Source organism: Panicum hallii, chromosome 6 (assembly GCF_002211085.1).
Source record: "Panicum hallii strain FIL2 chromosome 6, PHallii_v3.1, whole genome shotgun sequence".
Taxonomy (NCBI): domain Eukaryota; kingdom Viridiplantae; phylum Streptophyta; class Magnoliopsida; order Poales; family Poaceae; genus Panicum; species Panicum hallii.
In genome coordinates this window covers 39918408-39978628 of record NC_038047.1, presented here as the reverse complement: position 1 = coordinate 39978628, position 60221 = coordinate 39918408, and the positions used below count along the sequence as shown (strand labels likewise).

At 48.7% G+C, this 60221-nt stretch overlaps 3 protein-coding genes across 3 annotated transcripts; 2 read left to right on the top strand and 1 right to left on the bottom strand.

The window, feature by feature from the left end:
* Positions 1–3803: 3803 nt before the first annotated feature.
* Positions 3804–7252, bottom strand: LOC112897433 (protein indeterminate-domain 16-like). Its single transcript, XM_025965725.1, has 3 exons — positions 6738–7252; positions 6210–6612; positions 3804–5294 (listed from the first exon to the last, which is right to left on the bottom strand). The coding sequence occupies exons 1-3, from the start codon at positions 6874–6876 to the stop codon at positions 4346–4348; spliced, it is 1491 nt and encodes a 496-aa protein (XP_025821510.1). The 5' UTR covers positions 6877–7252; the 3' UTR covers positions 3804–4345.
* A 16240-nt stretch (positions 7253–23492) lies between these two features.
* Positions 23493–24504, top strand: LOC112896287 (two-component response regulator ORR12-like). The gene is made up of 5 exons (XM_025964218.1): positions 23493–23580; positions 23925–23971; positions 24077–24154; positions 24259–24329; positions 24423–24504. Exons 1-5 carry the CDS (start codon positions 23493–23495, stop codon positions 24502–24504), a joined length of 366 nt encoding a protein of 121 aa, XP_025820003.1.
* A 1494-nt stretch (positions 24505–25998) lies between these two features.
* LOC112898310 (nucleolar transcription factor 1-like) lies at positions 25999–26772 on the top strand. The gene is made up of 2 exons (XM_025966659.1): positions 25999–26022; positions 26431–26772. Exons 1-2 carry the CDS (start codon positions 25999–26001, stop codon positions 26770–26772), a joined length of 366 nt encoding a protein of 121 aa, XP_025822444.1.
* Positions 26773–60221: the final 33449 nt, after the last annotated feature.

The window sequence follows — 60221 nt, the reverse complement described above, 5'->3', positions numbered from 1 at the left end:
CCGCCATCTCGTGCCAAGATGATTTCCTTCCATCCTTCTCCAGCAATCTTCAACTGAATCACTGCCAAGTCTGCGCCATCGCCGCCTCCTTCCCGACTGCCATGTGAGGAGTTCCGCATCGGCGCCGCTACATCTCTATCCAATAATCAACACTCGTAGGGTTTCAGGTTTGTCCCCCTTTCTTTTCTTTTCTTTTCTTTTCTTTTCTTTTCTTTCTTTCTTTCTTTCTTTCGATGTTGAGTAGTAATACAATGATTCGCACTAGGGCTAGCTATTGGATTTCGTTATTACTTTGATTCTGGCTACTGTAAAGACAATAGTTCTACGGTCTACGGGTTTCGAAATTTTAAGCGTAGTTTTCACTGCAAATTGAGACATAATAAAGAAAAGAAGGCAAAGAGTGCCTGATACTTGTGTTCATAGAAAAGCTTTGTTGGTTCGGTTACCTAGCTAATTAATTGTCGGTCTTAAATTATTAGTCGTTTTGATTTTTTAATATAGATTTTATTATGCACCTAGACATAACATATATCTAGATGTATAGCAAAATAAAGTAGCCTGTTATGTCTAGATGCATAGCGAAATCTATCTATATCTAGAAAAGTTAAAACGACGAATAATTTGGAACGGAGGAGTACAAACCTTAGCCAAGTACATCTAAATTTCCAAAACTACAAAGACCAAGCAAATTAAAAGGAGGGAGAAGGGGGGGAGGCCAGTATGGCAAAGCTTCAAGGAGATGTCATCCAAATCGAGCGAAAGCTACACATGCCGTAACAGGGGCAAGCCAGGGTCTGCCGCAGCCCTGCCGGAGCATTTCGCAACGCCGCAAAATTAAGTCTCTGAAACGCGCATGCTGCCGGACGACCAACTGCGATGACACTGATGATGAAAAGGATCCAAAGCGGCCTCAAGGTATAAGCTGACACTGCCGAGTTAGGCCATGCCCATGCGTGCATCTGCAGCATGAAAAGGAGAGCTAGCTGAGATGTTGCAGCAGTGACGCGATGCTCGTACTGCATGCATGAAATCAATCGATCGGGTTGTTCACCGCAGCTCTGTGTAGGTTTCTCCTAAACATGCAACGCAATAGTGGCCCTAGTAACTTTCACGCATAATACAAACTCATTTTGTAGCGCTGATCTCCTTGCCAACCTAATTAAATTACAACTAGATTGATCCTGAGAGGTGTTAAAGAAAGCTCTACTCATGTGGCTTACCTTTTGTGCCTTTGGGGAGACCTTCGCATAGATAGCTGCGTAGGGTGGTTGTCTTTGTTATTGTTTTTTAGTGAAGTTTTTTCTACAAGCTTCTAGTTCTCCCTATCACTTTTTGCGCCGTAAATTTTAACCACACAATGCTAGGAATGAAATTTTTATAAAAGATAAACAGTGGAAATGTAAGTGCAATATGTAAATGTAGAATGTAAAGAGTGGAGAATGCAAGCTCATCATTTAAACAGGCATCGGAGAGTTGCTACTCTGCCCTAATTCTCTGGACAGTTGTGTATTGTAGGGTCTCCCAACACGCTAGTGGGTCGCTGAATCCACCACACCTCTCCTGGACTGCTCCCCATCGTCTTCGCAAGAGTGGTGGTACTTCGTTCGGCACTCCGCCATGGTGCGTACAGGTCTCCAAAATCATACGAACCTTCATTAGGATTATTGAGCTTACAATGCACACACGGTGTATCTGGCCGTGTTATACACATCCGGCGAAATCTAACACCTTCAAATGATACTCACTTCGCCGAGTTTAAGATTAAGAGTACAATGGGCAGAACAAACTATAGATCCTCTCTCTCACTCTCACTGTCATAGGCATGTTTAAGTCAGCAAGAGGAAGCTAGGTCTCAAGTGCTAATAATCAACTCCACAAACTCTCAGTTTGCCAGATTGTTTATATAAAGGTAACCGAAGTGACTAGCATCTGATCACCAACAGAAAGGGACGAACAATCAGCGCCCCCCCCCCCCCTCCCTTTACATCGTAGCACCAATATAGTAACGCGGAGACGCCGGTCGTCACCTGCACAAGGCATATATTCCTCGGGGTGCCCATCACGTGCAAGCGAAATCCTTTGCCTGCCGCTCTCCTACGAAGCAATCCGTCGAACACTCTCATGGGATGGATTTCTTCCTCCAACCGGCCGGCCTACCACGGAGCTCTCGCTAGCCGGTAGCCGCTGCGAGCGCCGGCAGCTAGAGCTAGGAGGGTAGCTTCCTGCACAACGTTTCGCATGCATGCATCACGAAATCCTGGGCGATTCGTCTCAGATCGGTGATGTTTCAGAGGCCCGGCCGGCCGGGGGCGCCGTCGATGCCGGCCGGGCAGCCCGTTGAGGTGAGGAGTAGGGTAGTGGCCGGAGCAGTGGCGCTACAGTGCCACCAGTACAGGCGCCCCCACACGCTGCGGGCGCAGACACGGGCAGTAATACTTTCTGCCTATCTTTCAGTGCTACGAGACGGTACAGAGCGAGACAGACAAACGGAGAGAGAGAAGAGAGGACAAGAGAGAGAAAGGGTGTGTGTTTCAGTGTGTTTGTGTCCGGATGAGAGAGAGAGGGAGAGGAGAGGGAGGGGATGTGTGTGTGGGCCAGAAAAGTGAGTGGGGAGCTTGGCAGGGCACTGAAAACCATGCGTCCACATCTGCTTCCTTTGCCCACATTTATTATTATCATCTGCAGGAACGTTTCATTCGTCCATCCATCGTCCCTGGTCGTGTGCGTGTTGTTTTGGACTACCCGTGCCATTGCTGAGCGGCAACAGTGCGCTTCGGGCTCGGAGACGGTTCTTCCCTCGGAGACCTCGTCGACCTCCGGCGGCAGCCTCCCTCACTGTCCGTCCCCTCACATTCTTCCACTCTGGGCTGTTAATGCCATGTCACACAAATGAAGGTTCCTTCAAAAAATCGTGAAGCATTTTCTACAATATTGTTTTCTCCACTATCTTTTTCATCAACGAACCTAAGCCGTCCGATCACGATAAGCGAGAATTGCAATCTTAGATATGGAAATAATTTTTTTTAAAAAATCAGGCAGAAGAGCTGCCGATTATATTATGAAGAAAAATACATCCAAACTAGGCACAACGACAAACAGAAAAATGGATGCACGAGTTGTGCGGCGTGGGGTTTTAAGTGGAGTCGAGTTGAGTTGTGCGGTCACGTTGATGGCTCAATCCAACAGGCGAGCATTGTTGTTTTGTTTCGGTTACACATGAAAATAATTAGATGCACTGAGTTTTATATTTGGATAGAAGCAGAAACGATCGAAAATGAAATCAGTTTTTTTAGAAACGATACTCGGGAATTTCCGTCACCATTTTCACCTCCAGGCGGTGTCCCAACTTTGGACCACCCCTCCCCCGTCCTCCCCTCCTCCATCCTCCCTTCCAATTCCATTATACTTCTAGTTGTTACCATTGTGATCGTCTTGGATCCTTCCTTCCCTTGACCGCCCCGCGCCTCCCCGCTAATCCTATAGATATGCCTCCTCTGTCCTGCCCACTGGCTATCCTCCCCTGCCCCTCGCACGCTCCGCCCACCATCCGCCACCATTACCAAGTCAGCAATGGCACCGCATCCGTCCTCTTTAAGTCCGAGGGCATCTCCGCAAACCAAAAGGACCCTAGGCACTAAGGGAATCAAGATGGTGCCGATGACAGCGAAGAGCTCCAAATTTTAGGTGATCGAAGCATCATAACTGTGCTAAAAACACTTAAACTGAAGAGGCCCGAGTTTCAGGCGATTCAAGTATCATAACTGTGATAAAAACACTTGAACTGAACCTTTTTTCTTCACTGCTTCCCACCCCATTGCCTCCTCTCTGGGTTGCAACGAGAAGAAAAATGTAAAACTGGAGTAACTACAGACTAGCAGAAAATGGGTCCAAGGGTTTAACTGCAGCTATCAAGGTGTTAGCTGAAACGATGACCAGAGCTGACACGCACGGCTGCCGAAACGCTCCTGAATCTAGATCGATCGAACAAATGTTATTGTAAGAAACTCCAACAGCAAGCAAACAAGCGAAAGATTCCATGCACGTCGCGATTAGTTTAGACGACCCCTCCTCTCTTAGCTTCTTCACTTGCCCGGCGTCCCAGCATGACTCCCGCCATGGGAGTCTAGCTATAGAACTACTTGAACTGATCCCATCACCGCGTCTAATCACACCGCCATGCAGCTGCTAGCACATCCATCCATCGATCCATCCATCACAGCCTCATCCATGGCTACAACAGCCGGAAGGAGTGGGCGAGCTGGGGAAGAAGAAAAGAAAAGAAGAAGAAGAAGAAGAAAAGAACTGATCCTTAATTTGCATGCATGACGTACGAGCTGCCCGGCCGCTAGTTGATGTCCATCATCCTAGCGTGGCTCGGCGCGTCGTCGGCGTTGAGCTGCCGCCGGTGGTGGTGGTGGTCGTCGACGACCTCGGCGTCGCCGCCCTCGGTGACGACGGAGGAGACGTAGCTGGCCACCTCGGAGCTCATGGCGCCGGCCGCCCGCGCGCGGAACTTGCAGCGGCAGCTGTAGCAGGTGACCTGCAGCAGCGTGGCGTCCACCTGGCGCACGGCGTGGTCCCGGAGCGCGTGCGCGCGGCCCAGCTCCGCCTGCGCCTGCTGCCGCACGCGCCGCGCGCTCGCCAGCTCCTGCTCGGCCAGCTCCGCCTGCCGCCGCGCCTGCGCCCGGGCCTCGTCGGCGGCGGCCTTCTCCGCCATCGCCAGCCGCAGCTGCTCCCGGGCCTCCTCCTTGAGCCTCGCCGCCGCCAACATCGCGCTGTCGTCGTCGCGCGCGCCGCCGCCGCCGAACCCGATCGACAGCTGTAGCCGCATCGGGTCCGCTCTCAGACGGGGGCTCGTGACAACAGCAGGCGAGTGCTGGGTCGCGCAGCACCCGACGGCAGCAGCAGGAGCGCCGCAGCTCCCGCGCGGCGGCATGAGCTGCAGCTCCAGGCTGTGGGCGCCGGGACGCTCGTGCGGCGTCGGGGGCGACAACGCCGGGTCGAACCGTTGGAACGCCGCGGCGGCCGCCGTGGGGCTCGCCATCGCCGGGCCAGGCCAGGCGACCGGGCTCACCCCGAGGTCGCCGCCGCCGCCGCTGGAGGGGCTCGCGCTGGACGCCGTCCGCGACAGCGCCGCCGCCGCCGTGGCATGCATCTGGCGCTGCTGCTGCTGGTGCGACGTGGAGGCCGCCACGCCGAACCCGGCACCGCCGCCGCTTCCCGGCGAGGGCGACGTCTCGGCCCGCGGCCGGCCGGCGTTGCACGTGTCCTGGTGCTCGATGAAGCTCTCCACCCTGTAAAAACGGCGCATCATATCACACTCACTGACTCACACACACCGTCCAGCTACTCCATCCATGCTTAAACCCAAAAGCTAGGTAGCTAGCGATCGAGCAATGGCTGTATCGCATGTGCGAGCTGCTGCTCGAGTGCTGAGCCTCCTTATCAGGGCAGGCTGCGCATCTGCTGCTGGGTGGTGAAGGGTTTGATGGGATCCGACTTGCAAGCAGCGCGGTAGCCGCTGGCGCCAAGGACAAGGGTGCGTGACTGAGAGAAGCCAAGGGGATCAGGGGCTGTGCGATCTCTCTGTCAGGCGCGAGCTTTGCTTTGGGGCCGTTTGGTTGGTTCGTGGATGGGGGCAGGCATTCAATGGAGCCCCCCCGCCCGCAAGAGCCAAGCGGGGTAGCTCGCCTAGACGTACGCCATGGCCGTGGCAGCAAATGCGAAAAGCAGCCGACGTACTCGTACGCGACTACACGTACACTGATACAGGCTCGCTGCTGCTGCTGCCGCCGCCTGCTGCTCTCGGGAATTGTGCCTGTCCCTTCCCAGCCGTCTCTCTCCTCTCTCTTCTCTCTCGTCTTGACGGACGCCAAAAGAGAGAGATGGAGCAGCAGGCCAGCAGCTGCTGCTGCAGAAGCTAGCTAGGAGATGATAAAGGTGAGGTAGATGCCTGGAAAGACAAGAGTGTGAGTGTGACCCCGCAAAATTTCCCCAAAAATCATCACGCCTTTCTGGAGCCCCCATTTTGCCAAATCTCGCGAGGGAAAAGATTGCTGAAAGATACGCCAAAAAGACCGGCCGGACTAATGGCAGGATTAGCGGCTGGTGCTGGCTGATTAATGGCTGGCTAAACAAGATTAAGGAGTAGGGCGGCCATGAGCGGAGAGGAGAGGAGAGGAGAGCAGGTGTGCGGCAGCAGCACGTACCGGGAGAAGACGCGGCCGCAGTCGCAGGTGTGGCCGCGGGTGCCGCAGGTCTTGAGGTGGGCCTTGTAGTCGGAGTGGACGGCGTAGGCCTTGGAGCAGCGGGCGCAGGCCCACTGGCGGTGGCCGCTGTGCTTGCGCCGGAAGTGCTTCTTGATGCCGACGAGGTCGCCGAGCGCGTGGGAGGGGTCGTGGTGGAGGCAGCTCGGCTCCGGGCACACGAACACGCGCTTCCGCGCCGCCTCCCCGGCCTCCCGCTTCAGCAGCTTCCACGGCACCTTGTGCCGCCGCCGGTGCATCTGCAGGTTCTGGTCGCGCTGGAACCCCTGCCCGCAGATCTCGCACACGTACCGGTCCGACTCCAGCAGTGTCCGCGGCGACAGCGACACCACCTCCGCGTCGGGGTCTGCTCCGCGGCGGCGCCATTGCCACGAAAGAGTGAGACGTTAAAAAAAAAGCTTTTTTTAATCGTCTCCTCCACTTACGTGCTGCGTAATTGGATGCATGTTTCGCAGACGGACAGGCGCTTACCAGGAGTGCCGGCGGGCCGCCGCTTCTTCTTGGCGCCGGCGGGGCTGGTCGTGGCGATCTGCAGCGACCGGAACGGCTCAGGCGGCGCGGCCCCCGCCTCCGGAGGCGGCAGGGCCGTCGGCGCGCAGGAACTCAACATGGTGGCGCCGCACCGCTACACCGCCGCCGTCACTTAGGTTCGGTAACAAAATGCCACCACAACCAGATCAAGATATCGAAGAATCGATCCCCTCTCCTCTCTCCTGCGAACAAATCTCTCCGTGTTCTTGCTCGCGATCACAATTCACAGGCCTGGTGGTCCGGCGATGGGAATGGGCCAACGGAATTGGGGCATCTCTATATAAGCTCGGAGGCCGGAGGGAGGTAGATCACCGGTATGTCTATCATATAGAGCTCGCCGCCGGACCAGATGAGAGCGAGGACGGATGAGAGATGTGAATAAACAAAACAAAAGGGCCGTGGGGAGAGATGTGGGTACAGCTAGGAATGAATTTGAGAGAGAGAGAGAGAGAGAGAGAGAGAGAGAGAGAGAGGGGGGGAGGGGTGTGGGATGGAAAAGGTCTTTGGAGGAGCAGTGTTGTTTTTTTGGCTTTGCTGCTACACAGACAACACCAAAGGGGGAGAGGGGAGGCAGCTTTCTACCAGCTTTAGGTTTCAGCAGCTTTCTTTAGGATTGCATCATGCAGGGAGGGTGTGGGGGGAGCTCCAGGAAGGAGATGGAGTTGGTAGGTGTTTTATTGGGTTCATGAGGGTGATAACTTACTAGTTTTTCTTCTCTGGTCTCTGGATACCAAAACTACTGGCTGTAAGTTCTTGGGCTTGTGGATGTGATGCCTGGGTTCCAGATAATCTTTTTTTTCTTGATATAAAAGATAGACTTTTCAGAGTGGAGAGTGTAGATTCTACAGAGAAGATGTGTTGAATTGAAGGCTGCACAAAAATAACTGGTTAGCCTAAAGAAAGAAGCTAGCTAGGGACTGCATGTACTGGTAAATTGCAGGTTCTTAGATTAAAAAATAGAGGGAGATAGTTTATTTTGCGTACTGGAGAAACTGAGTATCTCTATAGTTTATCAGTAAGAATTGACTGAGTACTCTGGAAACTTTTCCATTTGAGCTAATTACCCAAATCAAGTAAAAGAAAGAGTTCGATTTGGTAAAGCATTTTTATTTAAAGTGAATCAAACACGGGTAATTTCATGCGCCGATTCTAAACCATTGGTATGATAATTATATCACTCTGAACTACCTACATATAAGTAGCTGTCGACTTACCAAGCTTATAAATCACATTACGAACCATTTATTGGACCGACAATTCCTAATTTTTGTGAAGGAAGTTGGAAAATCTTGATTGCACATACGCAAATGAACATCCCAGAAGCTAATCCAGCATATGCAGAAAAATCACCTCATGCTTGCAAGAAAAGAACACATACAAAAATATATATTGATCATGGCCAAGGAGTCGAAATAATGCTGGAAAAGAATATAGTGTGCTTGAGCATACCAAATAAAGAAACTGTCAAAACCACTCAAGGTTAAGTTGATCCTGAATGAACATTATAGCCGCTGCTACAGCTTAAGGACATTTGTTCCTTGCTCCATAACTCCTCGGTACGTAGTAGCTTGTTGGCATCATTGACCCTTTCTTCAGCCGCTGCTGCCGCAGTAGGGCGCGCTGCTGGCTGCTGCTAAGCTAGCTGTGGCCGGCACTTGCTACCCTCGGTCTCGCCTACTTGGCGCCGTCGTGGCGTCGTCCTCGACCGGCACTGCGCTGCTCCCTCAGGTGGGGGTCGCCGGCCGTCCTCCGCACGCACGCCTCGTGCGTAACGCTGCCCCCAGTACAGCGTCGTCCTGCATATTTTATCGCCCGCCACCCGGCCCGTTTTATCAGACCACGGCGGCCATGGCCGCCGTGAACCTGCAGGACAGCAGATGCTGCACAAATAAACAAACAAACATGGATGGATATATATAAGTAGCCTGTCAATTCGTCTTTGATTGAGGCTGGTGCCCGGCTGATGTTTCTTTAGATTTTCCTGCCTCGTGATTGGTCTCGGATAGAATTCTCGTCGATCTTAGTAGTATTAAACATGCAGGCCGTTGTCATGCTTGTTTCCTGAAAGGATTCCAGGGAGAGTCCTTGCTTAGCCCATGGGAATGATTGGTTTGGACGCTTATAAGACAAGTTGAGGATATACTAGTGTGTGTGTGTGTGTAGCAGCTTGTGCTGAAGGGAGAGAGAGCCATTAGAATGTTGGTACAACTTACAAGCAGTACGTACGCGTACTGACGATGTAGCACTGCATACGCAACGCCAGGTAAGAGGGTAGTGGTGGTACTTCGCTGCTGATGGCTTGGCTCCAAATGGAAGGTCTCATCTGCGTGCTCGAGCCCCCATCTCGGCCAAGCGTGTGCGCATGCACACTGCTGCTGGGTTCTTGCTGTATACCTGCTGCGTCGTGAGTTGTGCTCTCGCTTGTACCGGGACACATGTACCGTTGGGACACCGCTCTTTGCATGCCATTGCACTGCTGTATACCTAGGTACTATTGTACTTTGTATATAATCTAATAAAAATATCATGATTGTTTAGCTGACCAACAAGGTTTCCCTTCGATCAAGGCAATATTATCTTTTCGCCTTTTGCTGCTTATATTATTCTTCATTCAGGTGTTTCCAGAACACGCGGAAGATATATATCGTTTATATTTCCGTATTTAATATAGCAATACCGTAAGAATTCTTATAGCAGGCTGAATAATGTTTATCTTTCAAATACTCTCACCTGTATGCCACGGTACTTAAGTTCTGGGCAAGATAATGGTTAAATATGTTACCAACAACTTCAAAAATGTTCCTTTCAAAAAAAAATAACTTCAAAAATGTTGAAATTTGGAATCATTAAAAATCAGGTGTGGATTTTCTTGAACAAAAAGCTCCCATAGCCTCACATATTCCTTAGATTTTGTAAATTTAATTATTCCACTAGAAAATATTGGTCCAAGGAATATATATATATGTATCGGAAAGCATGTAACATCCGAAGCGTTAAAAATTATTGGAGGGAGTACTAAATACCTCCGTCGCAGATCAAATAAGTAAATGTTTTTGGACTGGGAGTAATTAATTAGGCTAGCATGCATGCCTAATCACAGGCAGCACCAGTACTCTACTGTAAATATTGCTCATCAGGTCATCAGGGTTTGCCCCCTACAGATCAAGCGCCTTGGTTATTTGAGGGCCCAGTAGAGATAATCATGAGACGGGTACAGAGAACACATACAGTGTCACCCGGATCCCGGGCCGGGCCTCGTGTGTGATCATTTGAGGGTTTACATGATGCTGTGACACGTCTCATCAGTCATCCACAGCATGAATAATAATGGAACGACAACCAGCTACTGTATCTGAATACACATAGAGATACAGTAGCTTTGGCTACTGGTGCACTGTTACAGTGTACACCAGAAGTACAGGACCAGCAGGAGAAGCTAGCTGCAAATTCGGTACTAGAATATATCACTGCCTGAAATAACCTGCAGGCTGCTGCTTTACCAGTGATCCAACCAAGCAAGCATGCATATGCTTCTACATCCATCTTGGCGCTGGCCCTAGTCGTGTCACAAAACAGAAGGGTGGTTTTGACTGCCTTTTCCAGATCCTATCCTTTGCTTGACCACCACATCAGTCGCTTGCAGCAGCTCGCATGTGGTAGAAAGTACCAGCAAGTTAAAGCCAAAACAATGGTAACCACTGTCTAGGGCGTAATGGGATACAGAGCCGGTTAGATTGCTGTCTTGGGGCTCGCACATGGGGACAAATGTAGCATTGTTAGGCTAAGGAATTATGTGGGGCTCCCCAGCATGCTTTGCAACTGTTCCAGGACAGGAGCACATAAGCTTTGGGAAAGATCAATACAAGGGAGAAGAAACAAGGAGGGGATCAGGACATGATCTTCCGTCCAGCTGCAAAACATCCCCTTTGAAGACGATCAAATCAATGATATGCCCTGCTTGGGTCTCATGCCCTCAGAGACATTTTTTTTAAAAAAAATGCTGTTACAGTAGTTCACGCAAGGGTTCTCTGTAAGTCAATGCCCTGCTTAATTGGGCCTCATGCCCTTAGAGATATTTTTTAAACAATGTGGTTACAGTAGTTCACGTAATTAAGGGCTCTCTGTTAGTTACTGATTTAGCGGGCCCAGTTGCCAGAGCATACTTTAACTCCATTTTCAGGAAGCTGACATGATGACTTTCAAACTTTCATACTATTGAACTTTGATTGATAACAAATTTAAAAGATTTGTTCAATAAAAGTGGAGATTCTATTTTAGATTTGCTACCAAAGTTAGTTTAAATATTAAATATTTATAGTAGTATGTGTATATGCATATACTCTCTTTGTCTCAAAATATAGTTACTACCCTCCGTTTTTATTTACATGATGTTTCAGACAGCTACTTAAGTGTTAATTAGCCTAAGTTTCCATCCACCAGCGCCAAATAAACAAAAATGAGGTAGTATTTCTATATGTTTGTTTCTAAGTCAAACTATCTTATGTTTGACTGAATTTATCTAAAAATGTATCAAGAAATATATTTTCATGGTGAACTTATTTTGCGTCATAGATGTGAATATTTGTTCTGTCAAACCTAAGATAATTTCACTTAGGACAAACCAAAATGAGGACAAACCAAAAGTAGCTTATTTTGGGTACTGTAAATGTTGAGGGAAAAATTAAACAGTATTTGACTCAGCATGATTTCTCATGTTTATGGAGAATTAACCTTTTTCATTGATAGGTGATGTTTTTGGTCAAGAGCGAGGTACTTATGGTGAATTTGTCAATCTTTAGATTTGCCAGCTTAGAAGGGAAGAGATTCCTTGTAGACATAGGCCGTGGCCCCTCTCATCCTCTGTGATGTCCATTAATATGCATGATTTATTGCTTTTGTGAGGCTTGAAAATAGATAGCTAATTCCTACTCAATCCATTGATTTCTTGTGATGTCTGGCTCATGCTGAATTTACCCTCAAGCCCGGCCACTTGCCAAGTCTCTCATAGGAGTGGAGTTTATAAGGTAGGGAGTGCTTGTGTGCATTCTTAGGGTATGTAAGCGTCTGCGTTGTACTTTATTTTAGAAAAAAACATAAAAAGTAAAGTAAATGGTGAAGAATTATATAAATAGATGGAATGTGAAAATTTCTTATATGCATACTGAGTTATAAAACCATCGCAGAAATTTCAGAGAAAATGCATCGCCGCACCTCACATCGGCAATGTTTGCAAAAGAAACTACCAATTTTTGAAGGAAAAAACACTGCTTTTTCCTCCCCAAACATTTAACTAAAAAAAATCCTGATTTGAGATCAAAGAAACAATGAACCAACAAATAAAGTGACTCAGACCAACCTAGCTATTAGTGTCATCACTTTCATCCCTACCTCTGAGACATGCATATCTAAATCTACAGCTCAACTAAACTGGTCCATCAAATTAAAGCCAATTTGACTAGGTGCAATGGAGTGATCTGGTTGTGTGGGCTAGCAAGAAAGAACAAAAAATAATGGAGGGGGCCCTCATGTAAAATTGATGGATCGGGCAGGCACCACACAGCAGGGGCAGGCCAGCACTGTGGATGAGTGTTTGGTAATGCCAAAAGGAATGTGAGGACCCACGCCCCGGGGGTAGAGAAGAGCAACCGCAATTATTCTCCCCAGCTTCTGTTCCACACACACACACACAGAGATAAAGCCCTTCGCTTCAGACCAAAGGAATCCGTTTCGATCGATCGAACCAACGGCGTACAGGGGCAAGCCGCTTGCTTTCCTGTGAAATCTTCTTCGGTCGGATCGGCTAGCTGGTCGTCTCTCCAAGCTAAGCTCCATGCAAGCATCATTGTTATTCTCTGCTTTGCAGTTGTTAATCTGTGCAAACCTTTTGCTGATTGTTACACTCTCCATGGCCAGTACTTTCAGAACTGTAGAGCAAATACTATTTCCTTGCTGAAGGTAGCATGCATGCTTTTACAGTCAAGCTACGGTCGGTAGGTATCCTTCTCTCTTCTGCAGTTCTGCCCTCACACGTCAGTGCATCCGTCGATGAAGTTCAGCTGAACAGTGAGACTGATCAGGAATCTGGGTTCAGGTCTTCAGCGGCTGCACAGTCGCGCGCGAGCCCCTGTGTCGTGCGCGACCGGTCTTGCCGGTCGGTCGGCCGGGGCGCCGGGCAACGGTCATGTAAATCGGCAGCCATGCCAACCGGCGGCAGCTCGCGTTGGAGCGCTGTCTGGACCGATCAGGTTGTCACTCAGTCAGCATGGGCGAGGGCGACGCAGCATGAAGACCTGCATGAAGGGGAGGGAAGCTAGCCCTGACAAGCAGTGACAACATCAGCAGTCCAGCACCATGTAACCGCTAGCTGCTGCTGCTGCTGCCTGCTCGTCTCGTCCGTGCTCCTTGTCTCCTGCGTGTACACACGCACGTACTGACGTACATACAAGCTCCTGCACGGCGTACGCAGACATGGAAATCTATCTATAATCCATGGCCTGTCCGGGGGGCAAAACGTGTGCAGCACTCTACTATCTCCTGGCGAGGCCAACTGTTCAGCGTTTTGGTTTGGTGACAAGGGCCGAGAGCTCCGGTAGGCCCGGGCTCACATGCAAGTGCATCAGCGGCGTCCTTTGCTCCTCACCAACCAGAGGTTTACAGTGCCATTATTCGGCCTCATCGATCAGAAACAGAAGCTGATTTTGTAGCTAGTACTGTGTGCTAGATCTTGAATCAAAGCCAATCTTTTTTTTTAATTCATCAAAAAATTGAGCATGCAGATGTGCATGTGTATATGAGTGCATGGTGCATCTATTTGCTCACAAAGTACATAACCGATTTTATTCGGCAAAAATAAAGTGCAGGAGCAAGTATATACAACATTATATTGCAAGAAATAAATATGCACTGGTTATTGTTGTGCTATTTTCTTTATTGTAGCCGAGAGGCTGCATCAGGCCCTACCAATGAGCACATGATGGGCAACTGAATTAGTAATCGGCCGAAGAACCTACGAGGAAATGGAACGCTTGGCTTTTGCCTAGTTGTTAGTTTGTTACTGCATGAGAGTGCAGGCCAGGCTGCAGCCATGGCCTGATTGAGATCATGTCGATCGACGCCGGCCCCGGTTCCGTCCCTCACCTAAAAGCTAGCCGATAGGAGGAACACGCACAAAAAGCAGCCATGGCAAGTAGCCACACCAGCTTACTCTCACAATCACAAGCGCCTGCTTTGTTTTGTTTTGTTTTGTTTCATGTGGTACACAGGCCATAAAGTGTAGTGTGTACTTATATGTAGCCTTGATCTGTACCATGCATGCAGCATGTCCTGTTGCGAATAATCCCCTTTGTTTAGTGGCCTGGTGATGGACCGGGGCTGGGGATAATGATGGCCGGGAGAGGGAGGGGATCTGGAACACATGCAAGCCTCTCCGGGGAAAAGCCAGAGCGATGCCGCCGGAAGGCAGGCATCATTGGCATATCCAAACCCTCGCCAAGTCGCCAGCTGCTGCTGCTGCTGCAGGAAGAAGCTAGGCTCTCACTCCATGCTCTCCCCGGCCGGGCACCGCCATGAGAGAGCGCGAGAATCTCAGTGCTAATCATTCGGGGCCTCGAAGTTCAGCAGCGTGTGCTAACTCCCATGAGATTCTGGATTTAGCCATGGCGGATCCGCGGCGTGCTTCCCCATAAAGATTGAGGCTTTCTGGCTTTTGCGCAAGGCCGGCCGCTTCGATCGATCACCTCGTGGAGACTAGAGACATGGACGCCTTGACGCGTCCAGGTCCAGGAGGTCGAAGACCGAAACCGATCAGGCAGGCTAGCTATCTGCAGACACTGCAGGAAAATAGAAAATTCTCAGGTTACTGGCATCCTGATCGAATTCCTGATCACACTCTGCGTCACTGCCCTGGCCTTATTTGCTTGCTGCATGCAGTAGTTTTTTCAGTTAACCAGTTGGTGAATGGGCCTGAGATCGAGCCTTGAGGTGAGGGTCGATCGAGCTGGAAAGGAGTGGGCAAATGGAGCCATCTTTTGCAGGCGGGCGGCCTCGCATGCAGGACCAGCTGCGTGCTGAGCCCAAGTGCCCACGAGTCCGTATCATTCGATGCCCTCTCTCCGCCGGCCCTCCTGATCGCCTTTAGAAGGTGGCACAGTGTGCGGTGTGCTTACAACGTTTCATGCATGGACCTCAGTCTGACCTCACCTTCGCTGAGTTCCATGAGATCCTCTCGTTGGCCTAGGGAGATCTCCTTTGGTCTTCCCCGTAAAGATGGAGATTTCAAGTTCAGGTGCAGGCAGTATATACTGATGACACATGCGTGACCGAACGTACGTCACTGCTGTCTCCATCTTGTTGTTTCATTCCTTTTCTGCTTTGTTATTTTCGTTGTGATTACCCTACTAGATTTCAACACAATTGCATTTGCCAGACAAAGCAAAACATCCATGCATGTCTTCTGGTAACCACGAAGACGAGATCAAGATTTGTATTCACATCGCCTCATCACCACACCAGTGTTTTCACCGCTGCAAGTTCATGCAGCTAGCTATCTCGGGTAGCCCTGCATCTCCCTTGTCGAGCATCACAAGCATCATCCATGCATGTGCTTCTGGTAACCACGAAGCTACACAACAAGCTGAGGAGTATAGCGCATAGAGAGCTAGCAGCACGTCATCAGGGAGGGGGAGACGATCCTTTTCTGCTGTCTAGTTGTAGAGATGCAAGAGCAACGGGCCACTCTACACGAACTGAACCTTTGGCTACAAATGGCTACTTGATCTAGGTCAGTTGCATTAGGGTTACATGCATGTTTGTGATGATTTTTGCTTGTGCTGAGGCTGCACGTTTGCTATGCATGTGCTTGCTTTTGGTGTAGCTCATGCAGCTAGGTCGGTTTGTACGTAGCGTACTCCGTGTCTTTTTCGCATCACAATGCGGCAGGGCCGCGCCCGGATCGACGACGGGCCTACCATAGCGTGAAGGACCAGCCAGCTGAGAAGCTGATCGCTCCATGGAAAAGCGAGACCGACAAGAATGATCTCCTCCAGCGGCAGAGCTTTCTTTTCATGTGCCTGTACCAAGTCAAGGACCACAAAGACTACGGAAAGGTTCAGTAGTGCAGCTAGATCCCTCCGGCTTTTCGAGTCTTTGACAGCTCACGAAACAACGAGGGAGAAATGTTGAACAGAACACATATATATGTTAGATAAAAGAATCAATAATAAGATGAAAAATAAAGTCTACATGTTCTTTTTTTTGAAGGGAACGACGAGAGATTTACCGTAGTTTTTATTAGAAGAAGAAGTTTAAAGAGATATAAACAACTCCAAACCCCCATACGACTGAAGCTTTCCAGGCTTAAGACGACTAAGAGAGAACAAGAGAAATGGGTGCGGAGAAAAAACAACAAGAAAAGAAAAAACTCTAACAACAACTATGCTATAAAACCACAAACAAATTAGGGCGATGGTCCCGAGCTCCTTCTCAGATTGGTGGCCACTTGATAAAGATGAATATCTTCTTTGATTAGGTACGCCACATCTACAACTTCCTTAGACTATTCATACGATGAGAGTGGTTTGGTATAGGGTTGGAGCAACCAACAAGTCCCCCTTGGAGGAATGATGAGGGAAATAGGGTGTGGTAGAGCTTGTCTTGGGCAAGGGTGGACCATAAGGATCCACCTTTGGCGTAGTGGTGGGGTGAAATTTAATGGAAATAGAGAAAAAATTCAATAGTAACCTTACTAGCTACTATAGAAGCCTTTCCACATGTTCTCATCATGGGCTCAAATGGTCAGCTCATATATGTGATTTTTCCAGGCTTGTCTTACTATTGGTTCAAGTGCTTCTTTATTTCTCAAATAGGATAAGCTAGCTAGCTAGCGAAAAATGCACGGACAGGTCCTTGTTTAAGTAGCTCTATCTCTCTTTCGTTGAGGGAGTGTTGCCTGTAGATCTAGGTTAGTCACCATGGCCAATGGCCAATACATCTTCCATTTGGCCAAGGATTTCCCTAGTCGAATGGTACAATCTGTGCCGTTTGTATCAGAAACTTTGTCCATTGGGCTACACGATATCATCATGTGTGCACGAATTCTGGTATTTGCGCAGCAATTGCTCCATAGAGGAATGTTGGTACAATTTTTTTTGGATTAATGAGTGTTGACGTAAATAAACACATAGCATGGATTATTCACCCTTTTGTTCATTTTTTTGGCATAAGAGATGGTGTTTTATTAGTGAAAACAAACGTGCGATGAGAGTGGTTTGGTATAGGGTTGGAGCAACCAGCAAGTCACCCTTGGAGGAATGATGAGGGAAATAGGCTGTGGTAGAGCTTGTCTTGGGCAAGGGTGGGCCATAAGGATCCACCTTTGGTGTAGTGGTGGGTGAAATTTAACGGAAATAGAGAAAAAATTTAATAGAAAACTTAGTAGCTACTAGAAGCCTTGTTGAGGTTGCATATTTCAAATTAAATCGCCTCAAAATGGGTTTCCAAGTCAAATACTAACCTTATTTGTATATTTTGTTGAAATAGTTCCATCTGATGTTTTTTCTTTTCCGTACAATATGCTTTGCTGACTCATGTTGGCCATTTACCCTACCTTCTCTCTTGGCGAATCCACTCCTGATTTTCAAGGAATAAATTCACTTACTCCCGCAAAGCTACAATGTCAATTCTACATGCTTGTTATTTCATCAAATTATCATCTATTTTAGATGCAAATTGCAATTTCACTACTGTATTCACTTTAAACATAGCCTAACATGTTCCATGTCTCCGCAAATTTTCAAGAGCAAACACATTTAATTAAGAGATAAAACACATTAAGGCCATTTTGTCTATGAATTTTACTTCCAATTAGAACATAACACCCATTATCATTGGTAACTCATTTGGACTTCTCTGGAAAAAACTAGTAAAATTGCCATATAAGGTCTATTTTTATTGGATCTCCCTCCAAACTTGACATGTTCGATGCATTATAGCTGTTAAGTATCTAATTTATGCAAGTTCTATCCTCCTCTCATTTTTAAAATTTGGTAGTTTAAGATATATTTCTTCACTAGTGCACGTATCTTCATCAACTTGGTCCGAAACCGGTGACGAAAATACATTACCATAGCTAGTTTGAGCTAGCCACGAAACGGTAGTGGTAATCTTTTAAAAAACAATGTAAAAATTTCTAATGGAGGTAAACAAAATTATACCCAAGCAACTACCGTGATCAACCATCTCAACATCCAACAACCATGATTTTTTACACATTTATGCAAAGTGCGCATCCAAGGGGATTCAATTCCGCAACCACATGGATCGTATCAACTCTCCATACCACTACACTACATAGTCACTTATGACTAGTGAACGGATATTATCCTTTTACATTAACTTTTCTAAATCTTATATTAAATTTTAGACACCAAAAAATTAAATAAAAATATTGTTAAGCGCAAAGTTTTAGACCTCATCGAGCACGACAATTTTGATGTTGATCTTTTTGCCCCTAAGGTCGTTTGATAGGTCTAATAGTTTATATTAAATATTTGGGTATATAAATAATGTAAATGGAAATATTATCAACTACAAAGTTTTGGATCTCATCGAGTTCTATAATTTTAATATAAAGTTTATCTTCATCCGACTTCAAATGAAAAACTTATAAATATTTGTGTGCAAATGATATGTTTTCACCGCCTAGTTTATTTTCACCGGCGGATAGTGAATAGAATCTGCAGTAAAACCCACATATCACCACCGGTCCATAGTATAAGACCGCGATAGTTGTTTTCATGCTAGTTCCCATGGGCACCATGCCTACCTATTACGGACCGACAGCGAGAACCTATCACCGGTAGTGAAATCCCTTTGCATTTACCTATTCTGTAGTCACTAGTGGAAATAAATGCTTCAGTGACGAACGATTTTCATCACTGTAAAGGCCAATATGTCGTAAAGTAAGTTCTGTGATGAATTTGTGATAAATTTTCTTCGTAAAAGAAATCCCCTCAAGTTAGTTCTACCATGACAAAATTCCCAAAAACGTCAAAGAACAGGACCCGCATTAGCATGTGTTAGCCACGACGGCCTCCTGGCCCGCACTCGTACACGTGGATGGCCGGATCCCACCTCACCAGTGGACCCCGCATTGACATATTTGACCCAGTACCCTAACATGTGGACCTTCGGATCCCAGTCAGCGCACGTGAATGTCAGGTAGACATGTTAGACCAGTCAACCGGGGCCTACAGTTACACGTACTAGCACGTTGGTCTGCTAGGCCCGCACTCGTACATGTGGACGCCTGGGTCACACCTCTCCAATGGATCCGCGTTGACATAGTTGACCAACAAGCCTGACATGTGGACCGGCGGATCCACGTGGCAGCCACGTAGACACGCTAGACCCTCTATCATCAGATGTGGCCTATGGGTACCAACACTATATATGGCTCACCGGTTCTATGACGAGTCGCGGTCATCACAGATACGAGGAGTTAATGACACACCATTTTTGTAACGATATGAGATGTTGTTCTGTGATGCACGTTTTACTTTTGTCATAGTTCCGTAGGGGCTGAGGGCTGCCGCGATGAACTATGATGAAACTGAGATTTTTATCATAGATGTGGTCTGCTCAATGTAACGCCCGCGTTTTTATCTTATTTAAATTATATTACCAATCACTCGCTTAAAAATCTTTTAAACCTTTTCCGCCGGTTGAGCTCCTGAAGCCCACCTCCCAATTATCCGCCGTTCCGACATCGCGCAGCCTCTTCCTCTTTTTCCGCGGAGCCGCCCACCCCTTTTTCTTTTCCACCAACCCTGCCGTCCCATTACATCACCTTCGTGTCGCGGTCGGCCACGTGCGCCTGCCTGGCCGCGACCGTCAGCGCCGCGCGTGTGTTCTATCTTTTCTTTTCTCATATTTTGTTTAAATCCATTTTATTTCTCTCTTCTAATTTTTTCCCAGACTCTTTTTTTTTGCTCTGGCTTCCTCTTTCTTTTCTCCCCTGTGCTGCCTGCTGCCTGCTCGAACTGTAGCCCGCTCCTTGCACGCACGCGCGGGCCAGCGCACGACCCGCTGCTGCCCGTGCACGCCAAGCCGGCGTGCGGCCCGCTGCTGCGCCGGCCTGTCCCGTCCCGTCCCGTCCCCTCACCCTCGCAGCTCGCGCTTTGTCCCCGAGCATCCCGGCCGCCATTAATGGCGAGGCTCCTGTACTGCCCGTGACCCCCCTCCACGCCGGCCATCCCCCCTCTTCCTCTCGGCCTATAAATCAGACCCCAAGCCGCCCCTCACTCCGCCCACACCGCCCCAACACCTCTCCCCCTCTACCTCACGCTGCAGCTCGCCGCTGCTGCTCACCGTTGCCGCCCACCACCCATCATCGTGGACAGCCCTCCGTAGACCGTCTCCGCACGAGGTGAGGGCCGGAATCGGACCCCCTCGGCCTCCTCTCTACTTTTCCCCCTCCCTGGGTGTTGCCATGCTCCAGGGGGCCGGCGCCCATGGCCGGGCCGCCCCCCTCCTACTATTCCCCTCCCCCTCCTGTTCTGTCTCGAGGAAGAAGGAAGGCAGACTTGTGCATAACCCCCTCCACTTTTCCTCCTTATGCAGTCCGCAGCCCCCATTTCATGCGACATTATGTTCTGAATCGATTCCAAACTCCACCACGCATCAAATATTCTCTCTCCAAGTCCCAAGATCCACATCCAACAAATATAATAGCCTCCTCTATTTTTAATAGAAGCTCTCTATTTCCCTTTTTAGCTCATCGGCGAACTTTGTTTTATTGTGTGATTGTTTGTGTGTTGTAGCCGACGGTGTGACCGAGGAGGAGCAGGACTGCGAGCCAGAGCCCGAAGACCCATACCTCGAGGAGGAGCTTCCGGAAGGCTTTGAGGACGGCAAGTCCAATCCCATCCTTTGATGCATATTTATCCCAGTTTTATAAACGCAACCTATTAGCCTATTTTATAAAATGCATTGTTTTATTGCAAGACATGGTTGGATAGCCACCCCTTGATTGCTATGACTATTCCTTGATGACCTAGGTTAATGTCTATATAGGATTTGCCCTGTTGGACGTTAACTACTGCTAGAGATGCTTATTACCTTTTATTCCCTTTATTATATTTTAATCATGACCACAAAGTGCTTTACCGAAAATAAGGGTGTGAGTGTTTTAAGAGATAAAATGGGATTTTGGGAAATCAAAGAAAGATATAACCCGATGAGATGGACGGTGTTTTCTGTGTGAAATGCCACTGGTGTGCTTGTACCTTTGTGGTTGAGCATGGTTGGGAGATGTCCGTCTTGTCAATGTAAGGATGAACTGAGGTGTCATCTTGCCTAACCCACTTATCGTACAACCACTCGACCATTGTGTGGGCAACGGCTTAGCATAAACCCCACTAGTTGTCCTGCTAGCCAAAAGAAAAGCAGGTGAGCAACGGGAGATCATGGAGAAGGGATACGATCTGTGTGAGTTATGTCCCGGTTATGACTTTGTTGATAGGTCATTAACCCCATGGTTGCTTCCGTGTTGGCTAGTTAGATTCAGCTAAGGTGGGTAATGGCTTTGTTAGGATCCGCCGCGACATTAAGGTGTTAGTGGTGCGGTGCCCTACTTGTGGGTAAACTGTACAACCTCTGCAGAGTGTAAAATCTATTCGAATAGCCGTGTCCACGGTATTGGACGAGTTACGGCATGGTCACTTCAATAGACATTTTGGGATGATTGGTTTTGTGGCATGAGTTGTTTTGAAAGTGCCGGCAGTTATGCAGTGAGCTACTGTGGATGAGGAGTCCGGTAGTATTAAAACTTGGATCCTTTGTGTAGGATCAACCCCACTTATTATTCGATTACTATAGAAATATCTTGAGAAAACTCTTTTATTAAATGAACCCTTGCATGTGTAAAACCTCGCTTTATCGCAAATGAACCCTAGCCTCCTCCTTGATATATCCATGCATGATCTTTATTATTCCCCTCCGCGGGTGTGATTGGACTTGTTGAGTACGTGTGTACTCACTCTTGCCTAGCTTTACAGAGGAGGATCCGAACTTCGTCCCTGAAGACGTCGAGTAGGTCGCCGTCCTGCACCCAACCTTGCCTGTGGTTCAGGGTCTCCACAGGAATCTTTCCATGGCGCAAGACTCTGATGTTATCTTAGATTTTGTTGGCACTTTGGTTTGGTTTGTAGTCCTTATGTTGTCCCTCTTGATAGTGGCGCTTCAGTGCCCGCTACCTCGACGGTTTGTACGGTAATGAACCATCTGATGTAATAAATGTGTTATCAGCCTCCTGGGACTGATATTTGTATCACATTTAGTCACCTCTGTTGAGGGGACGCTTCACTCAATGATGAAGTTTCAAAAATCACACGCAAACACGTCATGGAAGCTACTATTTCTACTAGTGAGTAGTGCTTGTTTCATTTGATAAACTCAAGTTGTAACATTATGAAGCAGGCTGAAAGGATCTAATTCCCCAAAGAGGGTATGAATTGAGACTAATTCAAATTTAAACTAGAACAAGAAGCAACCTTAGTCTAGGGTTTTTGTTGAAACAACCTTTTCCTACAATGCTAGTCAAACAATCATGATGATGGAATACTATAGAGCAACTAATGAACTAGCTACTAAACACATGAACAAGAGCAAGAAACAAACTTGCAAGAAAGTAAGTTCTCAAAGTTAAAGGAAGGATGCAAAAGCACCTAATTTTTGATGAGGTATATATAAAGGAGTTGGCATTTTCCCCTAATCCATGTTGTAGCTTACAAAGGGGTTTTTCTCCCCCTTAAGCTACCAAGACTCAAGTGCTCACTAAGAATTCATCTTCTTCATATCTAGAATACCATGCTACAGACCTTGTAAATCTTCTCCTTGGAAGTTCCCACAATATCATGTGTATTATGAGGTATATATTCGATATTTGTCTTCCTGTCTAGTACTATACCTGTTATATAGACTGTCAAAATAATATGATCTAAGATTTTCATTGTCATTCAAAACAAACAATACAGTGCTGATTAATTAATCACCAAAATTTACCACATACCTTAAGGCCTAGATTCTTACAGGATCTATCCATATCCAAAATATATAGCTCAACTTTGCATTCTAGGCCCAAGACCTTCATTTGCTTTGGCAGCCCATCTATACACCACACGATGTTCTTGTATCGATTCTTACTTGAGGTACTGACAACTATTAAATGTTGCAAGACGACAAGTGAGCGTATCTGTACGGTGTAGAATATATCCACAATGAATGTATCCGTAAGATATGAGAATATATCTACAATGAACTTCCTTACAGACACGCTCACTTGTTGTCTTGCAACATATAACAGTTGTCATCCTAGTACTACTCATTGTTTCTATATCTTTAGGATATAGTTACTATCAGCACACTATTCTTTGTTTAGAGATATTGTTAGTATCGCCATAAGTTGTTGATTCTTAGCCTAAAGATATTGTTGATATATCACATCACTTATTTTATATCTTAAGGATAGTCAGTATAGCAGAAAGTTATTTGTTCTTTATCTATCTTGAGGATGTAATTAGTACAACTAGACATTGCTATATAAATAGGTCTATCGTGGCTTCGTCTCCACAACAACAACACAATACAAACCATCTTACACCAAAGGTTGCAAGGTCGACCTGAAAGCAAAGAGCGAGTATGGCGAGTCCTCATGTTCTCTTGGTTGAGGACTCTTGTGTTGACCGTTTCGTTGCATCGAGGCTTTTAGAGAGCTTTAGCATTCGAGGTGAAATGACTAATATAATTTTCTATTTACATTCTACAACCAATCTTTTATATGAATTGTTTTATATGTTTTTAGTTCTAAGTTTCCTACCTATTCCAAAATGGAGAATTATGGTACGTACTAGTGACTTGCCATGCCGTAGATGCACTTATGTTCTTGTGTAGTGTTGTGGTTTGTTATTTTTTCAACCAGATACACCTTGAGTTAAAATGGATAGTAGTTTTGACCATCTTTTAAATATAGAAAGTTAATCTATTTTCATATGTTTAATATTTTTATCTTCGCCTATGTTGTTCCGTGTTTAATATGTTTCTTGTAATTATTCTTGTGTATGTATTTTGCAGTGACTACCGTGGAAGGTCCTAAGAAAGCGTTGAAGTTCTTGGATATGGTATATATCTATAGTTTACAAAATCTCTATTCGTAATGCTATCCTTACTTGTTTTAGTTAATTTGAGTATTTACTAAATATTTGTCTATGTGCACTTGAATATAGGAACATGATGTGCAGTTGATTCTCACTGATTATTGTATGCCTGATATGACTGGTTATGATCTTCTGGTTGAGGTCAAGGTAGGTTCCTTTTATGGAAATTAGTTTTAATTTCATCAAATATTATGTTGAATGTTTTGCTCCCATGTACTAATAATTAATTAAAAATTTGTATTTCCACACAGAAATCACCCAAGCTTAACCATCTCGCTGTGGTGATTACATGCACTGAGGACGTCCCTGAAAGGATTAAAATGTGAGTAAATAGACAAATTGTTAACTCATGTAAATTTCACATAATTTTTACCTAACTATTCAATTTGTTCTATGTTCCTATTTTTGTATGAAGGTGCCTTGATGGAGGTGAGAAGGACTATATCATCAAGCCCATAAAAGTTGTCAATGTGTCTCGCCTTCTGAGCTACATTTGATGAGCCGAAAAGGGCGATAAATAAAGACTGAAAAATATAACTCTTCTATAGGGTTATATTTCTCGTTATCTAGCAGCAATCGCTATTTGGATTTGACTATATATGGTCCCCTTTATCATCAATTGCTTCCAATCCGTTTGAACTTATTATGTTATGTAAGACTGTTATGTGACTATCTTGACCATGTATGGTCCTCTTTTATGTCACTGTTTGTGTTCGATCCGCTTGAACTTCTATATAAGACTATTAGGTGACTTTTAAGTGTTTTATGTCTTCATGATCGTGCCTTTACATTACAAACTACAAACTAGTTGGCATACTGTTGTCAGTCAAAACCCACCGGCGAGCAGCGACAGGCAACACGAGGAGTCGGGAGGCTCCCGGGACTGCTGTGGGCCCTGGTCCCTCAGTCAACGGCCCGAGATCCGGCACACGTCCTGGATTCTGGGTTGCTAGGCGTGCCACATAACCTTGTACCTGATCAGGAAGGTGTTATACGTTAGTGTCCTGCACACACAGACACATATAAACATTAGTCCGAGCCGTGATCGGCTCATCGGATGATTCCCGGTATCGGCTGTAAAGAGCCGATTGTGTTCAGTATCGGATCAGATCTATAAATGTAGCAAATATATCCAGTAGTAATATGAATCTTGTTCCATAAGCATCAAGCTAATCCAATCTACGACGGTTAAAGCTTTCACTGCGTAATCGGAACATCCTACACGTAATTAAGCCTAACAGATACGGAAGGTGACGAAACAACAACCTAAGCAGAGGCCTAAAAACCAACCAAAAGCCGATTCCCGGAACAATCCCTTCTTAAGCTATTACAATGTACCCAGAATACCGCCGGAACATTCATTCTGTTTGAAGGGCCTAATCATGCAGATATTAAACTAAATCCTCGATCGACGAAGTCTAACCATAACAGATTGGATCTACTAAACAAATATGAAGCAAGGCACTGCCCTTTATACCCGAAATCGAGTACAGGGACAGCCGGGTGTTTACAAGTAACAAGCAAAGCACGATTAACGTATGGAAGAGCCGATGCTACTCTATTAACGCTAAGGTAACTAGTGTTGCTCGCTATCAACAACGCTTCAGAACGAGAAACACGAAAGGTAAATAAGTAAGAACGATGCTGCCCCGATCACGCAGGGCGTGATCGGGGCCGCACGGCGCTTACCCGAGAAACCCTAGAACAGGGGTGGCGATGCACCGAGAGTTGTTGATGAATGATTGATTCTTTTATTATTTATCTAGAATACAAATTTATAGTCCGTAGACTTGCCTTCCCTAACCAATCCTAACTAAACACGACACAAATCTTAACTATCTCTATCTAAACTGTTTAAACACACATGCCTATCTAGATACGCGGCCACCCTTGGCCTCAAGCACCTGTATAAAGCCCGATTCGCAAGCCCACTATGGCTATCCTTCAAGCCCATCTTGCTCCTCCGCCCACCTTTCTGGCCCGCCTAAATTATGGCGATAACACATGCCGCCCTGGTTTCGTCAATAATTATTCCGAAACCATTTCTCCTTTTAATCACCTCGCCTCTTCGACTTTTAAAATCCGTACAGGCGTGCCTCTTCAACTTCCAGAGGATGTGACTGCTCTGCATCAGGCTCCTTGGAAAACCGCTATGGTGCCGATTCACCTTCCACTTTGTCTTTATAAACCTATCCCAGTCACTTTCTTCTAATCGTCTTCTCTCTTAGCCATTGGCAACCATTCCTAACTCGATTTCCCCCTTCTCATATGGCTTCTTCCTCTTCCTCTGCTTCTTCCGCCATCTCCTTTGAGTCTGACTCCACTCGAGAGCCCACTCCAGAATACGAGCCCATAGCCGCCTACGAAGTCCTTGCCCCCCGTATTGGGATGCAGAGGAATGGGACTTCCAATCTTGGTCAGAGGATGACGAGTCCCTGACCGACGGCGAAGACCTCCATCTACTCCTTGTTGATGAATTGGAGGAAGATGACACATCCTGGGAAGAGGACTTCTCCTCTTCCTCGGAAGAAGAAGCTGATTCCTCCTCCACCGAGGAGGATTCAGAAGCAGGAAACTTCCTCCTTGCCGGATCATTGGAAGATGATGACGACGACGACGACGAAGAAGCCGAAGACAACAGCGGCTTCACCAGCAGTAGCAGTGGAGACGACGGTAGCGACATCGCCGGCAGCGGCGGCGATAGCGACGTCAGCACGGCTCCACCAACCAAGCGCCGCAAGACCTCCAGCGTCTACTGGTGGTAGACTATAGCATTAAGCTGATAGATCGGCTCTAGGAGCAATCGGCTCCCCTTTTGTAATTACTCCCCATTGTAAATAAAAATCTTCTTTCAATCGCGACTCGTTTAAAAGCCGATCCGTTAAGAGCCGATGGCAACGCATCGGTTCCTTTCCTCAAAATATGCCGATCTGGATCCAAACCAGTTCTTCAATTCATTCCATTTTTCGCTTAAATCCGGAACCTTTCCCAGAAAAAATCTCTGAATCCAAATTACTCTCCAAAAACCCTTTTGCTCATAAACCTTAGCCACAAGATTCGCACCTAAGCCTTAGAACACGAATTCGATCTCGCGCCGCCAACCCTAGATCTGGTCCCCAAACCCTTGATCTTCGTCAAGGTTCCTGATGGCGGATTCTTCGAACACCGACGCGAACGTCTTTGGCCTGAAGGTAAGACTCCGACCTTTGCTTAATTTAATGCGGCAATTACTAGATTCTCTGCGCCATTAAATGACCTTTCTCTGATTATTTGCATGGATCCCTTCAGGTTTCCGATATCCTTTTGCCACATCCTTCTTCCCCCAACTCTTTCTGTCTCGGGCCTCGTTCTTACGAGAAACCCGTAGATCTGATTTCTTGCGAGGCTAATCGAATTCCATTCGTAAGCCAAAACATAGATCTAGACTCCTGGTCCGACAACCTCCGTGCTTGGCCAAATCCTCCCGAGGGCTGGATAACCTGGTACAACAGAGTGGCGAATACCTACCAGCCCACATGGGAATCCATAGGGATAGCCGATGCTCTGTCCCTATCTCTGTCCCCTCTTGAGAAGGACGAGAACCTTCTGAAGACCATCGGCTACTTTTGGTCTGATGCCTTGAACTGTTTCCTCTTTGGCCATAGGCCGATGACTCCAACCCGTCTGGACGTGATGATGATCACTGGTCTGGATATCTCGTCAACTTGCCCCTCTGCCTATAGGCTATCTGAAGTTCCCTTTAAGTTATCTTCCAAAACAGAGTGCACAAACTGGGGTGCATACCTAAATCAGCACTTAAAAACCAAAGGACCGGTGACAGAGAAGGAACACACGGCTTTCTTGAATCTTTGGTTAGAGCACTTCTTATTTTGCGGTCCTTCCCTTGCTCCAACAAGAATTATCTCCCTCTAGCTTACGAGCTGGCTAAAGGTCAGACTGTTGGCCTTGGTAAATTATTTCTTGGAGAAATCTACAGATACCTTCATCTGATATCCTTGAGCCTTCTTTCCCAGAAGAAACTTAGGACTGGTGGTCCCTGGTGGTTCATCCAATTGTGGGCTCACCTTTATTTTCAGGATTTCATCCCAAATTTCCCCTCTTTGGCCAATAATTCTTTCCCGGAACAAAGTGGGAGGCAGATCCGATGCACTAGCTTCAGTCAGGCCTTGTACAGCCTCCCTGGCGATCCTTCAGATGCTTCCCGATGGTTTAGGATTTTCTATAGGGGCCTGGACAACCCAATCTTCCTCCTCTACACTGAGTCTGAAATCTTTGAGAACCCGGCCACCTTCAGGTTGGCTGACTTTGCCGATGATGTCGACACCCGGCGCCTATATTCTATCATGATCTGCCCTTGCCTCCTGCCGATCGGCATGAGTACTTCCAACCGGATCATCAAACCGGGATATGAATTCTATCAGCCGGTTGTAGCAACCCGGCAGTTTGGCCTTGGGCAAGTTCCTCCACACTTCCTCCTTCACCATTTAACATCCAACAGAATTGACCTGCCTGACGCCGTCACCACCCAAAGATGCTATAGCCTTTTTTTAGACCTCCTCATCCCAATTCCTGTCGACCTCGCGTTCACCTCTTCGGCCATTGACTTCAAGAACTGGTGGTCGATGTGGAAGACCCATGTCTTCCGAAAAGCCCTAGGGCCGATGCTGCAGCAGATTCATGCTGAGTATGAAGTCCCTGAGGAAGAGGTATTACTGTCAGCCTATCATTCTTTCTTCTGATTTCACTGAATTCCTTTCTCACTCCATTTGCTCTTTTTTGCAGCAGGAGGATGGCCCGGAGCCCAAGAATGATGACGGGTCTAACTTCCAGTTTTCGCTAGTTGCCCCTGTGGTTCTTTTTGGCAAACATGCACCTCCCCCTTTGAAAGGCATCATGCGAATTCAGCCCAGCACCGCGAAGTTGACCCCAAGCGGAAACGGCCTTCTGACGCTGTTGCCCCCCGAGTCCACACCAAGGTGAGGAAGATGCTTGTCAGGAAAATTCAGAAAGAAGTCGGGCCGTCTTCCACCAATCAAGAAGCTCTGATTGCCAGCCAGGTTTGGATTGCCCCTCTCGTAGCTGACCCTCTGAATATGTTCATTTTAACTTGATTGTGTTCTCTCTCTTGCAGTCCGACATTGTGGACATTTCTAGTGGGGAGGAACCCGCATAACAAAAGGATCCAGCTCCAGAAGATTATTCGGCACCGGTCAGCGCCTTGATTACTCTTCAGGATCCCACCCCAGAAGCTCCGGAAGGCCCTGCGATGTCGGTTGATGCTTCAGTCACCCTTCAAGGTCTGCAGGAGCCGGTCGTCGCGGCGTCGGACATTGGTCCCTTTCTGGAGGTGCCAACTGTCAGTCTTCCTCCGAATGGGGCACGCCTGCAAGAGCCGATCGCTACTTCATCAGCTGTCGCTCCTTCTTCTGAGAGAGTAGGTCTCCAAGAGCCGATCATCGCTTCACCAGTTGTTATTGCTCCTCTTCCAGAAAGGGCGCGTCCTCAGGAGCCGATTGCTACTTCATCGGCTGTCGTCACTCCTCCTCCAGAATAGGTATGTTTAATCACCAGACTGTTTACATCTTATCCCTATGCTGCCCTATATTCATGGCTTCTTTCAGGGCCTGAACCTTTCGGAGTTGCTTGCGTTTGATACTGCATCTGTTGGCTTGGCCATACTAGAAGTCAACGATCCTCAACCGGATTCAACTAGTATCGCTAGCCAACTTCTTCGCGTGAAGGGCCTCCTGTCAGCTCCAATCGATGCCTTGGTTCAGGATTCTAGTGCAGTAAGGCAGATTCTTGAGGAGATCAACTCTCAACTTCCTGCAGTCCTTCAGGTCAAGCTCTGGCAAACCGGTCACCTCCCCTTCTTCTGGGCAAGAGTAGAACAGGCTCGTCATAGAATTGAGACCCGTCGCTCTCAAGCTCCCTTGAAGGCCAACATTGCCGAGAGGTGCTGGTCGCTTAACGAGAAGAAGGCTGTTCTGGACGCCAAGGCTGACACATCTGTGCATTCTCAATGGCTTCATCTTCTGGAAAAGGAATTAGAAGACCTCAAGGCTAGGGTCCGGGCAACCGAGCAGCGCATCCAAGAAGAGAAAGACCTTATCGCCAGCTCCAAACGGGAGGCAAAAGCCCTGACCGCTCAACTGAAGGCAGACCTTGCGGAGCTAAGTGCTTTGAGTAGGCAGGTGGTGCCGGGAGTGGACAAGGAAGACGAAGCAGTGATCGCTGAAGCTGATCGTGTCCGTCTTGAGGCCATTGCAGCCATCGACGAGTTCCTTCAGTAGACTTAACAGATAAACCTGCATGTATTTATTTAAAACTCTAAAGTCGATGGTCACATATCGGCTACTCGATTGACTTAATGTGTCAGGTACTTTAAACTCTAAAGTTGATGGTCACACATCGGCTATTCGATCAGCTCCATGTGTTGGGTACCACGTACTTTTCATTTTGTTTCATATATGTGGGCCGACTGCATGCATCGGCCTCCTTTCCTTGTTCCCGTCTTGGCAGATATCATCAGTTCCGTCTGTACGAGCCATTGGGTTCTATCGGCTCATATCTTTCCGCACAGCCTCAGCTCCCTTCTTATTCGGGCCCGTTGTTCATATCGTTTTTCAGCCCGATGTTGACCATTAGGAACTCCCTTCTTATCGCTTTACTGCTCACCATCCCACATGCTTGGGAAGTACTTCATGAGATGTTGACCGTAGACCGCCACTGGGAACTTGACGCCATCTAACTCTTCTAGCATATATGCATTCCTGATAGGACCTGGTCAACCCTGTAAGGCCCGTGCCAGTTTGGAGACCATTTGCCATAGACTGCATCTTTAGTTCCTAATGGTAGCACCACTTCCCAAACCAGATCTTCCTCTCGAAATTCGTTTGGTTTGACTTTCTTGTTGTATGCGCGGGCTATTTTGGCCTTATTTTCTTTGATCTTTTTAAGTGACCAAAGCCTGAGCTCCGTGAGGTCCTCCACATTATCATTCATCAGAGTAGCATAATCTTCTGCTGTCAAATCATTCTGGAATTCCACACGTCTCGAGCCGGCAGTAATTTCCCACGGTAAAACAGCCTCCTGCCCATACACTAGGTGATAAGGAGAAGTTTTTGTTGCTCCGTGGCAAGAGATACGGTATGTCCATAATGCCTCTGATAAGACGTCATGCTAACGCCTTGGGTATTCATCAATCTTCCTCTTGATCAACTTGATAAGGCTCTATTTGGATGTTTCAGCTTGTCTGTTTGCTTGGGCATAATATGGAGATGACCTGATCAGCTTGATACCCATATCAGCGGCGAATTTCTTGAATTCCTCCAAAATAAAGACCGAACCTCCATCTGTTGTAATGGTCTGAGGGATCCCGAACCTATGAATGACATGTTCCTTGACAAAATTAATAATATCTTTGGATGCTACCGACTTCATGGGACCGCCTCTACCTACTTGGTAAAGTAGTCTGTGATGGCCAAAATAAACTGGTGGCCTTTGCTGGATGGAGAATTAACTTTGCCGATCATGTCCATGCCCCAGCCTCTGAACGGCCACGGTTTGATAATGGGGTTCATTACTGATGCAGGTACCATCTGAATCTTTCCGAACCTCTGACACGCTTGACATCCTTTATAATATTTGAAGCAATCTTCAAGCATGGTGGGCCAGTAATACCCTGATCGCCTAATCAACCACTTCATCTTGTGAGCCGATTGGTGAGTCCCACAGGTTCCTTCGTGGACTTCATGTAAGAGCCGATTGGATTCAACCGGCCCCAGACATTTGAGCAGCAGTCCTTCTAAAGTCCTGTAGAATATGTCATCTCCTATCAGGACGTATCTCATAGATTTGTAGCGTATCCTCTTGGGTGCCTCCTGAGCCGAATCCTTCAAATAATTGAAGATATCGGCTCTCCAATCTCCTTGGTCTAGTAGGTGTATCTGAAGATCGGTTCTGTCTGCTACAGACATGTACCCTGAGGCCATCTATGCCAAATCATTGGCCTCCGAATTCCGAGCCCTAGGTATCCAATAGAAATGTATGTACCTGAATTGGGTCATCAGCTCTTGACACTGCACCCATAACGGGAAGAGCGACTCGCTCTCACATCTGTATTCTTCTGTGAGCTGAGAGATCACTAATTTAGAATTCTCAAAAATTTCCACTGCTTCAGCTTCAGCCTCCAGAAGCAATTACATATCTTTATGCACCGCTTCATATTCTGCGAGGTTATTGGTGCAATCGGTAGGCAATCTGATTGAAAAAGAATACGTTACCCCCCGAGGCGACACAAGCAGGATACCTATGCCATATCCATCTCCACAAACCGACCCGTCAAAGTACATGGCCCATGCACGTATGGAAAGTGCTGCTATGTCAATATTGACCCTTTCGGCAATAAGATCCACCAACGCTTGCCCTTTGACCACCTTTGCGGGTTGATATCGGATATCGAACTCTGACAATGCAAACATCCATTTTCCCAATCGGCCTTTCAACACAGGAGCCGATAGCATGTGTTTTATGACATCCGATTTGCAGATGATAATTATCTCGGCTGATAGCAGGATATGATGAAGCTTGGTGCATGTAAAGAATAAACAAAGACATAACTTTTCGATATCAGGATACCTTGTCTCCGCGTCTAGCATCCTTCTGCTGAGGTAGAACACAATCCTCTCTTTGTTGTCATGCACTTGTATCACTACTGACGCGAAGGAGGTGTCACCTACTGATAGGTACACATAAAATGGCATATCTTGTTGGGGTGGAACAAGCACATGTGGCTTTGACAGATACTCCTTGATCTCTTCAAATGTCTGTTGCTGCTCTGCCCCCCAGCGAAACTCTTCATTGGATTTAATTTTTACCAGCTCCATGAAAGGCTCAATCCACCCGGAGAGATTGGAAATAAACATTCTAACAAAGTTAATCTTACCAATGAGCTGCTGGAGCTCCCTCTTCGTAGTAGGTGTCACCATGGTGCTCACCGCTTCTTGACTTTTTAGGCCGATCTCAATTCCCCCTTTATGAACCAAAAAACCCAAAAACTGACCGGCCGAGACGCCAAAAGCACACTTCTTCGGATTCATTCTAAGCCCGAACCTTCTAGTTCGTTCTAGAACTTGTCGTAAATCCTCCAAATGCCCTTCAATCGACGCAGACTTTACCACAACATCATCAATATAGACTTCCACTAGCTTGCCGATCAAGTCATGAAAAATGTAGTTCATGGCACGTTAATATGTAGCATCAGCATTCTTCAACCCAAAAGTAATAACCACATATTCGAACAGACCCACTGCCCTAGGTACTCTAAATGCAGTTTTGTTTATATCCTTGGGAGCCATAAAGATCTGGTTATAACCGGCGTTGCCATCCATAAAACTCAAGATCTTATGACCGGCAGCCGCGTTAATTAATGTCTCCGCAACAGGCATCGGATATTCATCCTTTGGAGTAGCCCTGTTGAGGTCCCTGAAGTCTACGCAGACTCGCCATCGGCCGTCCTTCTTCTGCACAGGTACAACACTTGAAATCCACTCAGCATACCTGCAAGGCCTGATAAATCCTGCTTCTAGCATTTTCTCCACTTCCTTTTTAACTTCAACCAGGACCTCAGCCTTCATCTGTCGTGCCCGCTGCTGAAACGGCCGAAATCCGTTCGTGAGAGGGAGCCGATGCTCGACTATGCTTCTGTCCAACGCAGGCATCTCCGTGTAATCCCAGGCGAAGCAATCTGCATATTCCTTTAGCAAGGCTATCATCGGCTCTCGTAAACATGGACGTAACTTTTTGCTGACAAATGTTGGTCGTGGCTTATCCCCAGGACCAATATCTATTTCTTCAAGCTCGTCAGCCGATGTAAACCCATATCCTAGTTTCCCATCATCTGTTAAATCAACACTGCAGACGGACAAAGAAGATAATAAAAAGAATTTTGGCCGATCGTCAAGATCGGCTGCTTCATGTCTTTCATTGCTTTTTGAAACTTTACAACAAGAGTAAGGCCGGTTGTCAAAGCGGGCCTTCCTGTAATTGCTATGACTATGCACAACACTTGACATCAAAAGTTTACATTTTATTTTTTGGGGCCGATCGCGGAGATTGGCCTCATCAAATCCGTCAAAGCAGCTCGTTCCTCATGACTCATCTACTCTGTAAGGCCAGTGGATAAGACCAGCCTCACCCCATTTTTTGTAGCTTCAATGCGGTCGCAGCCTTCCAAACTGATCCCTGAAATTGGCTCTTGGTCCTCCGCGTCCCAAATGCTCATAGCAGCATGCGAGATCTCGATCGAGTCATCTGCATGAACCACCTCCACCTCATCTCCATTCCACTGGATTAGACATTGATGCATTGTGGAAGGGATGCAACAGTTGGTATGGATCCAATCCCTCCCAAGTAGGATGTTGTATGTGCTCTTTCTATTAACGATGAAGAGAGAGGTCGGAACAGTCTTGTTTCCGACGGTTAGATCCACACTGAGGACACCTTGAGCTTCCGATGTCTGCCTATTGAAATCACTTAGTGTCGGGTTTTATCCGGCTGCCCACCGAGGGGTATACCCAAGGTGGTAGGTTTTCGGTTGGGATGCGCCGAGATCAGGAACTCGAAGGTGCAGACAACACAAGATTTAGACAGGTTCAGGCCACAATATGCGTAATGCCCTACGTCCTGTATGATAGTTTGTATTGCCTTGATATTGATCTGGTGATCTTATATTTTGAGGGGGTCCCTGCCCACCCTTATATATCCGGGGGGACAGGGTTACATGAATCCTAGTCTGATACTAACTTAGGAATCGTACTCGAGTACAACTCGAGTAGTTTCCTTCTGTATCGACTAGTTCTACTCCGCATGCGGGTAGAATACAACATAAATAAGGTACAGGACACGTCCTATCCCCTAGCCCAATACGGACTCCTTGATGTACACAGCCCCGTAGCCCCGGGTCTGACAAGCCCCCGAGCTCTTCGTAGCTGAGTACTGCAGACTCTTCGAGTACTTCTGAAGCTGTCTTCGACTTCTTTCGAAGCTCCGTCTTGAAACTTCTCTTCGAGTACTCTTCTGACTGCATCGAAGCTATGAGGTGCTCATGCCCCAAATTCTTTCTTTTATATGGGGTGCGATGAATAATCGCACTCCATATGGAGTAGCCCCCGAGCCTTAGATTGAATCAAAGAATCAAGCTGAGGGTCAAACTAGCCTTGAATCTTTCCTTCTTATCCTTCGAGTACTTTCGAAAAATAAGTAGTCGATGCCACGTGTCTCATAGCCCCCGAGCCTTGAGTCCAAATCTTTTGGAAAAAAAGGATCCCAAAGGTCGTGGCAAAAAAAGTTCCTTTTGAAAAAAATAAAGTCTAAGAGGAGACAAGTAGCAGAAATTAGACTCAAAACCCGAAAAACCTCTTTTTTCGGGACAACTAACCCAGAAAAAATGGTGACTCGGGTAACGGCCCAAAAAATCTGCCAATATCCAATTAATTCTATTGCGCAACGCTTCATCTTACACACAGTAAACCACTGCCTGAACGCTGGTTATTTAACCCCGCGGTCAGTTAGGGTTTTTCCTGTGCCTTCAGATCTGACGCCGCCACCAGAGAAAAACAAAACCCCAATTAGAGTCTGACCTGCCCGAGCCCTTCCGCCGCCCAGCATAGTCGAAGATCTTCGAGCCCGCCGCCGCAGCCCCCGAGCGCTTGTGAAAACAACTCGTGGCTGAAAGGATTCGAAATGGCTCCGAAGAAAAACAACCAGAAGGACTTGAAAGAGGCGCAAGCAGCAACCGGAGAATGGTCAATTAGTAAGTGTTCTCGCCATAATTTAGAAAATTTGGTATTGGGGGTCTGCTTCAGGAAAGGGATCTCATCCATTGGCGCCTTCCTCTTCGCGATCCATTTCCCATGGAAAACGTCGATGAGATCGTTTCTTTCTGCTCTTTCTCTGAACAGGGATTCGCCCTCCCCACTTGCTCCTTCTTCCGTGGTCTTCTCTACTTCTATGGGATTGAGCTGCAACACCTCAACCCCAATTCGATCTGCCATATCTCCATTTTCATCCATTTCTGTGAAGCTTTCCTCGGAATTGAACCACATTGGGCTCTTTTTCGCTATCTTTTCCGCGTGAAGCCCCAGCCCACCTCAAAAAATCCTTCTGCAATAGGGGGCGCTGGAATCCAGCTTAGGCAACACGCTAGTGACAAATATATATCATACAAATTTCCGTCAAATGTCCCCGGGTGGAAACAACACTGGTTCTACATTGCGAACCATGCCCCCCAACTCCCTGTGCGGTCCGGCAGGCCCCCTGTTCAGCGTGGCGAATGGACATTGGAGCCAAATGAAGCCGAGATGGACCAAGTCAAAGAACTGCTCGAGTTGATTGCCGCGCACAAAGAGACGGGGGTGACCGGGGCATCAGTGATGCTATCATTTTTCAAACACCGAGTCCAACCCATTCAGCAGCGCCATACTTTAGGATTCGAGTACTTGGGTACTGAAGACCCATCCCGTATGTGCGCAGAAGAGCTTGGGGACGATGCTGCACTTGTGTGCATCAGGCGAATTCTACTAAATGTGGATGCTGTCCCGTATATTCCAGCAGGGTTTACAGCCCAGAATCGACCACCAGCAGTAAGTGTTCGACTTCTCGACTTCTTCCCTTGATCTGAAGAGTTAATACTAACTGATTGTCTTAACACAGGATTCATCAGCATTGTATCGGAGTTACCCACCACACCCCGATCTGCCCCGTCCTTACCATACGCTGCCCAGCGCCGCCGCCGAAGCACAGAAAGAACAAATTGCTGGCAGCGAATCAGCCACGGGCGGCCAGGCGGCTGGGGAGAGGGTGCAAGCCGACGACTCCTCCGGATCATCCGTGGACTGGTCTGACGACGCACCTCTAGTTCCCCGGCGACGTCGGGATATGCGGAAACGCAAAGCCAGCACCACTGACCTTGCCGGGTAAGTGTTTGTCGAATTATAAAAACTGTCGAGTTGTTTTGCTGAACGCCGATGACGACCCTGTCTTGCAGCCCCTCGTCTTCCTTGCCCGGCTCCCAGCGCCAAAGGGTAGCTGAAGTGCCCCCCACAAGAAAAGATGCACCAGAAGCCGGGCCCATAGAGGTCGATAGGGCCGATCCGTCACCTTCTGTTGCAGACGATGTAACTATCGCCGTGGCAGGCACAATGTCGGGGCAGCTCACGCCCTCGACTGAAACAGCACTGCCGCCGGCAATAGGTGCCACGGACATCGCCGTGCCAGAGCTGCCAGCCCCCTCATCCTGTACACCAACTCCTCCAGCCACAAGTACCGTGATAAAGAAGCCGTTGAAGCTGGTGTGGAGGAAACCGACAATGATCCGATCCCAGAAGTAAGTAATGCCTTGGACCTTGCCCTTAGCCATGTGTAAAAATCACAGTAAAAATGTTGTGCTGTTGTCTTGAGCAGATCAACAGCTGCGGTGACGCCCGAACTCGAGTTGGCTCCACCAGCCCCCGAGCCTTCGCCTGGGCAACCCAACGCGCTGGAGCCAGCAGGGGGGGCAGATGTAATCATGCTTGATTCGCCACTACTCGAGCTCCAGCACACAGAACCCGAAGCCCCCGGCAATGAGCAAGTCGAGGCCACCACTGCCGTACCCGTCGACGGTGCAGGTAAATGATCCTACTGCCTTCTGCCACAATCATTGCTATATTAACACTTGTCCTTTGCACGGACCTCGCAGCCGTCCGCCTTGGAGGGTGCGGGTGCTTCTTGCGACGCACCCGGGTTGCCGACCCCTGTAGGGGAAAACACCGATATACTCCAAGAGATGCACCTCCCAGGGGATGATCTGAGCCGCCTGCGCCAATTGATCAAGGCGATCGACTCATTTGCTCTGGTTAATCTTGTCTAAACCGCTGGTAACTGTATGATTTAGTCGATTTTCTCTGACGCCCAGGAGCATGTAGGACATGAACCAAAAATCTTCAACGAAGCTGGAAGAGTCCACCAGGCGTATCGATGAGCTGATGCAGGAGTGAGCCGGCTTCGAGCAGAATATCATCGAGCTCCAAGGCCGACTCAAGGAGCAGCGGAAAACCCATCAAGGTATGTTGAATTCAATTCTCAAAGTCATACCCGTAGTCGATAACTCATGATCTGAAACCTGCTTATCATCGCAGAACTTAAACAGCTCTTAAATTATAAAGAAGGATTGCTTACTGATTTGAAGAACATGCTATATCGCCGCGCAGATGAAGTCGAGGGTCTGCGGAAGGTGATGGCCGACACGGAGAAGCAACTCGTCGACTGCCTCCAGCAGATCAAGACTTTGGGCGAAGAGAAAGAGCAGCGCCAGAAGGAACTCGATGATCTGAAGGTGGCAGCTCAAGAACTCGTAGAGATGGTGGATCCTCGGGAAGACAGTGCTGAAGATGGGCCACCACTACTTGATCGACTTTGCGGGGCGCCACAAAAGATCCTCAACTTTGTCACCGAGGCTGCCACATCTTACGTGGGCCATGCCTTAGGCCTTGTAAAGTCCTTCTGGCCAAAGGCGTGGCTAGAAGTACTCGCGGAGGGTGCAGCTGCTGATTGTACTGATGAAAGCTTCCGCGAGTATTTGCTAGAGGTCCGGCCTGTAGCTGAAAAAATTGTTGGAAACATGGTCCAGGATTGAACCGTTAGTGCTTAAGACTTTTGAAATATAAGAAGCCACTTTTGTTCCTTTGTAGCCTTATGTGCAGACTAAGAGCCCCATCTGCTTTGGAGCATAGGCGTGCTACCTCTGAGTGCAGCGACTCAGAGAGAAGTTGATTTAGCCCTTCGCGAGAGCTCATCGGGTGAGCTAGATAAGATCCCGCCAAAAAGGATCCACTCGGACCCGGAACGCGCAGTCTGTGGCGTGACGACTAGGATGCTCATGGCAAACAGTCGAAAACTACCCTTAGGTGTAACCACCACAGGAGTAGCCAAACGAGTTAGATGGAACCCGAGCCAGACGGGCCTAACCAGTTTGAAAGAACACGATTAGCATCGCGACGACCCATGTGCCACTGGCAAGTAGTCGATTTTATATAAAATTTAAGCGTGGCCAAAAGCCGCCACCGTTATATTCAAGAATCTACATTTCGGGTTGTGTGGCACAAAGCCGCCAAATCGACCCAAAAAAGTAAAACTTGCCATTGACGCATACAGAAATTGGACACGAGTCTGCTTAGGGGTAGAACCGTCGCAGGTGCTGGATGTTCCACGAGTTGGGTACATCCTGACCATCGGGGTGCCGAAGTTGATAAGATCCCGGTCTTGTAACCCTCCTGACAATGAACGGTCCTTCCCATCTTGAGTGAAGCTTGTGCAAACCCGACTCGTCCTGAACGCGACGAAGGACAAGGTCGCCAATGCTAAACGACCTTTCCTTAATGTTGCGATCATGATATCGCCGGATTCCCTGTAGGTAACGGGCTGACTGGATGAGAGCAGAGCAGCGAGCCTCTTCGACAGAGTCCAACTCCAGCTGATGTGCTTCGTCCGCCTCGCCTTCTGTATACATCTCAACCCTTGGGGATTTCCACATGATATCTGCCGGTAGAATCGCCTCGGAGCCGTAGACAAGAAAGAACGGGGTCTGCCCTGTGGCTTTTGAAGGTTGAGTCCTGAGCCCCCAGATTACGTGTGGCAACTCGTGAATCCACTTCCCGCCCTTTTTGCTGTTGGCATCGTAAAGTCTATTCTTGAGGCCGTCAATGATCAAACCATTCGCCCTCTCGACTTGCCCATTAGCCCTTGGGTGAGCCACCGAAACATATTTAACCTCGATGGACGAGTTTTCACAGAATTCCCAGAATTGGTTGGCCGTGAAATTTGAACCCAAGTCAGTGATAATAGTGTTGGGGAAGCCGAAACGATGTAAGATGTCAGAGATGAAGTCGACCACCCTGTCTGGAGTAAGCTTGGCGATCGGCTTGAACTCGATCCACTTGGTGAACTTATCGATAGCCACCAGAACATGAGTAAAACCTCCTGGCGCCGTTGTGAAGGGCCCAATCATGTCGAGGCTCCAGCAAGCGAACGGCCAGGAAGGCGGTATAGTGATGAGGGTGTGGGCCGGGACATGAGTTTGCTTACCGAAGAACTGGCAGTTCTGACATCGTCGCACCAGATCTTCGGCGTCGGACACAGCGGTAGGCCACCAGAAACTGGCTCTGTATGCTTTGCCGACCAGCAACTTTGACGCGGCATGGTTACCACAGACGCCCTCGTGTATCTCTCGCAATATGTCCAGACCGTCTTCTGTTGTGACACACTTCATGAGTACTCCGGATCATGCGCCGCGCCGATAAAGTTTGTCTTCGACTAGGACAAACCCCTTGCTCCGTCGCATGAGGCGGGCGGCGGCAGCGCTTTTGGGGTCCATCCCGGCCGGTAAGATGAGATCTCGGATGAAGTCGACGAAAGGTCCTCTCCAGTCCTCACCGACCAGCAGTACCTCCCGTTCTGGCTGTACGGAGCCAGTGGCGGTGGAAACCGGCGGTGAAGGGCTGATGGACGGGTGCGTCAGCTCCTGAACAAATACCCCTGCTGGGACTTGTGCTCGGGTTGATCCCAGCTTAGATAAGGCATCGGCAGCGACATTGTGTTCCCGCAGCACATGATGAACTTCTAGGCCAGAAAATTTATTTTCTAGCTTGCGTACTTCTTGTACATAGGCTTCCATGGTCTCCTTGTTGCAGTCCCACTCCTTGTTGACTTGCTGAACGACCAAGAGTGAATCGCCATATACAAGTAGTCGCTTGATCCCTAGTGATATCGCCAAACGGAGCCCGTGAAGCAACGCTTCATACTCTGCTTCATTGTTGGATACCTCCCAGAGAATTTGGAGGACGTATTTGAGTTGTTCGCCTCTTGGGGAAACGAATAAAACTCCAGCGCCGCCCCCATCGAGCTTGAGAGAACCATCGAAGTACATGGTCCAATGCTCTGGCTTGTCAACTGGATTTGGAACTTGATTTTCCCTCCACTCTGCCATGAAGTCGACTAGAGCTTGGGACTTGAGTGCAGGGCGTGGCTTGAAATTGATCGACAAAGCCCCAGTTCCACTGCCCATTTTGAAATATGACCCGTGGCATCTTGGTTGTGTAGGATATCCGCCAACGGGTAGTCTGTGATCACGATGATCTGGTACTCTTCAAAATAGTGGCGTAATTTTCTTGAAGTAATCAATATGCCATAGAGAAGCTTTTGGACCGCCGGGTAGCGCACCTTAAACTCCGAGAGTACTTCACTGACGAAGTACACGGGCCGCTGCACGCCGAAGGCATGGCCTTCCTCGGAGCATTCGACAACAATGGCACTGCTAATAACGTGGGTAGTTGCCGCAATGTAAAGTAAAAGGGTCTCACCTGGCAATGGTGCTGTGAGGATCGGGGGCGACTGTAGGTGTTGCTTGAGATCCTGCAGAGCCCGCTCGGCTTTCTCTGTCCAGTGAAACTTGTCTTGGCGCTTTAAGAGTTTGAAAAAAGGTAATCCTCTCTCCCCGAGCCGGGAGATGAATCTGTTGAGAGCTGCCATGCACCCTGTAAGTTTCTGTACATCTTTGATTGTGGCTGGTGCCTCCAAATCAGTGATGGCGGTAATCTTTTCAGGGTTGGCCTCGATGCCCCTGTTACTGACTATGAACCCGAGCAATTTGCCAGACGGAACACCGAAAACGCACTTGGTCGGATTAAGCTTCCATCGGTACTTCCTTAGGCTGGCAAAGGTTTCCTCCAGATCCGTGATGAGGCCCTCGGGACTTCGGGTTTTCATGACCACATCGTCCACGTAGGCCTCCACGTTCCGGTGTAACTGATCAGCAAAGCACATCTGAATTGCCCGCTGATAGGTGGCGCCAGCGTTTTTCAACCCGAAGGACATCGTCTTGTAGGCATAAGTCCCAAACGGGGTGATGAACGCGGTCTTGATCTGGTCTTCTTCCTTGAGAGCGATCTGGTGGTAGCCTGAATAACAATCAAGGAAACATAACAATACGCAACCTGCAGTTGAGTCGACTACCTGATCGATGCGAGGGAGCCCAAAGTGATCCTTTGGGCAATGCTTGTTGAGATCGGTATAGTCGACACACATTCTCCATTCTTTGTTCTTTTTTAATACAAGGACGGGGTTAGCTACCCACTCTGGGTGGATTACTTCTTTAATGAATCCAGCCGCGAGGAGTTTAGCTATTTCCCGTTTGATAGCCTCCCGTTTATCGGGGGCAAAACGACGAAGTCGTTGCTTCTTTGGTACAGCCTGTGGGTACACATTAAGACTATGCTCGATCAGCTCCTTGGGCACCCCTGGCATATCCGATGGCTTCCATGCGAATATGTCTCGGTTAGCCCGCAGGAAACTGACGAGCGCGAGTTCCTATTTGTCACCCAAGCCCGCGCCGATGATGGCTGTCTTGGATGAATCGCCTTCTTGGAGCTGGATCGTCTTGAGAGCCATCTCGCCCGTCGACTTGACGCCCGATTGACTCGCCTTCTTCGTCGGGATGTCCAGCTCGGCTTGAGAGAGTTGCTGTGCGGCCGCGAGTATTTCAGCGGAAGCATCTGGCACGCGGGAAGTCGATGCGTACTGGATGGCCTCTTGGTTACAATCATAAGACTTCTTCAAGTCGCCTCGGAGCGTGAGCACACCGTTACGTCCTGGCATCTTGAGAAGCAAGTAGACATAATGTGGCACTGCCATGAACTTGGCGAGCGCCGGCCTCCCCACTATGGCGTGGTAGGAAGATTCGAAGCTGGCCACCTCGAACTTGATGAACTCGGTACGGTAGTTCTCCCTCGTCCCAAAAGTGACTGGAAGAACGACTGTCCCAAGCGGATGCGCGGCATTGCCAGGAACAATACCGTAAAAAGGAGCTTTGCTCGGAGTAAGCTTGTTGGTGAGGTCCAGACCCATCTTCTTTAGTGTACTGGCGAAGATAAGATTGAGTCCGCTCCCACCATCGATAAGAACCCGAGTAAGCTTGACTTCTGCGACCACGGGATCCAGCACCAGTGGGAACTTCCCAGGCTCGGAAAAGCTGGTCCATTGATCATTACGCGAAAACGATATGGGGACCTCCGACCATCGGAGTGGTCGTGGTACCGCCGGTTCAACTGATAGGATCTCTCGTAGCAGCAACTTCTGATCCCGCTTGGAGCAAAAATCTTCGTCACCGCCAAAGATGACATTGACAGTCTTGGAGGGATCCTAGAACTTAGGCGTCTCAGATTTGTCTTCCTGTTCCTCGTCTTCGGGCTCTTTGCCCGTCGACTTGTTCTTCTTGCCGTTCCCAGGAGAGCCAAAGGTGCGCTTGAGCTGAAAGCAGTCGATCGCTGCGTGTTTGGAGTTGACACACCACGGGCACTTCTTCTGCAGGAGTTTTTCAAACTGCTCCTGCGTGGTCGACTTCTTGCCCCACGAAGGACGTTCCACAGCCACGACGAGATCGTCTGGCTTGCGTTTTCGGGAAGAACCCGAAAAATCCCGCTGGCCTTTGTCAGCCCGGTTGTCGTTGTTGCGCTTCTGGTTGAGGTCGGTACGTCTTGGAAACCTCTCGCGCATCTTTTCTTCTTGTTCAGACCAGTCGTGCATCATGTCGCGTAGACCTGCAACCGTCTTTGGCCTGTTACGCCCAAAATCACGATATATACCTGGGTCAGTGAGGCCGTTGTAGAAGCAGTCGATAATGTCCTCTTTCGAAATGTTGGCGATGGTGGCCCGCACATCGAAGAAACGGCGGGTGTAGGATCGGAGGAGTTCATTGCGCTCTTGCTTGCACTGGGCGAGGTCGTGCCGGGTTCCTGCTCGAGATATTGCCCCCTGGAAGTTGTCGATGAAGACCTTCTTGAGGCCTTCCCAGGAGTCGATGGAGTCGTTGGGGAGGCTTTCCAGCCAAGTCAACAGTGCAGGCTCCAAAGCCATCGGAAAGTAGACAACTTTGGTAGTGTTGGAGCCGCCAGCCACCTCAATGGCAGTAGAATAACAGCGGAGCTATTGTTGGGGGGCTTGCTTGCCGTCGTACTTGGTAATGCCAATTGGCTTAAAATCCTCCGGGTACTTGTAGTTGTTGAATCTCGCAGTGAACGCGGGGAAACGATCGCTGCAGTCAGCATCGTCTCGCTCGACTACCTCACGCTCCCGTCGCCTCGAGTCGAGGACTGACCGGGCATCGCACCCCTCATTGATCTTCTGGCGAAGATCAGGTTGGTGACGTGGAGGGTTGGGCTGCCTCGGGTTGTTTACCGGAGGTGGCTGTCGCCTCCCTCCGGTGAGCTGGCTTCCACCCACGCCATCATTGTTGTTGCTGCGTTGGGGTCGCGGACGATAACCCGTTGTTCGACTTGGGGCCTGGCTTCGGCTGTCTCCGACGTGCTCGTCCCTGACGAACGATGCCGGAGCCTGCTGGTCCAACTGGACCCACGCCCGTTGGGCGTAGATGAGTGCTTGTCGGACGTTGGGGTCATTGCTTCGCTCGAGTAGTGCTGTTACCCGAGCAATGTTGGCCACGGGAGTCCTGAAGCCACGTTCATCTGCCGCGGCGAATTCGGCGTCGAGTTCGCGCTGTGCAGAACGTATGTGCTCGTTGGCGCGCCTTCTACGAACTGCACGAGCTCTGTTCCTTGCACGTCGCGCGTCACGCTCGGCGTCGTTCTCGTTCTCGGCTTCTGCGGTGTCTTCATCTTCTGATATGCCGTCAAGTGCACCAATGGGGATGGGGGCGTCGTCGTCCCCTTCTTCCGCCTTCAGGACTTGGCGAGTTGCGAGTTCTTCAGAGGGGGCTTCGACTAGCTCAGTTGAGCCCTCGGACATAGCAGCCAACGCCCTGCCCTCCTGAAAAGGCAAAGGCTCAAGATGGGCTACCAATCGGTCTTCATGTCCGAGTAAATCGGACAGGTTCATCCCCCTCCAATGAACAATTCGTCCTTCTGAGGTGGTGGTGATCATCAGCCCGCAAGCAGCCAGGTGATCCTCAGCCTCCCGACATGCGGTGGCCCCGGAACCTCCAGCCTGGAGCAAAGAGTCCAAGTCCTTTTCCAACGTGGAAAAAGGAACAGTAGAGACAGACGCTGCCTCGGTTTCCCTGGCAGAGTCAGAAAACGGCAACTCGTCGAGATTATCGACAAAGTCGTCGAGCCTTGCGGCAAGTGTTTTTGGCTTGAAAATGTCGTCGGCGATGTGCCGACGGAAACCGCCTGCGCCGTTGGCAACGCAGACCCACGAGCCAAAAATAAAGGTCGTGCCCTCAAGGAGCACGGGACTGGGGAACTTGAAAATTGCCATCGAGTTCTCCAGCGGATCTCTGATGCGCTCCCCTACCTGGCGCGCCAGCTGTCGGGTTTTATCCGGCTGCCCACCGAGGGGTATACCCAAGGTGGTAGGTTTTCGGTTGGGATGCGCCGAGATCAGGAACTCGAAGGTGCAGACAACACAAGATTTAGACAGGTTCAGGCCGCAATATGCGTAATGCCCTACGTCCTGTATGATGGTTTGTATTGCCTAGATGTTGATCTGGTGATCTTATGTTTTGAGGGGGTCCCTGCCCGCCCTTATATATTCGGGGGGGCAGGGTTACATGAATCCTAGTCTGATACTAACTTAGGAATCGTACTCGAGTACAACTCGAGTAGTTTCCTTCTGTATCGACTAGTTCTACTCCGCATGCGGGTAGAATACAACATAAATAAGGTACAGGACATGTCCTATCCCCTAGCCCAATACGGACTCCTTGATGTACACAGCCCCGTGGCCCCGGGTCTGACACTTAGCGTGACGTTAGTCTTGATCAGATCTCCAGTGGACCGCCCCAAGCGGCGAAGTACTGAGTATGGCATTATATTAACTGCCGCTCCTGTGTCAACCAACATCTTATTGACGGGCTGGCCATTTATATAACTCTTGAGATATAAGGCCTTCAAATACTTGTAGTTCTTTGCTTGTGGCTTCTCAAATATTACCGTCCACGACTCCAAGTCAAGTTGAGCTATCGATAACTCCTCATAGGCTCGAGCGTGGAATTCTGCAGGGAGCACAAACACCATATGCGTATCAGCCGATGTCGTCATATCGGCTCTTGTTGACTTCGGCCGCCACTCCTTCCTGGGAGGGCGCGACTCCTTTTTCTACGCATAGTCGACTTTGTCCGCCAAATCTGGACGCGCCTTCCTTAGTGACTCAAGATATCTAGCCTTAGCTTCTTTCAGGCTGCGTAATCGCTAAACTCTGCGTTTCTGAGAACGGTTAAGTCCATCAGGGCACCAGCGCGGATGGTGATATTTATCCTCTTCTTCTAAATCCACCCTCCTTTGAGGTGGCTGAATCTGCCCTTGCTGAGACGACAAAGGTCCCAAACGCCGGAAAATCGAGACCCCCTTTGCATCTTGCTTCACATGTCCGTACTCCGGGCAATCCTTGGTAGTAGGCAATCGACTCATGCCGGAATCCCAACAATACCTGAAGAACGGGCAATGCCAATGATCACGCGTGTCTTCTTGTTTTTTCAAACTCTTTCCAATACGGTGCTCATACTCCTCCTTCTCCGATTCACGCCGGAGACGCTGCTGGTACTGGTACTCGTACTTCTTGAGGAGATTAGAAGAAGCCGGCCGCTGATTCCTGACATGCCTCACTTGTTCTTCTGTGATATATCCCTTTTCTCCTTTTTGGGGCCGATTGCAAGGATCAGCCTCTTCGTTCTTGGTTTGGCGGCGTGGTGCGAACCCTGCCATGTTAATGCCGAGCGCGAAATCCAGATGCCACCTCACAGACCGGTCGTGACCTTCCACCATATTCACACTCGGGAAGGGCCGGGTATCAACCTTCATGGCGGTTTGGCCCAAGATCAATCGGCCTTGCTCAATAGCCAATTGGATCCGACGGAGTTCCTTGCAGTTGCTTGTGCCGTAGGTGAAAGAGTCATGCCACTTGCAATATGATCTCCCCTTCAGCTCCTACGCTGTAGGAAGCTTGTAACCTTCAGGTAACTTCAACTGTTTCTCTTTCAATAACAGATCGAATATCTGTTCAACTTTGCTCACGTCGAAGTCGAAACATTTCGCAGGCCCTTTCTGTTTCACCCACTTATAGGACACGGGATTTGCCCCCGAGTCCATTCTGCGACTGCCACTTCCTGGTCATCCCTAGAGTCTTCAGCTTACTCTGTGTCGATCAATGTCACTTGTCGCTTGAACTTATCTTGGTATAGCTCTGGGTGGCGCTACTCATGCGTTGTTAGCTTTTGCACCAAATGCGCCAAAGAGGTAAACTCAAACTGGAAAGCTAGATCCCTGATCGGCTTCAGTAATCCCAATGATGCTAACTCGACCGCCTCTTTCTCCGAAATCCGGGTTTCTTTACCTCTCTGAAGCGTCGGATATATTCCGCCACGGTTTCCCCACGCTTCTGCCATACTTGTGCCAAGTCGGCAATTCTTGCCTCTGTAGCTTATGAGTGATACTGAATGTGAAATTGCTCCTCCAACTGCTTCCAGGTGCGGATCGAATTAGGGCTTAACGATGTATACCATCCAAAGGCTGGCCCTGTGAGAGATTGCGAGAAAAACCTCACCCGCAAAGGATCCAACACCGAAATCATCCCTAATTGCTCTAAGTATCGGCTCACGTGCTCAATAGGGCTAGATCCTTCTACTCCACTGAATTTAGTGAATCGGGAAGCCGATACTTAGGCGGTAGGAGAATTAAATCATAGTCACTAGGATACGGCTTGGTATAGCCGATCGCCCTCCTCTTTGGTAGAATACCAAATTGATCTCTTAGGATGGCACTGATCTAATCTACCGTCTGCGCTCCTGGGGCCGAGTGCGCACTATCATGGCTCGGCCCGGTGGCATAAGCAGCTAGCCATACTTGTTTGTCTGCATCCGCTCTAGGAACTCCTCCAGCCACCCTCTGTACTGAGTGTACCGGATTATTGCTATCCGGTATATAAGCACACATATATCCATGCGGGATCTTCTTGAGCGGCTCGCTGAAGAATTGGTGATCTACAGGATCACTTCTCATCTTGTAAACAACATAGGCTGGAGAGCCATGTGATTCCGCAGCCGCAAGCGCATAAGGCAGTGGTGGCTTAGCCTGGAATGGCAATTCTCCCTTGTAACTCTCCAAGGTAGGTCCTGTTGGAGAGTATTGATGCTTCATAATTTTCTGGACCACACGCAGCGCAACACGCTTGAAAGCGTTAACCAAGCTCTCGGAATGTCGGTGTAGCGAGTGGGCCACCACGTAGTTTACTTCCTGACATAGAGCTCTGGTACGATCTTCTGACGGGGTGGAGAGATCCACTCCATCAAGGGCACCTTCGGGTGGAAATCCTTTCCACCTGACGCCGTGGTGGCGGGTCTTCTCAAAGGAGCCGATGAGATCGGCTTCGAAGAGAGTCTTAATCTCGTCGTATTTCTGCTTGTGTTCAGCAGGCAGCTCCTCGTAGGTGATCGGTTCGTCCCTCGTCATCCTGCCAACCGAAGTCGATGGAGTTGATGAAGATGGTGAAGATGATGAAGATGATGAAGACAGTCCCACCGAGCGTGTCAGAATGTGTTGTCGGTCAAAACCCACTGGCGAGCAGCGACAGGCAACACGAGGAGCCGGGAGGCTCCCGGGACTGCTGGTGGGCCCCGGTCCCTCGGTCAACGGCTCGAGATCCGGCACACGTCGTGACTTCTGGGTTGCTAGGCGTGCCACCTGACCTTGAACCTGATAAGGAAGGTGTTATACGTTAGTTTCCTGCACACATAGACACATATAAACATTAGTCCGAGCCGTGATCGGCTCATCGGATGATTTCCGGTATCGGCTGTAAAGAGCCGATTGTGTTCCGTACCGGATTGGATCTATAAATGTAGCAAATATATCCAGTGGTAATATGAATCTTGTTCCATAAGCATCAAGCTAATCCAATCTACGACGGTTAAAGCTTTTACTGCGTAATCAGAACATCCTACACATAATTGAGCCTAACAGATAGAGAAGGTGACGAAACAACAACCTAACCAGAGGCCTAAAAGCCAACCAAAAGCCGATTCCCGGAACAATCCCTTCTTAAGCTATTATAAAGAACCCAGAATACCGCCGGAACATTCAATCCGTTTGAAGAGCCTAATCATGCAGATATTAAACTAAATCCTCGATCGACGAAGACTAACCATAACAGATTGGATCTACTAAACAAATATGAAGCAAGGCACTGCCCTTTATACCCGAAATCGAGTACAGGGACAACCGGGCGTTTACAAGTAACAAGCAAAGCACGATTAACGTATGGAAGAGCCGATGCTACTTTATTAACGCTAAGGTAACTAGTGTTGCTCGCTATCAACAATACTTCAGAACGAGGAACACGAAAAGTAGATAAGTAAGAACGATGCTGCCCCGATCACGCCATCACGCAGGACGTGATCGGGGCCGCACAGTGCTTACCCGAGAAATCCTAGAACAGGGGTGGCGATGCGCCGAGAGTTGTTGATGAATGATTGATTCTTTTATTGTTTATCTAGAATACATATTTATAGTCCGTAGACTTGCCTTCCCTAACCAATCCTAACTAAACACGACACAAATCTTAACTATCTCTATCTAAATTGTTTAAACACACATGCCTATTTAGATACGCGGCCACCCTTGGCCTCAAGCACCTGCATAAAGCCCGACTCGCAAGCCCACTATGGCTATCCTTCAAGCCCATCTTGCTCCTCGGCCCACATTTCTGGCCCGCCTAAATTATGGCGATAACACAAACTTAGAAGAGATTTATGTTAAGATGCAAAGCCGTTTCAGTGCTTAAGAGATTATTACGTGTCATGTTAACATGGTGAATATGCTGGTCTCTTATTAATTTACTACTGCTTAGCAATGGAAGATTTGTGACTCCCATATTGTATTCTTGGCATGTGTCTCGTTCTTCTAGAAATGGGGTTGCCTTCTCCACGTGCCAAGAGGGGCATTCATTTATCATATTATAGATCCGTGTGCTACTTCCGTGATTCAGCATGCATCTCGAGGGAGAGGTTATGATATTAGTTCTTCAGATCATCTGCATTTGTAAAAGATTATTCCACATCCTAGCTAGAATGGGGCATGTGAATTGAATGACATGGTGAGGCATTGCCCGATCATCTCGATCGATCCGGCCAAGGAGTTTGTCGCGGGATGATGATTGACGCTGGTGTCCTCGAATGTACGGGTGCAAAACTGAATGGCGGAAAAAATTATTGCAGATAGCTGCATTGCAGCGAGATGATGAGGCCTGTCTCATTCCAAGAAAGAGAGCTGACTGAATTCCTTCCATGTGTCAACATGTGAAACAAGATGGAAAAGCCTACTCGTAGTAGGAGTACATTGAGGAATGAGAGTACTCTATCCTACCTGTGATGAGTGAATTGTCAACCGTGCGGTGTGATCGTGCGTTTCGTCTTTGGATTGCAGGTATACGGGCGTCGAGTGTCGACGGAGAGTTGCCGTGGAGGAGCTCAGGCCGGGCGGCAGCTGTGACGTCCACTCCTGGATCGAGGGCGCAAGCGGCAACGAAAGGCGGGTTTCTTGGTTTGCGCCACAAAACCAAGGAAGCTGACGGCGGTTGAAGACGCCAAGTCGTGGAGGCACGGGCGTCGGTCTCGAGACTGACGGAGGCGACGGGCGTCGACGGCGTCTAGGGCCTCGCTGCGGGCGAGGAGGTGACGGGCGTCGGGCGGCGTCTAGGGCCGTCAGAAGGCCGAGGCGGGAACGGCGTCTAGGGCCACGGCGTGGAGGCGGGAATCTTCCCGCGCGTGGAGTTTTGGCGGTTTTCTCAAAACCGGCCACCTACCCGGGTTTTGCGGACCCTCCAAAACCGCGGACCGGATCTTCGTCCACACGGCGGCATCGTGGAGAAGACTTCGACTCGAAGAAAGAACTTCGGCCGTCGGATGAGTCCAATGTATCTTTTCCAGTTTTGCCCCTATGGTCTTTCTAGTGTCTAGTTAAGTCTAGGGGTATTTTAGTCTTTAGTCTAGAGAGTTAGTGGGGTTAAAAAGAAAGAGGGGGGCTGCCAGTTTTTTTTTCCCCTGACGCAAGAACAGAGGAGCTGTGCTCCTCCCGTAACCCCCTCTCTGTTCTTCTTTTTGTTCTTCTGGTTTTCTCCTCCCCTCCTCTTTTCCCTCCTCTCTAGGGTTAGGAAATTACTATGGATTATTGAGTTCTTGTACTGAAATTGGAAGGGAATGGAGGCCTTATCCTCCTGTGCCATCTGGGGTGTTTGATTCATCCCTTTTTGCTGTGTTCCTTTTTATTCCCGTGGTTTGGAGTTGGCTCTGTTCTTGGTGCAGGAGCTTTGGGCTGCTTGGTTCTGGTGCATGCGTGTGCAGGGATTTAAGTGCAGCACAAGAAGTAGACACCCCTTGTCCTCTGCACATGGGCAGCAGCAGCAGCGAGGAGCCCGGAGGGGCAGTGGCCTTTTTGATTTGGCGCTAGGCAGCAGCTGCGGGGCAAGGGTGGTGCAGGGCACCTAATGAAGGAAACGGTAAAATTCAGCTGCGTTATGGTTTTGTGTATGTGTGATTCTTGTGCAGGAAGACGAATCGAGTGTGCGTGTGGGAAATCCCAACTCTGATCGCGTTCGTTCTTCATCAGCACAACTCTGCCTGTGAGGTGTTCGATGAATTGCTTCACCAGTCTTTTCTTTTTCTATCGATTTTGCTAGATTTTTCTTAGGTCCCTTTTGAGTAGCAAATCATGTTTTAGGGCTGCCTTCTAGTATTAGTCGCTTAGCTCCTTCTCTAGATTTATTTTCATGCTCTAGGTTTAATTAATTTTCTGCTTAATTAAAACCTGAAAAAGCAAAACAAAAATTAGTTTAGTTGTTCTTAGGTTAGCTAGATTTCATTCTAGTATCTCTAGTTTTTGTTTTTATCTATGCTCTAACCGCTTTGTTCGAGTTTCTGAGATATTTTGGCTTTCCGAACGCTTTGCTCCGATCTTTGTTTGCGTGATTGAACTTGTGAGATTTTGTTCGGACTTTTCTCGATTGAGCTTCCGATTGTGAGTCAAGAGTATTCCTAGTGCTGATAGTCGTTCTGAGCTATGCGGTACTGATACTCTTCGTCCGAGGTGTGTTGGGTGCAATCGGGATTTTTCTCTTCGATTTTTCTAATCGGATTTGAGGCTCCCATTCACACCCCCCTCTGGTCGCCTATCTGGTCCTTCAATTGGTATCAGAGCCTGGTTGAGGTTTTCAGTACCTTAACCGGTTCGAAAACCACTTGGCGATCATGGCGAGTCTTGGTAAGATCCCAGTGTTTGCCGGCGAGGACAATGCTTATTGGAAGGTGCGTATGCGAGCCTTCTTGCAAAGCATGGGAGCCGAGGTTTGGGAGATTACCAAGAACCAGGCTTACGAGGTGCTTGCCGCTCGGACCACACCTCTTCAGGTGTCCGAGCACGAGGCTAACGCCAAGGCTGTCAATGCCTTGTTCGCTGGCATTTCTCGTGCGGAGTTCTCACGCGTCCAGGGTTTTCAGGAAGCCCACAAAGTTTGGACATGCCTTGAGAACTACCACGAGGGCACACCTCAGGTGAAAGCTAGACTGTTCGAGACTCACCGGCGTGAATACGAGAACTTCACACAGGGGCCGGGTGAGAGCATTGGCGATATGTTCAGTCGGTTTCAATCGATTGTGAACAAAGTCAATGCGAATAGATCTGCTGATGCCCTTGAGTACACGGAGCACGAGAAGGCCCTCAAGCTGCTCTACGCACTTGACCGCTCTGTGTGGGATCTCAAGGTGAACACGATCATTGAGTCTGCAGGCTATGAGACTCTGACCGTGAACGAGCTTTTCAGCAAGCTCAAGGCCACGGAGGTGGATAGCCAGACATGAGCCAAGCTCAATGGTGCCCCTCCTTCCAAGAGTATCGCTCTTGTGACTGGCCCAGGTGGAACGAGCTCTAATGCTAACTCTGCTCTTGGCTTTTCTCTTGCCTCTTTGCCCTCTGTTACAGATGAGCAGCTGGAGACGCTGTGTGACGACGACTTGTGCCTCCTCATCAGCAAGTTCCAGCGCGTCTACCACAACAGGCAGAAGAAGAAGAACCCCGGGTGCTACAACTACGGCGATTTGAACCACTTCATCGCCGATTGCCCCAAGAAGTCCGGCGGTGGCCAGAACAACCACTTCGACTACTACCGCCACCGTGACCGCGACGTGGGAGGCTCCAACAAGGAGCGTCAGCGCCACAAGCACCGCAGTCGTGATCGGGGAGGACGCTTCGACAAGGAGTCGCTAAAGAAGCGCTTCCAGTACAAGGCCAAGAAGCGGGAGAAGGCCTTTCTGGCGCAGCTCAGCGACCTCGACAAGAGTTCCGACACTGACCGCTCTTCTTCACCGACCTCCGACGACGGCGACAAGAAGAAGAAGAAGCAGGACAAGGAAGCCATCGGTTTCATCGGCCTGTGCTTGGCGGCCGGTCGACGCAAGGGTTTCTGCACCATGGCGGGCGAAGCCGATGGTGCTCTTGCGTCTTCGGGTGGACATGCTACACCGACGCACGTCGACTCTTCTCCTGGATCCGAGAGTGATTCAGAGGTAAACTCCACAATCGACCTGCTTGATACGGAGGTTAGGGAGTTGTACGCCGCTCTTGACAACCAGAAGAGGTTGCTTAAGGAAGCAGCTAAAGAGCGTAGAAAGCTTAGGGCTGAGCTGGCTTGTGCTAGGGAGAAATCTAGTGAGGATGAGTGCGTTGGCTACATATCTCACATGAATGACCTTATTGCTCTCCGTGCCAAGCATGATGAGAACGTCGCGAACTTAGATGTTGCTAAGACTTCGCTTGCTGACGTGTCTCATGAGCTCGCTAAGGCCAAGCATGAACTAGAACTGGTTAAGGACGCTCCTATTGTTAGCGATGTGCTTGAATGTGATGAGTGTCCTATCTTTAAGTCCGATCTAGCTTCGTTGCAGTCCAAGTTTGCTACTGTTGTGTGCGAGCTAGAGGAGATGAAGTCTAGGCCAGTTCTGCTTGGTGCTTGCAAGTTTTGTCCCACGCTTAGGTCGGAGCTAGATGAGAAGCATGCCTTGGTTAAGTCTTTAGGGAAGACTAAGGTCGTGGAGTCTAGCCCACCTATTGATTGCTCTGTTTGCCCTGGTTTAATCTCTGATTTGGATAATCTTGCGGTAGAGAAAGCTAACTTGGAGAATGAGAATACCTATCTTAGGGCGATTCTTAGTTGGGTTTCTGCTAGTGAGCCGCAGTTGGGCATGATGATTAAGCAGTTCAGGCGCGGTGATGGGTTTGGGGTCGGTTACACATACACGAAGTCAGACTTTGACAAGTTGTATGGTAAGATCGGCAAGGTTGCTGGAAACACTGCTAGTACAAGCACGCAGCCTTCGCTTGTTGACCCCGTGGATGGTGTGCTTAAAGAACCACCGAAAGCACCTCCGCAGAAGCAGGTTTGGGTTCCAAAACCCAATGAGTTGAGGAATCCCCTCGACACGCTCCCTGCTGCCGCAGCCCAGGTTGCCCAGAAGAAGGGGGCTGCTTCTCCCCGTCCGCAGGCTAGGCCCCCACCTCCCAAGCGTGAGGTGAGGTACCACTGCGAGTACTGTGACAGGGAAGGTCACCTTGAGGAGTTTTGCTTCAGAAAAAAAGCGGGCTGTGAGGCGTGAGCAGGAGAGTTGGAACGCGGACATGTACTCTGCTCGGGTGCATGGTCCTCCTCGGCATGGTGGTAGGCGAGATGCTTGGGCACGCCGTGTAGGTGGAGGTCAGGAAGACGGTGGTGGTTACCATGCTCCAACATGTGGTCGCTTTGCCGGTCGTGCTCCTGGTCGTTTTCAGTACGGCTATAAACCACAGGACCGAGGCTTTGGAGGAGGTTTTGAGGCTCCACGCTTTCCTCGTGGTGGTGTTTGTCAGTCACGCGGTAGACGGGACGGGGGATCCGCTTTGTCTGGTTTTGCTAACCCCTCTGTAGAGCAAATGGCTCGACACTGGTTTGCTTCTCACTTTGCTAACCCCAGTGTTGAGACATTTGCTCACCCTTTATCTCACTACTGATGTGCAGGCTGGAGACTTGGAGAACAGGTGGATCATGGACTCCGGTTGTTCGCGCCACATGACCGGAAATGACAAATGGTTCTCCAGCCTCACCCCGATGCGCTCAAAGGAGTACATTGTGTTCGGGGATAATGGAAGAGGAAAGGTACGTGGACTTGGCGCTGTTCGAGTTTCTGATCGCTTTACCCTGAGAGAAGTTGCTTTGGTTTCGAATCTTGGTTTTAATTTGCTCTTTGTTTCGCAACTTCCTGATTAGGGGTTTGAAGTTCGCTTCAAGGAGGGCTGTTCGCGTGTTTTGGACTCTAGAGGAGATTTGGTTTGCCGGATTACACTTCGCGATCGGGTTTTCTTGGTTGACTTCTCTGGAACTCCTCTTGGCCCTTCTCGTTGCTTGTTGGCTGGTCCTTCTTCTGATTTGTGGAAGTGGCATAGGAGACTTGGACATTTGAGCTTCGATCTGTTGTCGAGACTTAGCTCACTTGGCCTTATCCGAGGATTGCCCAAATTGAAGTTTGAAACGGACCTTGTTTGCCATCCGTGTCGCCACGGGAAGATGATTGCCGCTTCTCATCTACCTGTTAATCAGGTGATGACCGCTCACCCTGGAGAGTTGTTACACATGGACACAGTTGGTCCTTCTAGGGTGATGTCTGTTGGTGGGAAGTGGTACGTTCTTGTGATCGTGGATGACTTTTCTCGCTATTCTTGGGTCTTTTTCATGAGAACCAAGGATGAGGCTTTCGAGTTTGTTCGAGACTTGATCTTGAGGTTGAAAAATGAGCTACCCCAGGCCATGCGAGCGATTCGCAGTGATAATGGCACAGAATTCAAAAACGCTCGTTTTGACGCCTTTTGCAGTGATCAAGGGCTTGAACACTAGTATTCTTCTCCCTACACTCCACAGCAGAATGGAGTTGTAGAGCGGAAGAATCGGACGCTGGTTGAGATGGCGAGGACGATGCTCGATGAGCATAGGACTCCTCGCAAATACTGGGCTGAGGCGGTTAACACCGCTTGTTACGTGTCCAACCGCATTTTCTTGCGTGCTTTCATGCACAGGACTTCTTATGAGTTGCGATTTGGACGCCAGCCCCATGTTGACCATCTCAGAGTTTTCGGTTGCCGGTGCTTTGTGCTGAAAGATGGAAATCTTGATAAGTTTGAGTCTCGCTCATCTGATGGCATTTTTCTCGGTTATGCTTCTCACTCTAGAGCGTACCGTGTGCTGATTATTGATACTAACATCGTCAGAGAGACTTGTGAAGTCACTTTCGACGAGACTGCACCGTGCAATTCTTCTGTCTTTGAAGTTGCAGGAGATGATGAGCTCGGCACCTCCATCTTTGAAGATGAGGAGGAAGAAGCTGCAGAGGGCGAGGCTAAGACTACCACGCATGCTGTGGACCCAGTTGCCTCCGCCACGAGCTCGGACGATGATGACGGCCCCGATCCGACTACGTCTACTTCACGGGGGCCGATCGAGCAGGTGACTCATGCTTCACCAGCTGCACCTGAGGAGACACCAGACTTGGTTGAGGAGGAGGCGATTTCGACGCGGGAAGCACCTCGACATATTCAGCGTCGTCATCCACCTCAACAGATACTAGGTGATCTCAACGAACGAGTCACCAGGTCCAAGGTAACGAGTATCGCGGGCTTTGCTCATTCAGCGTTTGTTGCCTCTTTTGAGCCCAAGGATATTGGACACGCTCTTTCTGATTCTAATTGGGTCAATGCCATGCATGAGGAACTTGAAAATTTTGAAAGAAACCAAGTTTGGGTTTTAGTCGAGCCTCCACCTGCTTGTAATCCCATCGGAACGAAATGGGTTTTCAAAAACAAGCAGGGTGAGGATGGGTTGGTTGTTCGGAACAAGGCTCGTCTTGTTGCCCAGGGGTTTTTGCCAAAAAGAGGGTATTGATTTTGAGGAGACTTTTACCCCTGTTGCTCGTTTGGAAGCTATTCGAATCTTTCTTGCATTTGCTGCTTCCAAGGGTTTTAAAGTTTTCCAAATGGACATTAAATCTGCCTTCTTGAATGGTTTTATCGAAGAAGAGGTTTATGTGAAGCAACCCCCTGGTTTCGAAAATCCCAAGTTTCCAAACCGTGTTTATAAACTTCAAAAAGCTCTTTACGGTTTGAAACAGGCACCTAGAGCTTGGTATGATAGATTGAAAACCTTTTTGCTGGCTCAGGGCTTTAAAATGGGATGTGTGGATAAAACTTTGTTCCTCACGCGGTCTGGCACTGATTTTCTATTAGTTCAGATATACGTGGATGATATTATCTTTGGTGGATCTTCTCACGCTCGTCTCCAAGTTTTCTGAGCAGATGTCCAGGGAGTTCGAGATGAGCATGATGGGTGAGCTGCAGTTCTTCCTCGGGCTGCAGATCAAGCAAACTCCTCAGGGCACGTTCGTCCATCAAGCCAAGTACACCAGGGACTTGCTGCGGAAGTTCGACATGAGTGACTTGTCACCTCAGCCGACTCCGATCAGCACATCGACGGCGCTTGATGAGGACTTGGACGGCGAGGCGGTGAACCAGAAGGAGCACAGGAGCATGATCGGCTCCCTCTTGTACCTGACGGCGACGCGACCGGACATTCAGTTTGGCGTCTGCCTTTGTGCGCGCTACCAGGCTTCTCCGCGCACCTCCCACAGGCAGGTGGTGAAACGCATCTTCAGGTATCTGAAATTCACCCCTGAATTTGGTCTTTGGTATTCTGCGGATTCTTCTCTGGTTTTGGTGGGCTTTTCTGATGCTGATTTCGGTGGGTGTCGGTTGGATCGCAAGTCGACATCCGGCACTTGTCAATTTCTCGGTACATCTTTGGTGTCTTGGTCCTCTCGCAAGCAGGCTAGCGTAGCGCTTTCTTCCACAGAAGCTGAGTATGTTGCCGCTGCTAGCTGCTGTTCCCAGATACTTTGGATGAAACAAACCTTGCAGGATTATGGATTGAGTTTCGGTAGGGTTCCCATCTTTGTAGACAACATGTCAGCCATTAGCATTGCAAAGAACCCTGTCCTACACTCCAGAACCAAACACATAGATATCAGATTCCATTTCCTGCGGGATAACCATGAGAGAGGCCACATAGACATGATCCATGTCCCTTCAGAAAGGCAAACCGCAGATATCCTCACAAAACCACTTGAGCAGGACATCTTTGCTCGCCTGCGAGGGGAGCTTGGGGTTTGTTACCCCTTTTAATCGCTGACTTTTCTTCGGTTAGCTTTATAGGTTTTATTTGCGTCTCTTCATTTTCTAGGTTTGGTAATTGCATTGTGTATATACATTGTACATATTTGCATTTTGCATTGCTACACTGCACTGGCATTCTTGTATACACTGTTATGATCTTCTAGTACTTGCTAGTGTAGTTTCTTAGACTTGATCATGTATAGCTTGCTCCACAGTATATGTCATATCATCTGAGTTAAACTATTTTGATTTGAAAATCTGAAAACATGGTCACCCTGTCTTGGCTACTAGCATGATAGGATGTATTGATGGGCTTTGCTATCTTAATCATGCTAGTGTGGCTTGTAATCTTTGACATGAGCTAAAATTGTTAAATTTATTTAAAAATATGTCTGAAATGGAATGAAAAGATCCAGGTGGGATTGCTTGTCGCATTGATCGAGCTTTCGGGACGGCTCACATAGTACTAGTGAGAACCCGGGCAAGGCTGTGCATGACTGAAGCGAGTGCCTTAAGCTTCTGACTGCCTTTGGCATAGGCTTGGCCTCGTTGCTAAGTAAAGCATGACAAGTTTTCAACCCCTGGCAAAATCACTTGCTTGATAAGTTTGAAATGCAGAATTGAATCATGATAAAATATATTGGCTGCTTTGGATCACCTTATATGAGTTTGACTAGCACTGCTTTCTTTATCCTACTTGCTGTTGCTAGATCATGGGTGATGCTTTTATTTTTGCTGAACTGGACTTGCTAGCTCTAGAATTGATTGATATATCCTGTTGAGCTAGATTCAGTTCCTGTTTATGAAGCACATTTGCCTGTCACTAGTTGATCATATCTGTGTATGCCTGAATGTTTCACGTACACCCTCTGCACGACATTCATGGCATGGCATATGTTCCGAGGGAGTCTCAGCTTCAGGGGGAGCTTTAGGTCTATTTAGGCTTGATGTGTGCATGTGCCAACAAGGGGGAGAATGTTTTGGAGAAGTGATCGAACAAGGGGGAGACTCCCTAAACCCTTGAAAAACTTGGTGTGCATAGGGCTTTGAGAGTGCATCATTTTGGGAGAGTTGCACTTGTGAGAGGGAAAAGCTTTGCTTGGGGAGTTTCTGCTTTGTTTTTGGCTCCTGATTTTCCTCGCTTTCCTTCCACTTCCAGCATGACTGCGTCGAGCGTTACCTCTGTCTTTGAGGAGTCATGTTTTGGCTTTTGATCGATTGCGTCGAGCCGTTGCCCTTGTCTTAGGGGATCGATCTATGCTTGAGTAAGTGACTGGTCTTGCCTTTCTGAGCTTTGTGTCACTTGCTTGAGCTCTTCGCTTTCTTGTTTCTTTTTATCACTTCTCTGGTTACAGGTGGTGTGTTGACAATGCACTCATCAAGGGGAAGATTGAGGAATGAGAGTACTCTATCCTACCTGTGATGAGTGAATTGTCAACCGTGCGGTGTGATCGTGCGTTTCGTCTTTGGATTGCAGGTATACGGGCGTCGAGTGTCGACGGAGAGTTGCCGCGGAGGAGCTCAGGCCGGGCGGCAGCTGTGACGTCCACTCCTGGATCGAGGGCGCAAGCGGCGACGGAAGGCGGGTTTCTTGGTTTGCGCCACAAAACCAAGGAAGCTGACGGCGGTTGAAGACGCCAAGTCGTGGAGGCACGGGCGTCGGTCTCGAGACTGACGGAGGCGACGGGCGTCGACGGCGTCTAGGGCCTCGCTGCGGGCGAGGAGGTGACGGGCGTCGGGCGGCGTCTAGGGCCGTCAGAAGGCCGAGGCGGGAACGGCGTCTAAGGCCACGGCGTGGAGGCGGGAATCTTCCCACGCGTGGAGTTTTGGCGGTTTTCTCAAAACCGGCCACCTACCCGGGTTTTGCGGACCCTCCAAAACCGCGGACCGGATCTTCGTCCACACGGCGGCATCATGGAGAAGACTTCGAC

Excerpts from the sequence above, each read along its gene's own strand:
- LOC112897433 (XM_025965725.1), bottom strand. The coding sequence starts at position 6,876 with ATGTTGAGTTCCTGCGCGCCGACGGCCCTGCCGCCTCCGGAGGCGGGG. Across the intron at positions 6,613-6,737 it reads GCGGCCCGCCGGCACTCCTG|ACCCCGACGCGGAGGTGGTG; the intron begins GTAAGCGCCTGT and ends GCCGCGGAGCAG. Across the intron at positions 5,295-6,209 it reads TGCGGCCGCGTCTTCTCCCG|GGTGGAGAGCTTCATCGAGC; the intron begins GTACGTGCTGCT and ends CCGTTTTTACAG.
- LOC112898310 (XM_025966659.1), top strand. The coding sequence starts at position 25,999 with ATGGCGATAACACATGCCGCCCTG. Across the intron at positions 26,023-26,430 it reads CGATAACACATGCCGCCCTG|GATGACGAGTCCCTGACCGA; the intron begins GTTTCGTCAATA and ends TCTTGGTCAGAG.
- LOC112896287 (XM_025964218.1), top strand. The coding sequence starts at position 23,493 with ATGGCGAGTCCTCATGTTCTCTTGGTTGAGGACTCTTGTGTTGACCGT. Across the intron at positions 23,972-24,076 it reads CGTTGAAGTTCTTGGATATG|GAACATGATGTGCAGTTGAT; the intron begins GTATATATCTAT and ends ACTTGAATATAG. Across the intron at positions 24,155-24,258 it reads ATCTTCTGGTTGAGGTCAAG|AAATCACCCAAGCTTAACCA; the intron begins GTAGGTTCCTTT and ends ATTTCCACACAG.